General features: G+C 46.6%; 3 protein-coding genes and 2 non-coding genes across 5 annotated transcripts; 3 read left to right on the forward strand and 2 right to left on the reverse strand.

Annotated features, from left to right (window-relative positions):
* Positions 1-12,785: 12,785 nt before the first annotated feature.
* LOC109735683 (pantothenate kinase 1) lies at positions 12,786-20,253 on the forward strand. The gene is made up of 17 exons (XM_020294891.4): positions 12,786-13,165; positions 13,277-13,408; positions 13,875-13,915; positions 15,532-15,648; positions 15,840-15,959; positions 16,046-16,140; positions 16,216-16,309; positions 16,711-16,842; positions 17,491-17,603; positions 17,809-17,929; positions 18,334-18,450; positions 18,527-18,621; positions 18,714-18,807; positions 19,021-19,146; positions 19,222-19,334; positions 19,476-19,665; positions 19,788-20,253. Exons 1-17 carry the CDS (start codon positions 13,045-13,047, stop codon positions 19,929-19,931), a joined length of 1,965 nt encoding a protein of 654 aa, XP_020150480.1. The 5' UTR covers positions 12,786-13,044; the 3' UTR covers positions 19,932-20,253.
* Positions 20,254-23,204: 2,951 nt separating this feature from the next.
* Positions 23,205-23,857, reverse strand: LOC109735685 (alpha-amylase/trypsin inhibitor CM1). Its single transcript, XM_020294893.4, has one exon. The coding sequence runs from the start codon at positions 23,788-23,790 to the stop codon at positions 23,353-23,355; it is 438 nt and encodes a 145-aa protein (XP_020150482.1). The 5' UTR covers positions 23,791-23,857; the 3' UTR covers positions 23,205-23,352.
* Positions 23,858-26,700: 2,843 nt separating this feature from the next.
* On the reverse strand, positions 26,701-26,782 carry TRNAS-GCU (transfer RNA serine (anticodon GCU)). Its single transcript has one exon. It is a non-coding gene; the product is annotated as a tRNA-Ser (tRNA).
* Positions 26,783-27,663: 881 nt separating this feature from the next.
* On the forward strand, positions 27,664-28,250 carry LOC109735684 (uncharacterized). The gene has a single exon (XM_020294892.4). It carries the CDS (start codon positions 27,779-27,781, stop codon positions 28,070-28,072), a length of 294 nt encoding a protein of 97 aa, XP_020150481.1. The 5' UTR covers positions 27,664-27,778; the 3' UTR covers positions 28,073-28,250.
* A 217-nt stretch (positions 28,251-28,467) lies between these two features.
* Positions 28,468-28,549, forward strand: TRNAS-GCU (transfer RNA serine (anticodon GCU)). Its single transcript has one exon. It is a non-coding gene; the product is annotated as a tRNA-Ser (tRNA).
* Positions 28,550-72,089: the final 43,540 nt, after the last annotated feature.

Raw genomic sequence — 72,089 nt, forward strand, 5'->3', positions numbered from 1 at the left:
AGCGCGAAGTCGACCGCGCCGCCTTCGGCACGCCGCCGCCTAGCGGCCCGAGTCGGGCCGGTTTCGTCCAGAAGCGCGGCGCGGCCGTTGCCAGCATGCTGGGCGCAGATCGCCCCGTCTACGCCACCCCGCTCGAGAATCTGCGAGCCGCTCAGGCGGCTGCAGAGGAGCTCAATGGGCTGGGAGCCGACGAGCTCCCCTACATGACAAGACGGATCCAGCAGCTGATCGACGCGGCTGCAGAACGGCACGAAGCCGGCGCCCGTGCTGATAGTCATCCCCCGCGCCGGGAGCACGCCGCGACGTCCCGCTCGCCGACTGCGAGCGGCGCACGCCAGAAGAAAGACAAGGAGCCGGCTGCCAGCCGAAGCCGGACTCGCATCACCATCGAGCGCGACGCGGAGGGCCGCCCTCGAGCAGTAGAGCACCAAGGAAACCTGCCTCCTCCCCCGCCTCGAAGAGATAGGCGCCTCACTCCGCCGCCCATCACGCATCCGACTCTTGGCGACCGACTCGGCCGCCGAGAAGGAGTCGGCGAGAGTGACGCCCGCCACAGGATCGACCGCCTTGCTCGATCCTTGGCGTTAGAAGAAGAAGACGATGTCGGCCCGCCATGCTTTGGCCCCCGCATCCGCGACGAGCCCTTCCCCAAAGGGTTCTCGCTCCCCAGAGACACGCCCAAGTACAACGGCTCAGTGAAGCCGGAAGATTGGCTCATCGACTACTCCACGGCCGTCAGCATCGCCAACGGCAATCGGCGCGTCGCCGGGAAGTACGTCCCCCTGATGCTGCAGGGCACGGCGCGCACATGGCTCAACAGCCTTAAGCCCTACAGCATCAACAGTTGGCTGGACTTCACCGAAGTTTTCGTCCGCAACTTCACCAGCACCTACAAGCGGCCTCCCAAGCCTCGCCAGCTCTCCCTTTGCGTCCAAGGGCCCAACGAGTCGACCCGCGATTACCTCACGCGATGGGCCGAGCTCCACAACTCCTGCGAGGGAGTGCACGAGGTCCAGGCCATCGAGTACTTCACCGCCGGGTGCCGAGAGGGCACCCTCCTCAAGCACCGACTCCTCTGCGACGAGCCGGCTACCCTCGATGAGTTGCTGGTCACCGCCGACAAGTACGCCACTGCCGACTCCTCCATGAAGACCGAGCTGCGAGTAGACGCCTCGGGGAAAGTAATTGCTCCGGCTCCCAAGACGCCGGCTGGCGACCCTAATCGGCGCCCCTACCAGAACGACCATAAGCGCAAGGGCCCCATGCCGACTTCCTCCAGTCGGCAGGTGGCCACAGTTGAAGACGAGCAGCCCGAAGAGCGGCCCGCTCCCAAGAAGAAGGGTCGCCGGCCGCCCTGGCAGCCGTCTTTCTCCTACGAGCAAGCACTCGACGCCCCTTGCAAGTTCCACAGCGGCGCGAAGCCGTCCAACCACACAACCCGGAAATGCCACTGGCTCACCCACATCACCAAGGGTGAGGGAATGTTGCCGCCTCCGCCTCCTGGCCCGCCGCCTCCAGCCCCCCAGCAGCCGGCGGCTCGGCCGGCAGTCGGCGCCATTCAAGACGAATTTCCCGAAGAGCACGCCGCCTACGTCGTCTTCACCAGTCAAGCCGACGACAAGCGCAGTCGGCGTCGACAGCACCAAGAAGTGAACGCAGTCGCCTCTAGCACCGCCGAGTTCATGCACTGGTCAGAAAAGCCAATCAGCTGGAGTCAGGCCGACCACCCAGAGGTGATGCCTTCGCCTGGCTCCTACGCAATGGTCTTGGACGTCACCCTCGCGACGGAGAGGCGAGCTGCCAGATTTCCCCGCGTCCTGATAGACAGCGGAAGCAGTATCAACATACTGTACCGCGATACCATGGAGAAGCTGAACATCAAAGCGAAGCAGCTCATGCCGAGCCGCACCGTCTTCCATGGTATCGTACCCAACCTATCTTGCTCTCCAATCGGCAAGATCAAAATGGATGTTCTCTTCGGAGACAAAGATCATTTTCGCCGGGAAGCAATATGGTTCGAGGTAGTGGATTTGGAGAGCCCCTATCATGCACTACTTGGCCGACCTGCTTTGGCCAAGTTCATGGCTGTGCCCCACTACGCCTACCTGAAGATGAAGATGCCGAGCTCGAAGGGGATCATCACGGTAGCCGGCGACTACAAGAAGTCCATCGAGTGTGCCATGGCCAGCAGCCGGCTGGCCGAGTCCCTCGTGGTGGCAGAAGAGAAGAAGATGTTGGAACGGGTTGTGGCCATGGCCGGCAAGCAGCCGGCCTTGTCCCCCAACCCCAAGGATTGTGATGCGCAGGGCTCCTTCCAGCCTGCCAAAGAGACGAAGAAGATACCTCTGGACCCGGAGAACCCGGAGAGGTTCGCTGTGATCGGGGCGAACTTGGACAGTAAATAGGAAGGCGAGCTCGTCGACTTCCTCCGTGAGAATTGAGACATCTTTGCATGGTCCCCAAAGGACATGCCGGGTGTCCCGAAGGATTTCGCCGAGCACAAATTACATGTCCGAGCTGACGCGAAGCCGGTCAAGCAACCCCTCCGCCGACTGTCAGAAGAGAAGCGAAGAATCGTGGGAGAAGAGATAGCCCGGCTCCTTGCAGCCGGCTTCATCATGGAAGTGTTCTTTCCGGAATGGCTTGACAATCCAGTTCTGGTTCTGAAGAAGAATAACAAGTGGCGTATGTGTATAGACTACACGAGTTTGAACAAGGCCTGCCCAAAGGATCCGTTTGCTCTGCCACGGATTGACCAAGTGATAGACTCCACAGCCGGATGCGAGCTGTTAAGTTTTTTGGATGCATACTCAGGGTATCATCAGATCAAGTTGGACCCGGCTGACCGCCTGAAGACTGCCTTCATCACACCCTTTGGAGCTTTCTGTTACCTGACAATGACATTCGGCTTGAGAAATGCCGGTGCCACTTTTCAGCGTTGCATGCAGAAATGTCTCTTGAAACAACTCGGCAGAAATGCCCACGTCTACGTAGACGACATTGTGGTGAAGACGGAGAAGCGCGGTACCTTGCTGGAAGACCTGAAAGAAACATTCGCCAACTTGCGCCGATTCCAGATCAAGCTCAACCCTGAGAAGTGCGTGTTCGGAGTGCCAGCCGGCCAGCTGCTAGGCTTCCTGGTCTCCGAACGCGGCATTGAGTGCAACCCCGTCAAGATCAAGGCCATCGAGAGGATGGAGATTCCCACCAAGCTGCGAGATGTGCAGAAGTTCACTGGCTGCTTAGCCTCCCTGAACCGCTTTATCAGCCGACTAGGAGAGAAGGCTCTCCCCCTGTACCGACTCATGAAGAAGTCCACTCACTTCGAGTGGAATGATCAAGCCGACCAAGCCTTCCATGAGTTGAAGAAAATGTTGACCACTCCGCCTGTCCTGGCTGCGCCGACTGAGAAGGAGCCCATGCTCCTCTACATCGCCGCGACAAGCCGAGTCGTCAGCACTGTTGTTGTGGTCCAGTGCCCGAAGGAAGGCCGAGCCCAGTTAGTCCAGAGGCCGGTCTACTATCTCAGCGAAGTACTGTCCAGCTCAAAGCAAAACTACCCGCACTACCAGAAGATGTGCTATGGGGTGTACTTCGCTGCCAAGAAACTGAAGCCCTACTTCCAAGAGCACCCCATCACGGTCGGGTGCACTGCCCCGCTCGCCGAGATCATAGGCAGCCGGGATGCATCCGGCCGGGTGGCCAAATGGGCCATTGCCTTGGCGCCCTACACGATTTTCTATCAACCCTGCACCGCCATCAAGTCGCAAGCATTGGCCGACTTCCTCGTCGACTGGGCCGAGACCCAGTACTTACCGCCGGCTCCCGACTCTACCCATTGGCGGATGCACTTTGACGGGTCCAAGATGCGCACCGGCTTGGGAGCCGGCATCGTCCTCACCTCTCCCAAAGGCGACAAGCTCAAGTACACATTGCAGATCCACTTCGCCGCCTCCAACAACGTCGCCGAGTACGAGGCGCTCGTACATGGGCTCCGGCTAGCCAAAGAACTCGGCATACGCCGGATCCTGTGCTACGGCGACTCAGACTTGGTGGTCCAGCAATCATCTGGCGACTGGGACGCCAAGGACGCGAACATGGCGAGCTACCGTTTCCTCGTCCAACAGATGAGCGGATACTTCGAAGGGTGCGAGTTCCTTCACGTGCCAAGGGCCGACAACGACCAAGAAGATGCCCTAGCACGGATCGGCTCCACCCGACAAGCCATACCGACTGGCGTCTCCCTCCAGCGCCTCCTCAAGCCGTCCATCAAGCCGTCTCCAGAGTCGGATTCCATCTTCGTACCGCCTGCGCCAGATACAGCCGGATCCGACTGGAGAAATCCCGCAGGCGGCACGGGGACTTCGACAACTGGCCCGGGGACTGCCGTAGTGGCACCCGGCCCGGGGACTTCAGAACCCGGCCCGGGGACTGCGGCAGTCGGCCCGGGGACTGCAACGACACAAGAAGCGGTGGCCGACTCCAATTCAACGCCCAACCCACCCACCCAAGTCATGGTGGCCACATTAATAGAAGAAGAAGTCACAGCTCCCTCATGGGCCCAGCCCATCCTCAAGTTCCTAGTTAGCAGAGAGCTGCCGGCTGACGAGATCTCAGCAAGACTAGTGCAACGACGAGCCGCAGCATACACAATAATCAACAGAGAGCTTGTGAAGCGCAGCGTCACTGGAGTCTTCCAGCGATGCGTCGAGCCAGAAAAAGGAGTGGCAATCCTCAAAGACATCCACCAAGGCGAATGCGGCCACCACGCAGCCTCAAGATCCCTTGTGGCCAAAGCTTTCCGCCACGGTTTCTTCTGGCCGACTGCCTTGGAGGATGCTAAAGAAATAGTCAAGAGCTGCAGAGGATGCCAAGTTTTTAGTTCCAAGTAACACCTGCCGGCTTCTGCACTCAAGACCATTCCCCTCACCTGGCCTTTTGCCGTCTGGGGACTGGACATGGTGGGCCCTTTCAAGACAGCCCGCGGCGGCCTGACACATCTACTCATTGCTGTGGACAAGTTCACAAAGTGGATCGAAGCCAAGCCGATTAAGAAGCTGAACGGGCCGACTGCCGTAACATTCATCACCGACATCACCACTCGGTACGGCGTGCCGCACAACATCATCACCGACAACGGCACGAACTTCGCCAAAGGAGCACTGGCACGTTTCTGCGCGACGCAGGGCATCCGACTGGACTTAGCGTCCGTTGCCCACCCGCAGTCAAACGGCCAGGTCGAGCGAGCAAATGGACTCATCCTCTCCGGCATCAAGCCCCGACTGGTTGTACCACTGGAGCGATCGGCCGGCTGCTGGCTCGAAGAGCTACCGGCTGTCCTCTAGAGTCTGCGCACTACACCCAACAAGTCAACCGGCTTCACTCCATTCTTCCTCGTGTACGGTGCCGAGGCTGTCATCCCAACAGACATCGAGTTCGACTCGCCTCGGATCACCATGTACACGGAGGAGGAAGCCAAAGAAGCAAGAGAAGACGGCGTGGACCTACTGGAAGAAGGCCGGCTGTTGGCACTCAGCCGGTCCGCCATCTACCAGCAAGGGCTGCGCCGCTACTACAACCGCAAGGTCAAGCCAAGATCCTTCCAAGAGGGCGACCTTGTGCTCCGGCTGATCCAGCGAACAGCCGGCCAGCACAAGCTCTCGGCCCCTTGGGAAGGCCCCTTCGTCGTCAGCAAGGCACTCGGCAACGACTCCTACTACTTGATCGACGTGCAAAAACCAAGAGCACGCAAGAGAGACGACTCCGGCAAGGAGTCGGAGCGACCATGGAACGCAAACCTCCTAAGACGATTTTACAGCTGAAAAGCAGTATGTATCACGCTACCCCTTTTGTATTAAGTACAAACTAACAGGCCCCCCGAACAGTACTCGGGGACTGCCTTTTATTTATCTATGAATGATGAGTGTCATATCCATGAATGTATTATTACATTTTGAATTTTTGTCCGGCACCGGGTTCGACTAGTCGGCCCGGGGACTGGCCGCCTTGAGCTATATCGAAAGTTTTTCCTAAAGTCAGAAAAGTAGTGCGCCGGCTCCCAAGTCCTCTCTTGTTGAAAGTCGCAGCTCAAAGAACTGACTATCCGACTAGCAAGAGAGAAGACAGAAAGGACGCCCACACGAAAAATGGCTAAGGAACAACTAACCTATATAGCAAAGAGACGGCCTCCAAATATGCCTGCCGGCTGTCAAAGCAGCCGGCTGGCCGGCTTCCTAAAAAAACTTAGCTTTAGTCCAGCAGAGCTAAAGTACTTCCCCCTCCCCAATCGGCCAGGCACTCCCCGGCTACAGATTGCAGAGCAACTGTTTGACTGGGGAGGCAGCAACCAAGGGAGGGCGGCAAAGGAAAAAGCAGAAGGACAAAGAGCAAAGCACAAGGAAAAGGCCGAATGCATAAGTTATATACATAAAGGCCGCCAACAGGCCGGCAACAGACTTAAGTTTGAATACACCCAGTGGGTGGAATTGTGCAGACTTAACCAAACATTGTTCAAAAGTAACAAGACAGGAAAACAAAAGAAAGAAGACTAGGGCGCGACATGAAGGCCGAGCTGGTCGGTGAAGGCGCCCTCGCCGGCTGAAGGAGTGGCCGCCTAGCGGGTCCCGGCTTGACCACCTCCTGCGGCAGGAGACGCACTCGCGCGCGACGTAGTGCTGGAGGTGCGGTCAGGCTGAGGCTGGCCGGCTACTCCACCAGCTGGCTCGGCGTCTTCACCCTCCTCCTCCTCCTCTTCGCCCTCGTCGCTGGAGTCGATCTCCTCCGCCGAGTCCTCGCCGTACGCCGGGTCCAGCCCGAACCACTCCTCCGGCTGGGCAACTCCATTGTCGTCCACCTCGGGGGCGAAGACGTTGGTGTCGGTGTAGTCGGCGATCGCCGAAGCCCGCCGAATGATGGCCGGCCGCGCCGGCTCCAGCTCCGTGTCGGCTTGCTGCCGCCAGGTAGCCAGCTGGTCCAGGCTCAGGCCGGGATACCAAGCCTTGACGAACTCCAGCGCCCGCCTGGCACCGGAGCGAGCCGCCGACGCCTTCCAAGCCTCGAAGCGGCCGACTGCCACCTCCAGCCAGTCGGCGGTCCAACTGGGGGTGCGAGGGACCACTTGGCCGGGCCAGAGGGCGGCCAAGACCTGTGACCCGGCACGCTGAAGCCGGCGGAGCAGCCGGTGAGCCGGCTGGATACGAGCCTGGATCACCAGGAGCTGTTCCTCCAGCGAGCGGCCGGCGGTTGGCGAGATCTCAAAGCCGGCTTGCCTCTTCGCTTGGCGACGGGCCTCGATGGCCTGGTTGGCGGCGGTCGAATAGCCAGGGAAATACTCTGTGCGAAGAAGAAGAAAGGAAGAAAGGAACACCAAAATCAGAAAATAAGCCAAAGTGGCAGATGGCAAGAAAGGACGAAGAGGTAGACGGCTTACCGTCAACCAGATCTTCGATCTGGCCATAGGCGGAGACCAGAGTCTGCCTGGCCTCTGCCCAGCCGGCCGCCTCCGTCTCAAACTCGGCCTAGAGAGTGGCTTCGCAGTCCTGCGCCGCCTTCAGTGCCACCTTGTGGCTTTCCTTCTGGTCGGCCAGCTTCTTGACCAGGCGGTCGCGCTCCTGCACCAAGGCGGCGAGCTCGGCATCCTTGGCACGAAGAGCAGTCTGGGACTCCCCCAGCTGTGCCCTCAGACTGGCGTTGGCCGCTGCAGAAACGGAAGAAGAAGAAGAAGAACAATAAGAAATCATCAAGGAAGATCCGAACCGACTGCTCAGCAGTCGGCCCGAATCTCGGGGACTACACCCAGTGGGTGCGCTGACGCGGCCCCACATGAGATAAAAATCAAGCCACGTACCTCGGCTTTCAGTAAGGTCGGCAGTCTTCTGAGTCAGCTCCCGAGCCTGGGAGTTGAAGGCGGCTGCTCGAAGGTTGTGGTAGTCCTGCAAGATGGACAGAAGACCAAAGTAAGAACAAAAAGCAGCAAAGGCAAATCCTCCAAGAAGTTCCAAGCCGCCTGCTCAGCAGCCGACTCAGAACTCGGGGACTACACCCAGTGGGTGCGCTGACGCGCCCCCACGGAAGAAATCAAGATCAAGAGGAGAAACCAAGATCCAGAAGAAACAATACGGGAATACTAACCCGGATGGCTGCCCGCGTTGCGAGGAATTCGTCGGTGAACTGCCTCAGCGCCGCGGCTTGGCTTTGGAGCCGGGTCCGGACGTCTTGTGCAGCCACGTTCACTACGGCTGTCCCTCCGCCTGGCGTCCACCCCAAGGTAGCGCTGGCCGCCTCCGCGTCTCGGGCCGACGAGCTGGAGCCCACGGCCGGCTGTGGCTCCGACGCGGCCTTCCCCGCACGCCGGCTTGGCGGAACCCGGACCGCCACCTCAGCCCCCGCGGCCGGCTCGCCCTCCGCCGACTGTGCAGGCGGCGGGCCAGGCTGGCCGCCTTGGGCCGCCCCAGTTGGCGGGGTCGGCTCCGGCCCCTTCTCCAAAATGATGACGTCGTCGCCGCTTCCTCCCAGCCCCGGCTGGGAGCCGCTGGCTCCCCCTGGCGAGGGCTCCACGTCCCCAGGCGCCACGACGCGCAGGGGGGTGACCATCAAAACCTCCCCTGCCGCCGCCGCGGCCTCAGCCTCCGTGGGCCCTGGCTGCGGCCTCGGCGAGTGCCTTCGCCGCCTCCTCCTCCCGAGCCGCCTGGGCGGCGGCTGCCTTCCGTGCCTCCGCCTCCCGTGCCTCCTGCTCCTCCCGCACCTCCCGCGCGTTCATTTCCGTCGCCTCCTGGAGGTCGGCGCGGGGATCCACGCGGCGGGTGGTGCTCCCAGAGCCCCTTGGCGACTCGACGACGGAGCCGGCAGCCGCCCGCTCAAGTGACAACGGAGCTCTGATCGTCGAAGAAAAAGATGAGAGTTCAAGAACCACCAAAGAAAGAAAGAAAGAGAATACACAAAGAAAGATTCGGACTTACGCCGACACGGTTTGTGGTTGCTTCACCACTTTGCGGAAATGAGCCGCCTTCGCGGCCACCTCTTCCCGCCTGGTGGCTGCCGCCCCGCCCCTGGGCTTCTTCGTTCGGCTGCCGAATAGACCCTGGGCAGCGCGACGCTTCTGCCCTCCACCCCGAGCAGGCTGCGCGGTGGAGGAGCCCGCGCCGCGTCCAGATGCCGGCTGGCGGCACGGGACGGCTTCGGCTTCATCCTCGTCCGGCCAGTCGTCGAAGGTAGCAGTGAACCCGGAGCCACCTGCTTCGCCGCCGGCTTGGCCACCGCCCGGCTCGACGACGTCGTCCATATGGACCGCCCCCAGGTCGGGGTCCTCCAGGTCGTGTTCGGTCCGGTCGGGGACGAAGCGGCGCTCCACGTCTGACCCGCCGGCTGGCCGAAGCAGAGGGCTCTGTCGAAGAACAAGCCGACTAAGTCAGAGTCGGCCAAGAGATGCTCGGCAACAAGGCTGAGAGAGAGAGAGAGAGAGAGAGAGAGAGAGAGAGAAAGAGACAAGGGGAGCATACCGTAGGCGGAGGATTGGCTCGGCTATATGGCTCCTTGCCGAACTGCCACTCTTCAGCGAGTTGGCAGTTTGCAAGGTAGTTCACCATGTAGGCGACCTCGTGGCGTGGCATCTCCTTGGTGCACATTCGGCTCGAATCGAGCTGGCCGCTCATCTGACAGATCAGATGAGGCCGGCTCTGGAGCGGAAGAACCCGGCGCGTGACGAACGCGGCCAGGAGGTCGGGCCCCGTCAGGCCCTCCGACTGGACCATCACCCGTAGTCGGGTGATGGCGGCGTTTCCCGCATGCGACAGCGTCACAGCCCGGAAGGACCACTGGGGCAGCCTGCCCGCCGGTGGGCCGGCTACGTAAGCCGGCAGGTTGATGTAGTCGCCCCGTGGAGTGATGTTCCGCACGTAGAAGTACGACTTCTGCCACTTCTTCACCGATTGGATCAGCGTGATGACGGGGAAGGGGTTGTCGGCGCCCGATCTCCACGACGCGATGAAGGCGCCGGTATGAGCCGGCACGCCCTTGCTGCGCGTGCCCAGCTTCGACTGGAAAAGCTCCTCCCAGAGCTCAAGGGTAGGGAGGACGCCGAGATAGCCCTCGCACAGGGTGACGAAGGCCGACAGCAGCACCACCGCATTGGGGGTGAGATGGTGCGGCTGGAGCTGATAGAATTCGAGCTAGGAGCGGAAGAAGGCGCTCACTGGCAAGCCGAAGCCGCGCAAGAAGTGCGAGCGGAAGACCACCCGCTCGCCCTCCTGCGGCCTCGGCGAGATTTCCTTCGCCGGCGCGAGGCGGACCTCCACTTTGTCCGCGCTGGGCAGCCGCCGCGTGTCGCAGAGGAAGTCGACGTGGTCGTCATGGACGATGGAGCCGTCCCAATCCCCGCCAAGCTGCTCTACGGCGGGAGGCATGGCGAAAGCTAGCACGACGGCGGAGGAGCGTGCGGTGGAAGAGCGCGGCGGCGAGGCGCTGTCGCGAGAACGGGCGAGCGAAGAAGACGGTGGAAGTAGGAGGAGCGTGCGAGGGCCTGCCGCCCTCCACCTCCCCCTACTTATAGCCTCACGAGGCCAAAGAGGCCGGACGTGGGGGGGAGACGTGGGATTAACTGCGCCCACTCCCTCCACGTCTCGCGTTTATTGCGCATAAGTGCGAGCCGAAACTGCCGCACGGAACGTGCGGGCGGTTTCGGGATACAAAGGATCCGCGCCTGGGCCAGGGCGCGGACGTGGCGGGCCCCCTCCCTGCGGCGACGTCCCGTCACGCGCGTGGGCTGGCAGGCTTTCCGGCCACGTGGTTCGCCGACGGCCCGTGGCCGGCCCGCGGCCCGGTGCACGTGCCAGCGGGTTCCCGCCCTCCGACTTCAGAAGATTTTGATTCAGGCGGCGCGCCTGACCAAGGCCGGCTCCCAGCTGCCGGCTTGTCAAGATAGGAAGTTGATCGAGCTTCTCAACCCCTACTCCACCTCGAAGCCCAATCAGCTTCGGGGACTACTGTCGGAGTAAATGGCCACGGGTAGCCCAACCAACTACCCCTGGTTCTTCAGAAAAATTATCAGGCCTTTGGGCCTTCAAGCACTCCAAGCATTTGGGCCGCCTTCCCTGGCCGGCTATCTCTGAAGCCGACTCCCGGAAGGCGACCCAGCCTCGAGCAACCTCTCCCCAGGACGACTACGGGGTGGCCGACTCCAAGAAGCCGGCCAAGAAGGACGCCGGCTCCTAGCAGCCGACCCAGCCTCGAGCAACCTCTCCCCAGGACGACTACAGGAGGCCGTACGGGACGGCCGTCTCCCGTGCGGCTCGGCACTGTGGCCATGCTAGCCTCGACGTCATCCACGACCAACTCCTGTACGGCCCAAGGACTGCGGGCCCCTTCAGCCAGAGAGAGGCGTGAAGGCGGCCCGGCCTTTCCCAGTCGGCCAAGAGCATAGCCGGCCTCCAGAAGTCGGCTACTCCCTTCCTCGAAGCAGGAGCCCCATTAAGGAGACAAGACGAGGTAAGGCTACAGTGATAGCCCCCGAGGCGGCCCACTGTAGCCACGCTTACCTCGACAAAGCCCTCGTCATCATAGGCGAGGCTACAGTAAGCAGCCGCCGACAAGACCCTAGGCGGTGGGGCCGACCTGTCGACCAAGTAGCCGGCAGCCGGCGGGACCCACCAGCCGGCGGGACCCACCAGCCGGCGGGACCCAGCAGCCGGCGGAGAAGCCGGCGAGCGTAGACACTGACGGCTGGGACCAGCTCCCAGTCGGATTACCATTGTACCCCGGGGGTAGGCCTATATAAACCCCCCGGTGCACCCATGCAAAGGGTTCGCTCCCAAGCATAGTTGGCCTCTGAGCATAGAGTTGCCTTCTTAGCATAGCACACACACCATAGATAGAGAGAAGCAAGAGCTAGCCTTGTTCTTCTTCTCCCTTGATCTCAACAGCTCTAGGAGCGATTGTAGCTACCTTTCATCGATCTAATGATCATGCGGAGACCCCGCAGAGCAGGACTAGGGGTGTTATCTCCTCGGAGAGCCCCGAACCTGGGTAAGATCCGCCGGCGTGCATGTCTTCGCCTCATCCCGTTTCCAGGCACCGGCGACGTTTTATTGGCTCCCACAATGATAAGCCATCCCTTGGCATATGTCGCACCAACCACCCGACAGTGAGGGTCCCCGCACACCACTCACGAGAATAGAGAGTCCCCCATAAACAATTAAGGCAGGCAATGTGGCAGTTTCAGCTCTCTCATATGTTTCAATGTTTGTACTTTTTTGGCAGTTGAACTCTCTGTACATACCCACAAAACGCCATACCTTATCAGCATCTTATGTGATCCGTTCTCCGTACATACCCATAAAACGTCATACCATGTAAACATCTTTTGTGATCCGTAACGTCAATAGGGCGGGACTGATCCATAATGGTGAATGTTTGCTTACATTACATGGCCAGTGTCTGAATGTACACAATGCGACCAATATTGCATAGGCATTAAGAAAATCTTGTACACACATAGCTCACATACAAATGTACATGTACACACAAAGAATAAAGTCAGAATTTTTCGACATTTGAAATGATTCCATGGAGCCCAAGATTCATTTATGTTTTTTTCAATTCCCACTTGAACGCAAGTTGCCATTCCTTTGGAGTAGCCAACAGCCCAACATTGTCCAAGTTCCAAACTAGGAAACTTATTACTGTCCAGATTAAAAAAAGAGGCCCGGCAAGGCAGGAGACTTGGCTGGCTTGCCTGGCAGCCAAATCCAATCCAAATCCCAATCCGACCTGTTTATTAGGACCCTCCTTCTATTCCTCTTCGCCTCTGACTCTGGAATCTCATCCACCAACCATCTACCCTACCCTACTGCTCACCCACCAGCGCCCAGCTGCGATCGCACCAGCTAGCCGGCCACTACTTCTACCAGCACTCGACTTCCCCAGAAAGTCCAAACGCGGCACAGCGCGGCAGTCAAACCCGAGGCGGTCACGACGAGGAGGCGGCACGGCAGCCAAATGCGCGCGTGATCCCCGGGGGGCCGGCGATCCGTGCTGACGGCGTGGGCGGCAATGGGCCGCCGGATCGACCTCTCCGGCGCGGAGATCCGCGCCGACCACGGCGACGGCAGCCCGCCCATCTTCCTCCCCCGCCAGCCCGCCGCATCCCCGCTCCTCGCCCTCGACATCGGAGGTAGAAATTCATAATTTTTATAAGCTCCCGGCTGCTTCTGAATTCTGGATTTCCGGTTGGTCTCGGTGGTCTTTATGCTGCTGGCTGAGGGTGAGGGTGCCGCGGTCGCAGGGACCCTGATAAAGCTGGTGTACACGGCGAGCTGCGGCGGCGAGGAGGAGCTGCGGTTCGCCAAGTTCGAGAGGCGGCGGCTGGACGACTGCTTCGACTTCGTCCGGGCCCAAGGCCTCCTAGGCTGCAACGGTACGTCTGTGCTACCGTCGCTCTCTGCAGCGCCGAATTGGTTGATTCTTTCTCTAGCCCATTTGGCTTCCTGGCACGGTTAGTCACGCAATGTGGAGACTGGAGAATTGGGTGACCCTGCTCCACTGGAAAATAAGCAGGATAGGATGGCTTGATCAGCAGCTGTTACTTGCTCGTGAGCTAGGGTGTTCTTCAGAGCATTCAGAAGTTTGTGCTGTCGACTTGTAGCTCATGATCAATTTTAGGAAGAGGGGAATCTAGCATTTAGCTGTTGACAGCAGTTAACAGCATTTGCAATCGCTCTTCTCTGCGATGCAAATACAGTGCTTTACTCTGTTTTCACTCTGTCAAGTTTCAGCTTCTGCCCAACTAAAAATAAAGGTTTCAGCTTCTGTTGTTTGATGATTTAGTTATGTGTTGGAGTTTTATCTTTATCGTGGGTTGAAGTGTAACATTTTCATGCCAGGGACAACGACAGGGTCAAGCAAAGAAAATATGACACTGAAGGTACGATTTGTTGTTCTTGTGTTAGCAAGTACTCCCTCCGTTCCGATTTACTTTGAACTAAAACCACGACAAGTAAATCGGAATGGAGGGAGTAGCAACGACCTTTTGGGCTTATGACCCACAAGATGAATACGTTAATAAAAATGGAGATCACTTATGCAGTTAGCACTTGGAAGTTCTTATCGATTTATTTTCTGTAACTTGTATGACATGCTTTACCTCCTCTCTTACCCAAAATGTAAATTTTCAAATGACACATTCATTCTGCACCAGTGCCTTGGACAGTTACATGGGATTTGGTTCGCTATCAACATCCCTGAAACTCTATAAGAGTATTTATTAGTGCTCCTGTCAACATCCACCAAAATCATCCTTACCAGTTACAATTTATTGTTAAAAATAGTTCTTGAAATTAATTTTCATGGACCCACGCTGTCGATAATAAATACTCTTATAGAGTTGCAGAATAAAGTATTGTCGTCAGGCGACAGATTGCAACTGTTTTTGGTGCATCAGGGAACACAGATATCACCTCCTGAGTTAATACTTGGCATACTTGTAGGCTTTAGCTGAGGCAAATCCCTCGTTTATTCTGCTGCCCCAAGTATCATAATTGCAAACACAAGAATGCTGAATGATGTGTACTTGTGAATTCTGATTGCTTGAATACATATGCAAATATCTTAAATGGATAATGTGGAGCGTATTAATGTCGGTTTGCACTTTGGCAAAATCCACATCCACTAAAATCATTCTTACTATTTACAATTTATTGTTAAAAATAATTCTTGAAATTAATTTTCATGGACCTACGCTATCACTAATAAATACTCCTAAAGAGTTGCAGGAACAAAGTTTTGTCGCCAAGCGACAGAGTGTAACTGTTTTTGGCGCGTTTAGGAAACATAGATTTCGCCCCTATAGTTGAAACTTGTGCATACTTGTAGCTGAGGCAAATCCCTCGTTTATTCTGCTGCCCCAAGTATCATAATTGCAAACACAAGAATGCTGAATGATGTGTACTTGTGAATTCTGATTGCTTGAATACATATGCAAATATCTTAAATGGATAATGTGGAGCGTATTAATGTCGGTTTGCACTTTGGCAAAATCCACACCCACTAAAATCATTCTTACTATTTACAATTTATTGTTAAAAATAATTCTTGAAATTAATTTTCATGGACCTACGCTATCACTAATAAATACTCCTAAAGAGTTGCAGGAACAAAGTTTTGTCGCCAAGCGACAGAGTGTAACTGTTTTTGGCGCGTTTAGGAAACATAGATTTCGCCCCTATAGTTGAAACTTGTGCATACTTGTAGCTGAGGCAAAACCCTTGGCAACTCGGCTGCCTCAAGTATCAATAATTGCAAACACAAGAATGACCAATAATGTGTCCTTGTGAATTCTGATTTCCATATTGAATATACCTTTGCTTGAGAATTTAGAACTTAATATTGTCTGTTTGTGTTTTGTATTACAGCCTTGTTTAATGTTTAACACGTACCCTTGTCATTTTATTTTGTATTGTTTGATTGTTAGAAGTATGCTTTATCTGAGGTGGATTGTAATATAGCTTGACCAGAATCGACTGTAATGGAGATCATTTGCAGGCAACAGGTGGTGGATCATATAAATTTGGTGATGATTTTCGGCAAAAATTAGGTGTTAGTCTTGACAAGCTTGATGAAATGGACAGTGTTGTTTCTGGAGCAAACTTTTTGTTACAGGTGAGTTGTAAGCTGCTCTCATCATACCACATGTCTTCTCATTTGGATACTGAACTTTAAAAATTCTTTCACATTGTAACACTGCTTAGATATGGTTATTTCCGGTTAATATTTTGTAAGGTATTACTGCATTCTTGATATTTAGTTCTCATTTAGATCTGGTTTTCCATTTAACTGATGCTTCCTTGCAGAATGTTCCTGGCGCAGCCTTCACACACATGAGTGGGAAGATGAACTCGATTGATATTTCCCCAGATAACTTGTTTCCTTACCTTCTTGTGAATATTGGCTCAGGAGTTAGCATATTAAAGGTTGCACTTCTTCGTCATCATGATTCTCATATGGAAATACAGCAGAATGCAGCTCATATAACCATGTGTTATCAAGTATAATGCAGGTCACTGGAAATGGAAAATTTGAAAGGGTAACTGGGACACATATTGGTGGCGGTACTATGTTTGGGTTAGCAAAACTATTAACAGGCTGCAAGAGGTAATGTGTTTTCTTTTGAATCATAAATATCTTGGTTTACATATTTTTCCCACTAATATATTATTATTCTCTTAGTTATGATGAATTCCTGCAATTAAGCCAGAAAGGGGACAATTTTGTACTTGATCTAGTTGTGAAGGATATATGCGGGGAGCTTGCCTGCCAGAAGGTTTGCCATTACCCTCCTTGATTTGTTGTTGCAGTTCTATGTACTTGCCTTTTCTTTTGTGGTAGTTTTGATAGTCCAGTTGTGCCCTAGTGTGTAGGTCAATTCTGCCAGACTTGAATATTTGCTAGGAGAATATTGATAGTTTCATTGCTTGCTTATGATTCTGTTACGACTTGGTGGTATAAGTACTTATGCTTACCTTGAATTAACTTGTTCATCAAGATTGCTTGGAAAGCAATATGGCTACTGGGAGCATTGTGTTTAGAATAATTGATGAAGCACATTGAAATCTTTATGTTGACAATATTTATATTGTATTAAAATAATTAATTCTTTCGCACATCATGAATTAGCATCGGTCCTTATAGATTACTGATTTATCCTTTCCTAATATGTTTCAGCAAGGACTGTCAACTTCGACTCTTGCTTCTAGCTTTGGAAAAGTTATTACTTCTATGAAAAAGCTAGCAGATTACAAGCCTGAAGACCTTGCATCCGCATTGTTGAGTGCCTTTACTTACAATATTGCACAAGTGAGTTTATGTTATGTGCTCCTGCATCTTATTAAATTATACTTATTGTCTCAGCTACTCATAGCTGTTTACATGGATGGCACTCAACCTCGCTTTATTGGAAGAAAAGAAAAGCTAAGAAGACATACTTGTTGATCTGAAGAAGAAATGCATAGTAGTATAACGACTTTTACTGGAGAAAAGAGGCATAGGGTTTACTCATTCTATGCCACAAAGTGTTTTTTTATCTTGAGACAAACTGTTTCAGTAAAAGCATTTTGATTTTGTTTAAACGTCCTTAAGCATGTTATTAATAGGAATAATAGCATTATAAGAAAAACATTTTATGGGATACTTTCACCGAATGTTGCTTCTGTAGTCCCTGATGCCTGCTATAGAAAAGAGTAAAGAGCCATGTGGTTTTTCAGTCTGCTTTATCTTCTCCAGCTTGGTAGCTTAGGAATTTATGGGGGCATTATGCTGCGATTGATCTCTCCTTTTTTTCTTTGCTTAGTAGTTGTAAAATACATTATGCTTTCTGATAAATGAAACCGGAGGGGGAGCCCCTTATAAAAAAAGGGTACTTTCACGGTTTCCCCTATTGGTGCTGGTCTATTGTTGTCTATTGAAATATGGGTTCATATCACACTCTTGGTATGTGTCCTGCAGATTTCTTTCCTTGTTGCATCACTCTTGGGCCTCAGAAGGGTCTTTTTTGGTGGGTCATACATACGTGGACACAAGAGCACAATGGATAATATTTCTTATGCACTAAACTTCTGGTGAGCATTTTATATTTTCCAAATGTATTCCTCTTGATGAGCAACTGTTCATATAAAAAAAATATAGAATGCTTGTATTTAGTAGTATAAGTTTGTGGTCCTTAAGAGGATTCTAAAGAAACTCCTTTTGGTTTCTCATTGAATGTTTCTACTCTTATTTTATCAACCTTGGAAAGAATCTTAACATTTGAGGTATGTCATTCAGGTCAGAGAGTCAAATGCAAGCTTCATTCTTGCAACATGAAGGGTATTTAGGTGCTCTTGGTGCCTTGATGAGTTACGGGGATCCCAGAGATGAAAACTTGAACCTCGAGGAATCTCAAGAGGTCAGCTCCTATGATATCATTTTCTTGCACACTACAAGAAACACGACAAGTTTGAGTATCGTGTTTTATTTAAGTAAAATGCTTGTCCATAATGTACACTAGTAGGAACAAATTGAACCCATTTTCAAGTACTCCCTCTGTCCCAAATTAAGTGACTCGACTTTGCACTAACTTTAGTACAAAGTTGAGTCACTTATTTTGGGACGGAGGGAGTAAATCAGAAGTGAAGGACTGATCTACCATTCCATTTGTATGGTTGTGGCTTGGACGCCAGAACAATAACACATAGTTTTTTATGCATATAAGTCTTGTGAATAGGCACGATGCAGAAATAAATAAATGTTATTGTGGTTAGAGTGATTTATCTTTCCAAGCTTCATTGTTGGTTTTCCCCACTGTTGTAGGAGAACAGCCATGAGGCAGCAGGTCCTACTGATGTGACATCAGCAGACGAACATAACGATAGCAACATATTTCCTTATCTCCTTGTTAATATTGGATCTGGTGTCAGCATGATAGAGGTTAGCCAGTACACCGCTTTCATTCTTTTTATTATTTGTGTACTAGCACTTTTATCAGCAAAAGCAATCTTGTCAGGTAATTGGTAAGGGGAAGTTTGAGCGAATTATCGGATCACATCTGGGTGGTGGTACTATCCTTGGTCTTGCAAGGCTTTTAACTGGCTGTTCAAGGTACTATCGATTTAGCTTGTGTGCTTATAAGATGTAGGAATGTTCCTTGATACATGATTAAACAATCTCTGAATTTTCCTTGTGGCTTGTAGTTATGAGGAATTCTTGGATTTGAGCCGGAGGGGTGATAATTTGGCTGTAGATTTGACTGTTGGAGACATTTATGGAGAGCGTGGTTATCCAAAGGTATTTGATCTATACTCTGGAAGAATATATTTTTCTGTGAGATTTCTGCTATAATAATAATATTAACATTTATTGCAGAATTGAACAGCAGTCTCACCAGCTGTTGTACAGATTTGAAGATTAGTTTTAGGGCTTTGACATATCATGGAAATTGTGAATCTGTGATACACAAGGCGATCAGTATGCCCATTAATTTTTCTCTCTTTGCGCCAGATTGGTCTTCCAGCATCCACTACCGCAGCAAGCTTTGGAAAAGTGAACTCGGGCAAACTTTCAGAGTACAAAGCAGAAGATCTCGCAGCAGCTCTACTCAACTCTTTCACATACAACATTGGACAGGTATTTTCTCCAGATATTGGAATTACCAGGCACCATCATGAAGTATCCTCTGATGTGTTCTTATTTCTTATCTAGATAGCCTACTTTGTGGCTAATCTATCAGGCCTAAAGAGAATCTTCTTTCGAGGTGCTTATGTCTGTGGTCATGAGAAGACTATGGACAAGATTTCTCGTTCCCTCAAGTACTGGTAAGGAATTTTCTACGTGGATACCGTGCAAAATATCTTTGCAGTTGTAAAAAAAAATTCGCTATCCAGGAACAGGAGAAGAATTGTTGCACTATGACCAGGCAATTGAAAATTGCTTCTCTCCTTTTGTTTTGCTCCCAGGTCCAAAGGTGAAGTTCAAACGACATTTCTGTGTCACGAAGGGTTCTTGGGAACCCTGGGTGCATTCTGGAGTTATGAGAACATGGGCATTGATGGCTTGGCATCACATGAAGTCATTAGGGAGGTCTTGCTTGGTGCTCCGTACACCGGACAGTTCCCATCTTCACCATTGACTCGAGAGCAGGAAAATGTAGGTGACACGGAGTAGCAATCTAATCAGAATACCAACATTCTCTTGAGTAGTCCATTGTCAACCTCGATACTTTCCCCTTCTCATTGGCATTTCACCTTGTATATATGTGCTTCTTTTAGGGGGGCAATACAACCGCTGAAGCTGAGATGGAGAGGCTGCGGCGTGACAACGCGGTTCTGAAGTCCGAGCTTGAGCGGTTACAAAGGGAGAATACAGAGCTGAAAGCCAGGTTAGTGAAATCCGATGAAGCGGCTACCTTGTAAAGCAATAAAAAGCCGAAGAATGTCTCCATGGTAAAAATAACAAGATAGTGAGATGTGGGGGCACAAACAGCCTCAGCTTGTTGTAACCTGTAATAGTCTTGGCGATGGTTCAAAGGTTGTCTACAGAAATGGAATCTCCCATAGGTAGTTACCCAAAATTAGGACCGTTCATATAGTGAGTTCATGTTGTATGTTTATTTTTATTTTTATACAGTGTGTTTGTATCTATTTCATTTTTGTAGGCTTTATTGCCTGTCTTGTAAATATGGAAGCAGTACTCTAAAGTAATCAATAAAATCAGTTCTCATAATTTATTGATAAATGTGTGTTGCACTTAAGAATTGGATTTCCCTGTTTCTCTTCCCGAATCAAGTTTTTTTTTAATAAAAGATAAAGTTTTGGTGAAATGCTAGGCGTGATAGTAGTCGAGCATTATTTGTTTTTCTTTAACTCTACCCATGGTCACTAGGACCAAGTTTTTTTTAAAGCGAGGCACCATGTGGAGACTGCACCTCGAACGTCGGAGAGATATCCTTCCCCGGATTGGCCAAAATGGAAGGATTCCAGCGGGGTAAATGAATGAAATATTTAGCAGGATTACCAACCAAGATTGAACATATTATTGCATTCGAACAAAATTCCACATAAAATTGTAGCATAATGCAACAAAATTGAGGCCGTCATCATTTCTGTCATTTTGTTGCACTAGCATAGTGGCCAACACACGTGTGAAGGCATTGTCTTTACTGTTTGGTGTGTTAAACGTGCTTTAAAAAATTAATGTATGCTTTCATGAATATACATACGGTGCCACAAAAGATAAGAAATAATGCATTATTACAACAATAATAAATTATGCTAAACATAATATCACGTATTGTTGAAGATTGATTCACTGCCGATCTTATGAAGTACCACGAAGTCGTAAAGAACTGTAGAGAAAGGGGTGGTGTCCGAAAGGATCTCGTTGGAGACAATAGATACATCATGGTTTTACCTTAGGTTTAGGGTCCTATGGGTAATATCCCTACGTGAATTGACATCTACAAAGTATACTGCTAAATATTCCTGGCGAGGTCCATAGAAAGCTAGGTCACATTAGTGTAGTCTCCGGAAGGTGGTGATCTTAGGCAATTCCTGGCGAGGTCTTTACACATGTTGACCCCTACCGGTAACATGCGAACTATCTTCGAGGCGACTCATGAGGAAAAAATCACCCGGACATAGCATGTCCATCCTTATGTCCTCCAAGTGTCTACTCTCGCACGACTAGTGCGAGCCATGGGGTCTGGGTGGGGGTCTCTAGACACTCTTTGGTTGACTCAGCCTATGAAAGCATGTAGGTTGTACCCCTTCGATAGTACATTATTACTCATTGACACATATGCGTCTAACATCTTTAACCATCTTCAATTTGTTAATGAATAATTAGTATGCTATATCCAAAATTCGTAGCTTAATGATCATACATGTTTTTTTGTTGATAATGATCATACATGTTGTTTGTACATGATATTAAGTTATTATATATAATTAAAGTCATATGGTGAGGTAGGTCGTAGTTTTCATCAGATTTTACAGCAACACGTGGGAGTTCCCCAAATATTGGTCCGACTAATGACAAGAATTCAACAATAGCAATGGCTAGAAGATGTTTAGATCATCTAGAGAAATAAATTTGCTTCATGGAGTATGTAAAAAAGACTTCCTTGTTAAGATGTAGGATAGCTAAACAATGGGAACAAATTTGCATTTGAGTAACCTTGCCCAAAGTTGTCTTACTATCATCTACTTGCTACATGTCGAGGAAAATTATGTCGATGTGATTTTTTTGGTCACAAAGGTATGCTAGGGTCACCATGGATCTCTAGACAATGATTTACCCAGGCTCGAGCCCTTTTGGGATGGGTATAGCCCTATTCCTGCTTTTATTGGATTATATCTCGAGATATAGTACAATTGTGGTTACAATGTGGAAACCTAGCGATATGATACACAGCTGGACGACTATGATGGACGAAATAGGCGAGGTGCTATGGACTCCTAGGGCTTTTGTCCCTCTTGAAAATTATGGTTGTGTTGAACCTGGTAGCGCTTCATCCACTTGCAGTGATTTGCTATCCTATATATACTAGCGGCATAGCAGTGGCCTCATCTTCACTGAGTAGGTGTCCGCTGCACATAAGTATGATTCCAAATTGTGGAGGAGTAAAACTTGTCGTCTCTTTCCAAGGACCCGCATGGTTTCCAAGGACCCGCAAGGTTTCCTCTTAGGAACTAGGATCATATACCGACTAGGTTGGTTGGCTCCTTGTGGGTCCCATTGGACTTACATATACTAGGCTTGTACAACCCATATACGACATATATTATATAGGAATATGGTAGTAGGACTATCACATCACTACATTTTAAAATACGTAATTTTGTTTTTTTTGCAGGAAAAATACAATTTTGAGACATGGACATAGTCTTTTATGATAAAACTTTGGCCATTCTTTCCTATACCAGCATTCTTCTAAAATAAGATAACAAATGTATTTCAGCACAAATGTAATGAAAATTTTCACAATATCGGTGGTGATGCTTACGATGACTTATTGGTTAGGGTAGTATGCTAAAAAGGGCCCATCAGATTTACAAAACATATGGTCTCATTTTTGTGAGGTTTTCTGATATATTTTCGATAATATTGTGCCTTAATATGCAATAGCTATAGTCAAGAGTTCCAAGAAATGGTACAGTAACATTGTATTTCCAGCTTCTCGCAAAAATACATTGTATTTCTTGCTACTCCATCCAAGAATAATCACTTATAGACTAGTTGCTTAATCTAAGAAAAATAGACAATCGAATGGTCGTGAGATTTTTTATTGAGTAACAAGGAACTAAAATATACGAGGACTTCACTTCTTTTATGTGGGTGTGGAACTTCCAAGCCTTTTCTCTCTTACAAATAAGAACTTGAGCGGCTCATTTTAGTAAAGAATTATATCCAAAAAGATGTAGATCTATTTGTATTTTTTATTCTAGTTAATAAATTGTTGTATTTTCATTGTTTGTATACTGCATAGATCGGTTAATAACATGGTGTGTGTTTTCTCTGCCACATCATAGTTTTTCTCACACGTCATGCCACGTCAAAGTACATGCACTATTTGTGATTACAAATCAAATCCACGAATATATCGATCGAGAAACACTACCGAGGATCACAAGCAATGACTAAGATAACAACAAGGCTATGAAACCACCAGACATATGAACAAAAGATTGAGTTGAAATTTAAGAACCACAAAATGATTCTCTTTATTAGTAAAGCAAATGTTGAGCAACGGGAGCTCACATATGCATATATGCATGCCACACATCCACGGACGGAGCATGCTTATTCATTCATGGGCGACGGATCTATCTATCTTTATATGTCCAAACCGAGGCAGTATGGGGCGTTGTGAACGGTCATCACGTTGCAGTGCCCCGGCGTAACGAGCACCTTGGCGAAGTCCCTCTGGGGCTCCCTGGGGCATCCGGGGAGGTCCTTGAGCACGCTGGAATTGGGATCAGACCTCCGCCCTATGAAGTAGCGCACTGCCTCGCACCGGCAATGCTGCGAGGCGTCGTAAAGCTCCTTGCAGCACCGATCCCTTGGGGTGTTCCCCGGCTCGGTGGACACCGCCGACCCGGATATGCTGATGCCACAGGTTTGCTGTGCGACATACTCCCGGCAGCCTTCAAGCGGGTTGATCGGAAGGCCCATCCCGGCGTAGCAATATGGACCTGTGGCTGTGGCGGCGGCGAAGACGGAGACCAGGACGGTGGCCAAGAGGAGGGGGGAGATGCTAGACTTGGACGCCATGTTATTCTTTCTAGCCTTGTCCGGTTTGTTGGTGTAGTTTCTTGAGTTGTGCACTGCACTAGTGGTTGTAAGCAATACCGACTACACTTGCTTGCATATATACCTGATAAAAGCAAGAAAGCTCCAGCTATTAACTAAATCTGTTGTGCTATATGACGATTATGGTGAGCTAGAGTGCACTTAATTAGTTTGTTGGAACAGAATTTGGAGGGAAATGTAATTGGCTTTGTGTGGAAGCATTGAGATATTCGTAGCTGATCGGGCCTAGCTTTTCCTGTGATGGTTGATGTGGCATCCTTTTTTTTTCAAACCATGTGGCATCCTTTTCTTCTCTTGTCAAGTTGTCATCGGTGCTTAAAGTGGAGCCTTTAGCTAGTTTATACGTGCAAACCTTGTTAAAACTAACAACAGATTTTGTTTTTGCGCCATGTGAGATCATGTGATAATCGGCTATGCGTATGAGTAACTTCGCAAAGCATTGATTTTCAAAGTTATTCGCAAGTCAAGTGTATGCATACAGATAGGATACAACTCACACCCCCCCCCCCCCCCCCCCCCCCCCCCACCCCACCCCTCCCTTTTTTTTGAGGGAACCATTTTGTGAAACAATGGCTACCTCCATGTACCCGTTTTGGTCTGAGCCCAATAATACGACAAAGGCCTAGCCCATTTCGTTTGATGTTTGATGTTATTTCCCCAAAAACAGAGTCAGTGCCATCATCATGTCACTGTGCCCAATATATTGAATCTTGCCGTCTTGTAAGATTTTTCTTCCGGATAGTTTGAAAAGTTTTTGTAATGAAAAATTCACAATGTGAACTATAGAGCCGCTAACTTATGTACTGATGCAGACTAAGGCATAGCCTAGTGGTGGGAAGGGGCTGATGTCTTCCCGCCCACCTAGGTTCAAGGCATGGTACTTGCAATTTGGGTTTGTTGCACCAATTATACTGTAGGGGGTTTGCTTACAGTCTTTCTGTCAAAAAAAAAAAACTTATGTACTGATCACTCACATTGACAGAATTGATAGACATGCATGGTCCATGACACAAGATCCCATGAGGATTTATATATAACTACTCCCTCCATTCACAAATATAAGATGTTTTTGAATATTCCAATATGGACTATATACAGATTGAAATGAGTAAACAAACACACGTTTCCATGATACAAGATCCCACGAGGATTTATATATAACTACTCCCTCCATTCACAAATATAAGATGTTTTTGAATATTCCAATATGACTATATACAGATTGAAATGAGTAAACAAACGCACTAAAACGTGTCTAGATACATTCAACTTTAGTAAAAGTTAGAACATGTAATATTGGTGAACGGAGGGAGTAGTAAATATGCATGTGCGTTGCACATGCAACCATATATTTTTTCTCTCACTCATCTTAGCTATGAGGGAACATTTAAACAAAAATCAATAAAAATAAGTCTAAGAGTAACTTTTGTAGAATGCTGAAAAAACTGAGCCTTTTTATATTGGCTTCAAAGGGGCTCTTTAAAAATATTTATCAACTCCAAAGCTAACGTGTAAAGCCTTCATATCCCCCCAACCTTTTCATATTTCTCTTCAATTTGTGTGTATATATGACTTCCTCTTCATATTTCTCTTTAATTTGTATATATATGACCCCCCCCCCCCTCTCTTCATATTTCTCTTTAATTTGTTATGTAAGACTCCCTCTTCATATTTATCTGTAATTTGTATGTATATGACTCCATTACTCCAATTTCACATGAATATGTGGCAAACTTATATATTTCGACATCACACAATGTAGCAACATTTGAAAGGCATAATTTTCAGACTTCCAACTTCAAATTCAAATATAGCACAGATAAGGTCTAGATGCGACACACTACATATGCCTAGACATAGATAGATTCCTAATGCGACACATATATAGATACGTTATGATAACTACACATGTATAGGAATGCAATGGGATGACATATGATGGCCCATGGTTGTCGCCATCGTGGGAGGAGGAGGGGGAATATATCTCTGATGGCGGCGACGGTTGCCTTGCAGCCTTTCTGCACCTCTCCCACTCGGCTCAGTGACGGAAGCCGCCATCGCGGCCTTGACCATGCACATTTGTTTGGTCGCGGTTGTAGTTGTGGCATGGGTCTCAATGATCTAGGATTTCGCAAGTGAGCATAATGCAACAAAATTAAGGAGTAGGGTATTTTGGTGACCGGGCTCCATGGAGCCCTTTATTTTTGGAAAATTCAAAATTCAAACTTTCTGATTAAAAAAAATCTGAAAAAAATATGCAACTATACAAGGATGAAATGTATATTCATGTAAAAATTCAGGATGAAGTACCTCAAAATGCGATATGTACAAAAAAGACAAAATTCTGGAGTTTGAGGTGAATAGTATCATGTGTTGAAAAGCACTAGATTTGTTTTTTCCTTTTGCACAGCCCTCATTTCATCGTATTTTTTCCTGAAAATTTACACACATATACATTATGCCTCCGTGTATATCTGTATTTTTTCAGAATTTTTTAAAATGTAAAAAATATGAATTTTGATGAATTTTGAATTTTGCAAAAGGAGGCTTCCATGGAGCTCGGCCTCCAAAAGCAATTTTCGCTAAATTAAGGCCTTTCTCATTTTTTTCTTTCGTTACATAAAAATGTGGCAGCAGGCACCATATGCCAACAGTTTTTCTTTTCTTTGCGCAAAATAGATAGATCCATCTCTATGCATATTGTGCGGCAGCCGGCAATGTGGAATAGGTCCGGTGTACCTACTTTCCAAAATTTAGCCAAAAAGCCATATTGGGTCGTGAAAATGCCCTAAAAATGACGCACATATATGCCGGTTCATATTGCAACTTTTAATTTATGCGACAATGATTTGGCAAAATAGAAAAAAATATCGATGCCTGAGAGATTCGAACTCTCGCGGGCAGAGCCCATGTACTTAGCAGGCACACGCCTTAGCCACTCGGCCAAAGGGTCGTTGTTGAAAAGATTCTCACACAATATTACTCAACAGGCACGCAAAGCATGTCATTTGTGTTCTTTGGCCGTCAATTGATTTTCGAGAATTGCAATTCATTTTGCCTCCACGTGGCATGTCTCACCCGTGTACACGTCAGGCTGAGGAGGCAAAGCGATGGCTTTCCTCGGACGATTGACACAAACTGACCACCTTGCGCGGTTTCCCACGAGCAGCTCGCATCGCCTGACTCCTGGTGACTCGCCACTCGCCAGAGCAAATCGCAGACGCTACAGCTAAGCTGCCTTGTGGCAGCAAGCAATGGACTTGCGAGCCAAGCAAGCGCGCATGGGGCTGGACGCCATGCACCGCCGATGAGCATGCAATTGCTTGTCTTGCAAGAACCGGCCACCGCCACCACCACCGCGTCCGGGCGGAAAACATGGCCGCCACGTGAGCTCACGTTATCCTGTCGCTGCATGCCGCCCTGTTAATTCCAGCCATTAGCCAGGGCCCGGCAAGCAAGAAAGCGCCCGAAAATGGTCGATTGCTTTGCCTTTTTCTCATTTCGAGTCGACCGAGGTTAGCCGCAAGCAAATGGATAGTGCGCCTTCGGAGCCAGTGGCCCTGCTGCTCATGACTCATGCGTGCCACCTCAGAGACGATCGCTTCCCAAGGCGGAGTTCAGAGCGCGTTCGTCCAGACACAGGTCCATGTGACAGAGACACAGTACACGATGATGAGCGAAGGTTCAGATGTGGGAAGAAAACGTGGAGGCTTGCACCACCTCCTACGCCGCTTGCGTGCAAGCCTCACACCGCCGGAAAAGCAACTTGACGCAACCCGCATGCCGGCCACCTCTACATATATATAAACAACGACCAATCGTACACAGGACACAGAAGCGGAGCACATTCTCTTCGACTGTAAGCCACTTACACATTTCGATCGCGCCGGTTCGTAGTCTCGTCGTGACATCGTCGGCGGCCAGTTGAGCTGGTTTAGTTGTTGGGGGAATGGGCAACGTGGTGGAGGCCGCGGCGGCCGCGATCTCGCCGGAGCTCGGCGACGCGCTGGCCAAGGTGGCCGTGTTCGCGCTGGTGCAGGGGCTGGTCTACCTCATCCTGCGCAAGTCCTCGGACGTCTTCTCCACGGCCAGCGCGGCGAGGTCCCTCAGCTTCCGGCCGATGCGGAGCATGAGCGTCCGGCGCGTGCTGGCGGCCTTCTCCGACGTCCCCGTCGGCGTTCCGGATGATGCCGGCTCGTCCGTGGCGCCGCAGGCCGGTGATGCCGACCGGCGCGCAGACTAGTTGAAGTGTTTTCTGTGTTGAGCTCATGTACGAGTCAGTGGCGCGTGCTTTCTTAGTTTCGTAGTTATCGTTGGTAGTGGTTGTTCATAAGAAAGGATTGTACGATGAACATAAGAAAGTTTGTGTATGTACAGTAGATTGAACTGCAATGGATCGTTCGATTTTAGTTTAAACGAAATCTGCTGCTGTTTCTGGCTGCTTATCGGGGCCGATAGCTGTTGCGTTGTGTTCAGCATGGTTTCAATCTTCAGAAGGCAGACTCCCCTTTTGCAAGATTGCTCCATATATATGGTCCAAAATGCAGCCTCCCTTTGTTTCTTTGGGAGGGAGACAACCAATATTACGTGAATTTTTGTATAGGACACTTAGGATTATGTGAGAATCTTTTCAACAACGACGCTTTGGCCGAGTGGTTAAGGCGTGTGCCTGCTAAGTACATGGGCTCTGCCCGCGAGAGTTCGAATCTCTCAGGCGTCGATATTTTTTTTCCTATATATTTTGCCGAATTATTGTTGCTTAAATTGAAAGTTGCAACACGAACCGGCATATATGTGCGTGGTTTGTACGGGATATGGCTTTTTGGCTAAATTTTGGAGAGTAGGTACTCCAGACCTATCCTATAGCACAATATGCATAGAGATGGATCTACTATCCCGCAAAGAAAAGAAATTTTGTTGGCATATGGGCATGGCCGCTACGACATTTTATATAAAAAGATTCTCACATAATATTGGCTGTCCCATACCAAAATTGCTTCACTCTGGCCTGAAATGCAGCCTCCCCTTCTTTTGGGTAGAGAGACAGCCAATATAATGGGGCCCGCCTCAATCCTTAGGAGGCCGAGCAATGCTACATTTACATGCAACTTTTTACAGACTTAGTCTTACGGAGAGTGATGGCATTATCAGATTGGAGGGAATGGGCCCCACTCTAGGAATTAGGGAGTGGGATAAATTAGGTGCTGCCAGCCCTGAATTCCCAGAGTGGTATCAACTAAGTCTGTAAAAAACTGCATGTATGTGTAGCATTTCTCTTAGGAGGCCCATCAAACCAAGTGGAGCCTTTTGCTAGTTAGCTCCATATATATGGGCCACATCGCATAGAACCCGCTTAGCTGTTGCAAGTAGTGTATGTGCATCTAGTGCCACCCCTAGTTGGTTTTGGAGTATTGACGACAAACGTGGTTGAGGGACTAATGTGTTTGTGAGAATTGCAGTACAACACAGGTAGAAGTCCCTCATTGATTCGGTTTACCTACCAGAGATGACCCCAAAAATGTGTGAAGATATTGAAGACAATGGTGGTTCGTGAAGACATTCACGTCGAAGATAATGACATGTGAATACATTCACTTGAAGACAATGAAGTGCGAAGACATAATTTCTTTCGTAGTTTCATTTCCTTCTTACTTGAGTCATAGAAACCACCGTACTGTTAAGTGGGGTCAAAGTGAACAAATTCAGAACACAGGTAGAAGTCCCTCATTGATTCGGTTTACCTACCAGAGATGACCCCAAAAATGTGTGAAGATATTGAAGACAATGGTGGTTCGTGAAGACATTCACGTCGAAGATAATGACATGTGAAGACATTCACTTGAAGACAATGAAGTGCGAAGACATAATTTCTTTCGTAGTTTCATTTCCTTCTTACTTGAGTCATAGAAACCACCGTACTGTTAAGTGGGGTCAAAGTGAACAAATTCAGAAGACTGACGTGATGCTCAACCAAAATCATATGTCTTCGTGCTAAGACAATGAGAGCAAATCTTATGCAGAGTTGGATGAGTCAGCTTTGCTTGTAGCCCAAGCCAAGCTGCCGCGTGCGTTTGAAATCCGACCATTGGACACGTGTCGGTTCCTTAGTGACCAAGGGTCATTTCGGACATATCATGTCGGGTTGCCTCCTGGCTATAAATAGCCCACCCCTACACCATAAATTGGTGGCTGCTCAGAGTTAGTGCACGACTTTTGTCGTTTGAGAGCAACCCACCTCCGAAGCCTTTGAGAGAGAGATCCTCGCGAGGACAAAACCCAAAACACCCAGAGCCAAAGAGTGTTAGGCATCACTGAAGTCTTCCTGTCTGCGTGACCTGAAGACTTATTACACTTGAGGACTGTGTATCCTCCAGCCGGTTAGGCGTCACGTTCTGAGAATCCAAAAGTAATTGTGGATCGTCAGTGAACAGAGTATGTGAAGGTTTGGAAGTCTACCTTGAAGACTTACTAGAGTGATTGATGTTGGGGAACGTAGCATGCAATTTCAAAAATTTCCTACGATCACGCAAGATCTATCTAGGAGATGCATAGGAACAAGAGGGGGAGAGTGTGTCCACATACCCTCGTAGACCGAAAGCGGAAGCATTAGGTTAACGCGGTCGGACGACACCTACGAGTTCGGCACATGTTCAGCTCGATGACGTCCCTCGAACTCTTGATCCAGCAGAGGGTCGAGGGAGAGTTTCGTCAGCACGACGGCGTGGTGACGGTGATGGTGATGTGATCCGCGCAGGGCTTCGCCTAAGCACTACGTGAATATGACCGAAGGAGTAAACCGTGGAGGGAGACGCCGCACACAGCTTGGAACAATTGGTGTGTCTCCAAGGGGTGCCCTGCCCACGTATATAAAGGAGGAAGAGGAGGAGGCCGGCCACCAAGGGGGTGCGCCATGGGGGGAGTCCTACTAGGACTCCAGTCCTAGTAGGATTCGGCCCCCTTTTTTTTTCCTTCTTCCGGAAGGGGAAAGGGGGAAAGGAGAGGGAGTAGGAGAAGGAAAGGGGGCACCGCCCCCTTCCCTAATACAATTCGGCCTCCTCCCTTGTGGGGGGCGTGACAGCCCTTTCTGGGCTGGTTAGCCTCCCTCCTATGGCCCATATCTTTCCCCGGGGGTTCCGGTAACCCCTCCGGTACTCCGGTATGTACCCAATACACTCTGGAACCCTTCCGGTGTCCGAATACTACCTTCCAATATATCAATCTTTACCTCTCGACCATTTCGAGGCTCCTCGTCATGTCGTGATCTCATCCGGGACTCTGAACAGCCTTCGGTCACCAAAACACATAACTCATACAATACAAATCATCAGCGAACGTTAAGCGTGCGGACCCTACGGGTTCGAGAACTATGTAGAGATGACCGAGACACCTCTCCGGTCAATAACCAACAGCGGAACCTGGATGCTCATATTGGTTCCCACATATTCTACGAAGATCTTTATCAGTCGAACCGTTATGACAACATACGTTATTCCCTTTGTCATCGGTATGTTACTTGCCCGAGATTCGATCGTCGGTATCCTCATACCTAGTTCAATCTCGTTACCGGCAAGTCTCTTTACTCGTTATATAATGCATCATCCCGTAACTAACTCATTAGTCACATTTGCTTGCAAGGCTTATTATGATGTGCATTACCGAGAGGGCCCAGAGATACCTCTCCGATACTCGGAGTGACAAATCCTAATCTCGATCTATGCCAACCCAAAAAAACACCTTTGGAGATACCTGTAGAGCATCTTTATAATCACCCTTTTACGTTGTGACGTTTGATAGCACACAAGGTATTCCTCTGGTATTCAGGAGTTGCATAATCTCATAGTCAAAGGAGTATGTATAACTCATGAAGAAAGCAGTAGCAACAAAACTTAACGATCATTATGCTAAGCTAACGGATGGGTCTTGTCCATCATATCATTCTCATAATGATGTGATCCCATTCATCAAATGACAACAAATGTCTATGGTCAGGAAACTTAACCATCTTTGATTAACAAGCTAGTCTAGTAGAGGCATACTAGGGACACTTTGTTTTGTCTATGTATTCACACATGTATCAATTTTCCGGTTAATACAATTCTAGCATGAATAATAGATATTTATCATGACATAAGGAAATATAAATAACAACTTTATTATTGCCTCTAGGGCATATTTCCTTCAGTCTCCCACTTGCACTAGAGTCTATAATCTAGTTGTGACGCCCCCGATTTGACCGTACACTAATCATGCACGCAAATGTGTACGATCAAGATCAGGGACTCACGGGAAGATATCACAACACAACTCTACAACATAAATAAGTCATACAAGCATCATAATACAAGCCATGGGCCTCGAGGGCTCGAATACAAGTGCTTGATCATAGACGAGTCAGCGGAAGCAACAATATCTGAGAACAGACATAAGTTAAACAAGTTTGCCTTAAGAAGGCTAGCACAAAAGTAGCAACGATCGAAAAGGCAAGGCCTCCTGCCTGGGACCTCCTAACTACTCCTCGAAGCCGAACTCCATGTAGAAACATCCTCGGGATCTCTAGGTCCTGGACTCCAGCATCTGGTTGCGACAACCAGGTAGAAAGGAAAGGGGAAAAAGAGGGAGAAAAGCAACCGTGAGTACTCATCCAAAGTACTCGCAAGCAAGGAGCTACACTACATATGCATGGGTATATGTGTAAAGGGCCATATCAGTGGACTGAACTGCAGAATGCCAGAATAAGAGGGGGATAGCTAATCCTGTCGAAGACTACGCTTCTGGCAGCCTCCATCTTGCAGCATGTAGAAGAGAGTAGATTGAAGTCCTCCAAGTAGCATCGTATAGCATAATCCTACCCGGCGATCCCCTCCTCGTCGCCCTATTAGAGAGCGATCACCGGGTTATATCTGGCACTTGGAAGGGTGTGTTTTATTAAGTATCCAGTTCTAGTTGTCATAAGGTCAAGGTACAACTCCGGGTCGTCCTTTTACCGAGGGACACGGCTATTCGAATAGATAATCTTCCCTGCAGGGGTGCACCACATAACCCAACACGCTCGATCCCATTTGGCCGGACACACTTTTCTGGGTCATGCCCGGCCTCGGAAGATCAACACGCCGCAGCCCCACCTAGGCTCAACAGAGAGGTCAACACGCCGGTCTAAATCCTATGCGCGCAGGGGTCTGGGCCCATCGCCCATTGCACACCTGCACGTTGCGAGGGCGGCCGGAAGCAGACCTAGCCTAGCAGGCGTTCCAGTCCAATCCGGCGCGCGCCGCTCCGTCGCTGACGTCAAGAAGAGCTTCCGCTGATACCACGACGTCGAGTGCCCATAACTGTTCCCGCGTAGCTGGTTAGTGCGTATAGACCAAATGGCCAGACTCAGATCAAATACCAAGAACTCGTTAAGCGTGTTAAGTATCCGCGAACGCCGACCAGGGCCAGGCCCACCTCTCTCCTAGGTGGTCTCAACCTGCCCTGTCGCTCCGCCACAAAGTAACAGTCGGGGGCCGTCAGGAACCCAGGCCCACCTCTACCGGGATGGAGCCACCTGCCCTTTCAGCCCCCTCATCAGAATCACTTGCGGGTACTCAACGAGCCGACCCGACTTTAGTCACCACATGTATCATGTATAAAGTACATAGTATATACCCGTGATCACCTCCTGAAGTGATCACGGCCCAGTAGTATAGCATGGCAGACGGACAAGAGTGTAGGGCCACTGATGGAACACTAGCATCCTATACTAAGCAGTAGGATAGCAGGTAAGGGTAACAACTGTAGCAACAATGACAGGCTATGCAACAGAATAGGATTAACCGAAATCAGTAACATGCTACACTACTCTAATGCAAGCAGTATAGCGAAGAATAGGCGACATCTGGTGATCAAGGGGGGGCTTGCCTGGTTGCTCTAGCAAGGAGGGGGTCGTCGTCGACGTAGTCGATCACAGGGGCGGCATCGGTCTCGCGGTCTACCAGAGAGAAGAGGGGGAAGAAACAGTAAATATAAAGCAAACATACCATCACAAAGCATAACGTGGTAATACGATGTGTCGGGTGTGACCTAACGCATGTCTACATGAATAGGTGAAGGGGGAAATTCTACCGGGAATGTTTTCCCGGTTCTGGACCTGTGCCAGACAGATGACCGGAGGGGAAAGTTCCATGTTCAGCATACTAGAGGCATGTGACAAATGAACGGACCGCGTATTCGGATTCGTTGGATTTTTCTGAGCAACTTTCATATAGAAAACATTTTCATCCGAGCTACGGATTATTTTATATGATTTTTGAAAGATTTAACAATATTCTGGAATTATTTATATTAACAGAAAAGGAATATGACATCAGCATTGCGTGGGGATGACGTCAGCAGTCAACAGACTCGCTGACCAGGGTCAAACCGGGCCTGTGGGTCTAGTGGGACCCACATGTCAGCCTTTGTTAGTCTTACAGTAATTTAAACTAAACTAACAACCTAATTAGAGGGGTGGGCCCCATATGTCAGTGAGTGTTTAGGCTAGTATAGTTACTTGTTTTTATAAAAACGTTTATTAAACTAATTATCAGAGTGGGGGCCCACATGTCTGTGACAGAAGCCGGCCCAGTCAGCGTTGACCTCGGTCAACTGGTCAAAGTGGGGCACCTGGGCCCACCAGTCAGTGGCTGGGGCCTGCCCAGTCAGCAGTTGACTCAAGTCAACAGGGGTCAGCGGGTCCACTGGGGGCCACAGTCAGCGACTGGGGGGGGGGGGGGGGGCGAGGCGGTGCCACGTAGGCGGGGCGCCGGAGAGAGCTCCGGCGAGCCTCTCCCGTGGCGGCTCATCGCTGGAACGGCCGGAAAAATGCTACAGGGCACGGGGGTAGGTGCGGCTAGGCGCGTTCGATCGGGCGTTCGACGCTGCATCCACATACGGTGGCGGCGTGGCCCGTAATAGGCTGGAACGACGACGGCGAGAGGTGGGGCGGTCGCCGGAGTTCGGCCGCTTTCTGGTTTGGCGCTACGGGGCACCAAAACGTGCGCGGTTTGCGGCTACAACTAGCTGGCGATGCGGCGCGTCCGATGGAGCAAGCAGCAGGGGCGGGGATGGCCGGAGTGGCACCGGCGACAAGCCGTGGCGGCAGTGAGCTACGAGCCTCGTCGGGGACGGCGCTATGGTGCGAGCGCGGGTGAAATAAACAGCTAGGCGTGGTCTACGCAGTGCGACGAGGCCAATGAGCAGCAGCGCGCGTCCAAATGGTCCCCGGAACGACGCCGGCGACGTGGTATGCGGTGGCGAGCTCGGGCTAGTCGAGGACGGCGGCTAAAGGGAGTAAACGGCGACGGAAGAGGGCTAGGAGGGATAAGAGGCTCACATCGAGCCTGCAGGTGTGCGAGAGTGAGCTCGGGGGAGGCTCGAGGCAGCGAAACGGGGCGGCGATCGACGGCGGCCGTGCGGGGAAGACGAGCTCGGGGAGGTCGTTGCAGTGGCTCCAAGCTTCAACGGAGAGGCGGAGGTGATGTAGTCGAGGGCGGCGACGGCGTACGACACGACGAAGTGGCGATTGGGGAACGGTGGCCGCGGGATCGAGCGGAGGGCGGCGACGGGGGCGCTTGGGCAGTGGGGAGAAAGGGCGAGCGCGGGCGAGGGAGAGAGGGGAGGAGGGGGATCTGATGTGGGTTAGGGTTTGGGCGAGAGAGAGAGAGAGCGTCGGGGGCTGATCTCATCCACCCGCGCCGCAGCAGTGCGCGGGGGCGAGTGCCCCGCGGCCATGGAGGCTCGGCCTTCTCCTGTTGCAGGAGGAGGACGAAAGGCTGAGGTAGGTGGGCTGGGCGGGCACTGTTGGCTAGCTGGGCCGGTTGGTCCAGCGTGTGTGGGGGGGGGGGGTTCCTTTTTCTTCTGTTTTGTTTTGTTTTTTTACTCTTTATTTATTCTTTTCTATTTCGGCTAATTGTTTGGGCACCAGATGAGTTTTGTAAAATATGAGAGCTGGCCCACAAATCACAGCACAATATATTCTACCACCAAAAACTAGTTTGGGGTAAATATCATTTCATAATTCTTTTGTATTCATAAAGAGGTTATTAAATAATGTTTTCAGCCACTGTTTGAGGTTGTTTAAGTCACATAACAAATTTCATTAATGATGTTTACAATTTTATCATAGCCTCTGATTTAACTACTATTATTTTGAACATTTTAGTTTTAATATTTGAAAACTTTTATTGTTTGCTTGATTTTGAATTTTGAATTATAATCGGTTTCGAACTAACACCAGATTAATAACAGTAATCATGGTGACGTGGCATTGTTAACAGAGGTTTACTGTAGCTTAATTATCCGGGCGTTGCATAATCTCATAGTCAAAGGAATATGTATAAGTCATGAAGAAAGCAGTAGCACCAAAACTTAACGATCATTATGCTAAGCTAACGGATGGGTCTTGTCCATCACATCATTCTCCTAATGATGTAATCCCGTTCATCAAATGACAACACATATCTATGGTTAGGAAACTTAACCATCTTTGATTAACAAGCTAGTCTAGTAGAGGCATACTAGGGACACTTTGTTTTGTCTATGTATTAACACATGTATCAAGTTTCCGGTTAATACAATTCTAGCATGAATAATAGATATTTATCATGACATAAGGAAATATAAATAACAACTTTATTATTGCCTCTAGGGCATATTTCCTTCAATTGAGCGAGGACTAAGTGTCCTTAGCTCAAGGGGAATAAGGTGAAGATGTGGTCTGCTGAGTTCAATCTCAGCCTCCCTAACCAGACGTACAATTGTCAGAGCAACTGGAACTGGTCTACCAAATCCTTGTCTTCGTCAAGCTACTAGTTCTATCACTTTCTTTTACTTACCATTTAGCTTCGTGAAGTCATTGCTTAGTTGCCCTGTTTGGCTTCACTGTGTGATGACAATCTCTCTGATTGCATAATTGGCTTCATACTGTCTTCCTATTCCGATCTATTCTACCTAGCTACTATTTGTCTTCGTGCTTTCATTGTATTGCCTACTTGACTATGGCATGTCTAGTGTAGTTTATCTTCTGCTGCATATCATATAGGTTCATTTTGGTTGTCTGTCATTGATAACCCACAAGTATAGGGGATCGCAACAGTTTTCGAGGGTAGAGTATTCAACCCAAATTTATTGATTCGACACAAGGGGAGCCAAACAATATTCTCAAGTATTAGCAGTTGAGTTGTCAATTCAACCACACCTGGATAACTTAGTATCTGCAGCAAAGTATTTAGTAGCAAAGTAGTATGGTAGTGACGGTAACAGTAGCAAAAGTAATATTTTTGGGTTTTGTAGTGATTGTAACAGTAGCAACGAAAAAGTAAATAAGCGGAGAACAATATCTGAAAAGCTCGTAGGCATTGGATCGGTGATGGAGAATTATGCCAGATGCGGTTCATCATGTAACAGTCATAACATAGGGTGACACAGAACTAGCTCCAATTCATCAATGTAATGTAGGCATGTATTCCGAATATAGTCATACGTGCTTATGGAAAAGAACTTGCATGCCATCTTTTGTCTTACCCTCCCATGGCAGCGGGGTCCTAACGGAAACTAAGGGATATTAAGGCCTCCTTTTAATAGAGTACCGGACCAAAGCATTAACACATAGTGAATAAATGAACTCCTCAAACTATGGTCATCACCGGGAGTGGTCCCGATTATTGTCACTTACGGGTTGCCGGATCATAACACATAGTAGGTGACTATAGACTTGCAAGATAGGATCAAGAACTCACATATATTCATGAAAACATAATAGGTTCAGATCGGAAATCATGGCACTCGGGCCCTAGTGAGAAGCATTAAGCATAGCAAAGTCATAGCAACATCAATCTCATAACATAGTGGATACTAGGGATCAAACCCTAACAAAACTAACTCGATTACATGATAAATCTCATCCAACCCATCACCGTCCAGCAAGCCTACGATGGAATTACTCACACACGGTGGTGAGCATCATGAAAGTGGTGATGGAGGATGGTTGATGATGACGACGGCGACGGATTCCCCTCTCCGGAGCCCCGAACGGACTCCAGATCGGTCCTCCCGAGAGAGTTTAGGGCTTGGCGGCGGCTCCGTATCGTAAAACACGATGAATCTTTCTCTTTGATTTTTCTCTCCCAGAACACGAATATATGGAGTTGGAGTTGAGGTCGGTGGAGCACCAGGGGCCCCACGAGGCAGGGGGCGCGCCCTGGGGGGCAGGCGCGCCTCCCACCCTCGTGGAAGGGTGTGGGCTCCCTGGCCTTGACTCTTTCGCTAGTATTTTTTATTATTTCCAAAAATAATCTCCGTGAAGTTTCAGGTCATTCCGAGAACTTTTGTTTCTGCACAAAGATAACACCATGGCAATTCTGCGGAAAACAGCGTCAGTCCGAGTTAGTTCCATTCAAATCATGCAAGTTAGAGTCCAAAACAAGGGCAAAAGTGTTTGGAAAATTAGATACGACGGAGACGTAGCAACTCCCCCAAGCTTAAACCTTTGCTTGTCCTCAAGCAATTCAATTGATAAACTGAAAGTGATAAAGAAAAACTTTTACAAACTCTGTTTGCTCTTGTTGTTGTAAATATGTAAAGCCAGCATTCAAGTTTTCAGCAAAGATTATGAACTAACCATATTCACAATAACACTTAGGTCTCATGTTTACTCATATCAATAGCATAATCAACTAGCGAGCAATAATAATAAATCTCGGATGACAACACTTTCTCAAAACAATCATAATATGATATAACAAGATGGTATCTTGCTAGCCCTTTCTGAGACCGCGAAACATAAATGCGGAGCACCTTTAAAGATCAAGGACTGACTTAACATTGTAATTCATGGTAAAAGAGATCCAGTCATAGTCATACCCAATATAAATTAATAGTAATGAATGCAAATGACAACGATGCTCTCCAGCTGGTGCTTTTTAATAAGAGGGTGATGACTCAACATAAAAGTAAATAGATAGGCCCTTCGAAGAGGGAAGCAGAGATTTGTAGAGGTGCCAGAGCTCGATTTTGAAATAGAGATAAATAATATTTTGAGCGGCATACTTTCATTGTCAACATAACAACCAAGAGATGGCGATATCTTCCATGCTACACATATTATAGGCGGTTCCCAAATAGAATGGTAAAGTTTATACTCCCCCTCCACCAACAAGCATCAATCCATGGCTTGCTCGAAACGACGAGTGCCTCCAACTAACAACAGTCCTGGGGGAGTTTTGTTTGCAATTATTTTGATTTGATTTGCATAAAGCATGGGACTGGGCATCCCGGTGACCAGCCATTTTCTCGTGAGTGAGGAGCGGAGTTCACTCCTCTTGAGAATAACCCGCCTAGCATGGAAGATACAGACAGCCCTAGTTGATACATGAGCTATCCGAGCATGCAAAATAGAATTTCATTTGAATGTTTAGAGTTTGGCACATACAAATTTACTTGGAACGACAGGTAGATACCGCATATAGGAAGGTATAGTGGACTCATATGGAATAACTTTGGGGTTTAAGGGATTGGATGCACAAGCAGTATTCCCGCTTAGTACAAGTGAAGGCTAGCAAAAGACTGGGAAGCGACCAACTAGAGAGCGACAACAGTCATGAACATGCATTAAAATTAATGAACATTGAGTGCAAGCATGAGTAGGATATAATCCACCATGAACATAAATATCGTGAAGGCTATGTTGATTTTGTTTCAACTACATGTGTGAACATGTGCCAAGTCAAGTCACTCGAATCATTCAAAGGAGGATACCACCCTATCATACCACATCACAACCATTTTAATAGCATGTTGGCACGCAAGGTAAACCATTATAAGCTCCTAGCTAATTAAGCATGGCATAAGTAACTATAATCTATAATTGTCATTGCAAACATGTTTATTCATAATAGGCTAAATCAGGAACGATGAACTAATCATATTTACAAAAACAAGAGAGGTCGAGTTCATACCAGCTTCTCTCATCTCAATCATTCCATCATAAATCGTCATAATTGCCTTTCACTTGCACGACCGAACGATGTGAATAATAATAATAGTGCACGTGCATTGGACTAAGCTGGAATCTGCAAGCATTCAATAAACAGGAGAAGACAAGGCAATATGGGCTCTTGGTTAAATCAACAATAATGCATATAAGAGCCACTTCAACAATTTCATTATGGTCTTCTCCTATCGACCCCCAAAGGAAAGAAAAGAAATAAAACTATTTACATGGGAAAGCTCCCAACAAGCAAAAGAAGAACGGGAAATCTTTTTGGGTTTTCTTTTTAATTATTACTACTACAAGCAAGAAAGTAAACTAGCTAAAAGCTACTACTATTTTTTTTGGTTTTCTTAAGTTTTTTCAAACACACAAGAAGAAAGCAAGAAAAAGAAAATAAAATAGCATGGATATTATAGTGAAAAAGTATGAGCACCGACATCTAGCATGAGTGTGTGAATATGAATGTAATGTCGGTGAGAAATACGTACTCCCCCAAGCTTAGGCTTTTGGCCTAAGTTGGTCTACTGCCACGGATGGCCTGGCGGATATCCAAAGTTGTAGTTGGGGTCATACTGAGATGTAGCGGCTATTGCATTGTGGGCTGTAGCTTGGAGGCGAGCTGCCCTCGTCCTCCTCTCGTACTCATTTGCCTCCTCTCTGGTTATAAAATATCTCCCCTTTGCCTGAAAGTCAAAGAGAGTAGGAGCAGGGAGGACAATATTGACGGCGGTTCATTCCTCTCAACAAACTGATGGTGAACCATGGCATTAAAATCCAGATAAGAAGGAGGCAATTCCATATCATAATCACGAATAGGTATATCAAGAAAATTAGCTAAACGGGTTGCATAAATTCCACCAAAGAAATGTCCATTAAATCTATTATTATGCAACCTACGTGCAACAATGGCTCCCAAATTATAATGTTTATCTCCTAATACATCACTCCTGAGAACACTGAGATCAGGGACACACATGTGACATGCTTCATCCTTACCATTTATGCACCTACCTATGAAGAGAGCAAAATAATGTATAGCAGGAAAATGAATGCTCCCTATGGTAGCTTGTGTTATATCTCTAGATTCCCCCACAGTTATACTAGCAAGAAAATCTCTAAACTCAGATTTGCGAGGTTCACTAGGACTACCCCATTGTGGAAGTTTGCAAGAAGTATTAAAATCCTCTAAGTCCATAGTATAAGAATTTTCATAAAGATCAAACAGGACAGTTTGGGAATTGCGTGATGATGAAAATTCAAACCTCCTCACAAAGGAATCAGTGAGATAGTGGTACTGACGGCACTTATCTGCCTCAAAGCTCACAAGATCAGCGTTACGCACGTATGCGTTTAAATTCTTCCTTAATTCCTGCTCGATCCATGAAGTCGTCTGAAGGCCATTCACAAGCCCGCACTTGAGCGTCCCTTGGTGGTTCATCGTCGGCATCACGCATTGCGAGCCTGGGTCCTTGCTTCCTTGAAGGGCCACCTTGGTACATTTTCCTAAACATATTTCTTCCTCTGAAAAATTTCTGAAAATTTTAGTAACTTCAAATAAAAGTGAACCAAACTCAACAAAATTGGTAGCAACTACTCCCACAAGTGCCTAGAGACTATATAATGCATTAGAACTACTTGGAACCATATAAATTTGACATGCAAGCTCAAGAACATTGTCACCTAGGCAGCACAAATCTGCAATGAATAAAGCACTAGAACAAAAACTAATTGGACCATTGGAGGAGTCACATACTGAAGAACAATCCCCCAAAGCAGTTTTGTGAGAGGTGCTTTGAGCAAGGAGATCGAAAATCGCAGCAAAATGAGCTAGAACTCGTGCTTGAGCTGGTTGGTGATTTTTTGGGAGGAAGGAGTTTGTGGGTGCAGGAATAAGTGGAGGGGAGCCACCACGGGCCCACGAGGCAGGGGGCGCGCCCTGTAGGGGTGGGCGCTCCCTGGACCCTCGTGGCCAGGTGCTTGCTCCCCCTGCTGTGTTCTCAGTGCCAGATATTCTCAAATATTCCAAAAAAATCATATTTCAATTTCGGGGCATTTGGAGAACTTTTATTTTCAGGGTATTTTTTTATTGCACGGATAAATCAGAAAACTGACAGAAAATACTAATTTTACTTTATTTCAACTAAATAACAGAAAGTAAAAGGAGGGTACAGAAGGTTATGCTTTCTAACTTCATCCATCTCATGCTCATCAAAAGGAATCCACTAACAAGGTTGATCAAGTCTTGTTAACAAACTCATTCCGAATAACATGGAGCCAGAGAAATTTTGAATAGCACTAAGTTACCTCAACGGGGATATGCACATCCCCAATAATAAGAATATCATATTTCTTCTTGACAGTAGTAAGAGGAAATTCAAAACCTCCAAAAATAATCGATGGAATTTTTCCAATAGAATTGATACTGTGGATTTGAGGTTGTTTCCTCGGAAAGTGTACCGTATGCTCATTGCCATTAACATGAAAGGTGACATTGCCTTTGTTGCAATCAATAACAGCCCCTGCAATATTCAAAAAGGGTCTTCCAAGGATAATAGACATACTATCATCCTCGGGAATATCAAGAATAACAAAGTCCGTTAAAATAGTAACATTTGCAACCACAACAGGCACATCCTCACAAATACCGACATGTATAGCAGTTGATTTATCAGCCATTTGCAAAGATATTTCAGTAGGTGTCAACTTATTGAAATCAAGTCTACGATATAAAGAGAGAGGCATAACACTAACACCGGCTCCAAGATCACATAAAGCAGTTCTAACATAGTTTCTTTTAATGGAGCATGGTATAGTTCTCCTGGATCTCCTAGTTTCTTAGGTATTCCACCCTTAAAAGTATAATTAGCAAGCATGGTGGAAATTTCAGCTTCCGGTATCTTCCTTTTATTTGTAACAATATCCTTCATATACTTAGCATAAGGATTCATTTTGAGCATATCAGTTAAACGCATACGCAAAAAGATAAGTCTAATCATTTCAGCAAAGCGCTCAAAATCCTCATCATCCTTTTTCTTGGATGGTTTGGGAGGAAAGGGCATGGGTTTTTGAACCCAAGGTTCTCTTTCCTTACCGTGCTTCCTAGCAACAAATTCTCTCTTATCATAACGTTGATTCTTTGATTGTGGGTTATCAAGATCAACAACAGGTTCAACTTCTACATCATTGTCATTGCTAGGTTGAGCATCAACATGAACATCATCATTAACATTATCACTAGGTTCATGTTCATTACCAGATTGTGTGTCAGCATCAGAAATAGAAATATCATTGGGATTCTCAGGTGTGTCTATAACAGGTTCACTAGAAGCATGCAAAGTCCTATCATTTTTCTTTTTCTTCTTTTTAGAAGGACTAGGTGCATCTAAATTACTTCTCTGAGAATCCTGCCCAATTCTCTTAGGGTGGCCCTCAGGATACAAAGGTTCCTGAGTCATTTTACCAGTTCTAGTAGTCACTCTAACAGCAAAGTCATTATTCTTACTATTCAACTCATTGAGCAAATCATTCTGAGCTTTAAGTACTTGTTCTACTTGAGTGGTAACCACAGAAGCATGTTTACTAATGAGTTTAAGTTCACCTTTAACTCTAGACATATAATCACTCAAGTGTTCAATCATATAAGCATTGTGTTTCAATTGTCTACCAACATAAGCATTGAAGTTTTCTTGTTTGACAATAAAATTATCAAACTCATCTAAGCATTGGCTAGCAGACTTATAACAAGGAATATCACCTTCATCAAATCTATAGAGAGAATTTACCTTTACTACCTGTGTCGGGTTATCAAGACTGTGTACTTCTTCAATAGGTGATGAATTAAGATCATATATTTCTCCAACAGGCGGTAAATTAAGACCATGTATTTCTTCAACCGAAGGTAAATTCTTAACATCTTCAGCTTTAATACCTTTTTCTTTCATAGATTTCTTTGCCTCTTGCATATCTTCAGGACTGAGAAATAGAATACCCCTTTTCTTCGGAGTTGGCTTAGGAGCTGGTTCAGGAAGTGTCCAATTATTTTCATTAGTCAACATATTATTCAATAAAATTTCAGCTTCATCTGGTGTTCTTTCCCTGAAAACACAACCAGCACAACTATCCAGGTGGTCTCTGGAAGCATCGGTTAGTCCATTATAAAAGATATCAAGTATTTCATTTTTCTTGAGAGGATGATCAGGCAAAGAATTAAGTAATTGGAGAAGCCTCCCCCAAGCTTGTGGGAGACTCTCTTCTTCAATTTGCACAAAATTATATATTTCCCTTAAAGCAGCTTGTTTCTTATGAGCCGGGAAATATTTAGCAGAGAAGTAATAAATCATATCCTGGGGACTACGCACACAACCAGGATCAACAGAATTAAACCATATCTTAGCATCACCCTTTAATGAGAACGGAAATATTTTAAGGATATAATAGTAGCGAGTTTTCTCATCATTAGTGAACTGGCTATATCATTTAATTTAGTAATATGTGCCACAACTGTTTCAGATTCATAGCCATAGAAAGGATCAGATTCAACCAAAGTAATTATATCAGGGTCGACAGGGAATTCATAATCCTTATCAGTAACAAAGATAGGTGAAGTAGCATAAGCAGGATCATATTTCATTCTAGCATTCAGAGTTTTTTGTTTTAGCTTAGCTAATAATTTCTTAAGATCACTCCTATCATTGCAAGCAAGAAAGTCTCTAGCAGTTTCTTCATCCATAACATAGCCCTCAGGCACAACACGCAATTCATATCTAGGGGGAGAATCTTCATCATCACTTTCATCAATATTATCAGTTTCAATAATTTCATTCTCTCTAGCCCTAGCAAGTTGTTCATCAAGAAATTCACCAAGTGGCACAGTAGTATCAAGCATAGAAGTAGTTTCATCATAAGTATCATGCATAGCAGAAGTGGCATCATCAATAACATGCGACATATCAGAATTAATAGTAGAAGCAGGTTTAGGTGTCGCAAGTTTACTCAAAACAGAAGGTGAATCAAGTGCAGAGCAAGATGGCCGTTCCTTACCTCCCCTCGTAGTTGAGGGATAAATTTTTGTTTTTGCGTCTTTCAAGTTCTTCATAGTGATCAGCAGATATAAATCCCAAGTGACTCAAAGAATAGAGCTACGCTCCCCGGCAACGACACCAGAAAATAGTCTTGATAACCCACAAGTATAGGGGATCGCAACAGTTTTCGAGGGTAGAGTATTCAACCCAAATTTATTGATTCGACACAAGGGGAGCCAAAGAATATTCTCAAGTATTAGCAGTTGAGTTGTCAATTCAACCACACCTGGATAACTTAGTATCTGCAACAAAGTATTTAGTAGCAAAGTAGTATGATAGTGACGGTAACGGTAGCAAAAGTAATATTTTTGGGTTTTGTAGTGATTGTAACAGTAGCAACGGAAAAGAAAATGAGTGGAGAACAATATATGAAAAGCTCGTAGGCATTGGATCGGTGATGGAGAATTATGCCGGATGCGGTTCATCATGTAACAGTCATAACATAGGGTGACACAGAACTAGCTCCAATTCATCAATGTAATGTAGGCATGTATTCCGAATATAGTCATACGTGCTTATGGAAAACAACTTGCATGACATCTTTTGTCCTACCCTCCCGTGGCAGCGGGGTCCTAACGGAAACTAAGGGATATTAAGGCCTCCTTTTAATAGAGTACCGGACCAAAGTATTAACAGATAGTGAATACATGAACTCCTCAAATTATGGTCATCACCGGGAGTGGTCCCGATTATTGTCACTTCGGGGTTGCTGGATCATAACACATAGTAGATGACTATAGACTTGCAAGATAGGATCAAGAACTCACATATATTCATGAAAACATAATAGGTTCAGATCTGGAATCATGGCACTCGGGCCCTAGTGACAAGCATTAAGCATAGCAAAGTCATAGCAACATCAATCTCAGAACATAGTGGATACTAGGGATCAAACCCTAACAAAACTAACTCGATTACATGATAAATCTCATCCAACCCATCACCGTCCAGCAAGCCTATGATGGAATTACTCACGCACGGTGGTAAGCATCATGAAATTGGTGATGGAGGATGGTTGATGATGACGACGACGACAGATTCCCCTCTCCGGAGCCCCGAACGGACTCCAGATCGGCCCTCCCGAGAGAGTTTAGTGCTTGGCGGCGGCTCCGTATCGTAAAACGCGATGAATCTTTCTCTTTGATTTTTTCTCCCCGAACACAAATATATGGAGTTGGAGTTGAGGTCATTGGAGCACCAGGGGCCCCACGAGGCAGGGGGCGCGCCCTGGGGGGCAGGCGCGCCTCCCACCCTCGTGGAAAGGGTGTGGGCCCCCTGGTCTTGATTCTTTCGCCAGCATTTTTAATTATTTCCAAAACTAATCTCTGTGAAGTTTCAGGTCATTCCGAGAACTTTTGTTTCTGCACAAAGATAACACCATGGCAATTCTGCTGAAAACAGCGTCAGTCCGGGTTAGTTTCATTCAAATCATGCAAGTTAGAGTCCAAAACAAGGGAAAAAGTGTTTGGAAAAGTAGATACGACGGAGACGTATCAGTCGTCGAAGACATTGTGTCTTTGAAGACTTTCATAAAAATCACCTATTCACCCCCTCTAGTCGATAACTAGCACTTTCAATTGGTATCAGAGCATTCACCTATAGCTATGTCTTCAAGTTGCTACTTTTCTGTGCTAGGTGAATGTGATCGGACCCTAACCTCATCTGTGCTTCTCCCTCTAACTCTCTCTATCTCTTCATGTGCATTCTATTGACACATGTCGAATGTCTTCACTGTGTCCTTGTCAGTCGAAGATATAGAGACCAACATTTAAAATGCTTTTATTATGTCTATCCCTTCTGCCTGAATCCGGAGAAGCCGGAACGACCACCCGACAAACCAGGCGCACGTGGGGTCGTGGCACAACATTCAAGCTGTTGCATGCTTGCCACGTGTCCTTCAGATGTGAACTGCCAGGGGCACCTGAGTAATTACACTGCGTCGTCCCCCTTCCTTATAAATACTTAACCCTCTGCGGACATTATTTCCTACCCCCCTCGCCGTCTCGCTCAAACCCTAGCGCTATCGCTAGCTTCCGTTGTCGCCGGAGACGAAGCGCTTCACTGCCACGACTTCTCCGCCACCATCGTCACGCTGGTCGCGGATCTTCCTCCTTCCGCCGCCTCCGTAGGTGTCTTCCACCGCCAAGTTAGGGCATGAAAGATTGGACTGCTCGACCTCCATCCCACCTCGTCTAGCAGTTCTTCGTCTGCTCATTTGCGGTAATTAAAAATTGATTTTTTACCGCATGTTTGATCTGTTAAAACTTTGTATATCTTCAGAAATTTGTTTCTTCACCTTCAAATTTGGATCTTTCGTCTTCTGCAACTCATAACTTGCAAGTACTTTCACTTATGCTTCAAAACTAGTTAGATTCCTCACTTGTACTTATTCATGGATTCGTACAAATCTAGAACCAACTCTCTTTATAAGTGAATGTCTTCATGCTATGAGGTCAATGTCTTCAAACTGATTTTATCTTCAAACTCCTCTGAGAATGCATATGACCTCTTCCCCTTCCCTCGCATCTCTAATGTTGTCACAGGTACATGTCCGTGGGAGAGTCCCTTGGTTCTCATAGTCTGCATTCATTTGCAGAGTTCTTACAGCATCATATTGAATCGCCTGAAGCCAGTTCTTGTCTGACCAGCCGATTGAATCCAAACATTGTTGTGAAGTCCTTCAGTTTGAAGCCAATGGCAGGTGTCAAATCTGAGAAGAAGGGCGGCAGACAGCGCCGTGATAATACTGCATTGGACCTGCCATCAGATCTATATGAACTATACAAGTCTGATCCTGATGAAACCTATGGCGAACGCAAATCTCGAGTCCAATGGATTAGAAGATATTGGGCAGAAGAATGGTTTCGGTATCATTTTATGACTGCTGAGTATGTAGACAAGAATGCTATGAGGCCACCCTGGGCAGATATTATATACAAGAAACTTCAACCCCGAACCAAAGCTGAAGCCATTGACAGAGGCTTCTATCCTTACATGGTCGAAGGACCAATGCCTGAGAATGCCGACCCATCTAGTCTTCGATGGTGTCATGAGGATGATCTGTTTGAAGCCAATCTCCAGTTTGCTAAGGCTTCAGCATCTCAAAACAAGGACCTTGGGATTAACTTCAACCCTGGTCCAGCTGCTCCAAGGCCAGATGGCAGTCGCGAAGCTGAGCCAAATCTCATCGACCCCTTTGAGGACTTTGATGCATTTTTGGCACATTGTGCCGCTCAAAGGGCCAGTGTTGAAGATGCTACTGCTGATGAAGAACATGCTGAAGTTCTAGAGCCCCCCGAAGCCTGTGAAGAAGGCCAAGGCTTCAAAGTCTTCTGCTGCTCCAAAAGCTTCGAAAGTGAAGCCATTGAGAACTGCACCTCCTGAAACCAGTGTGCACTCAGAAGACTTATCTCACACATCTAAGAAGACGAAGAAGGTTGCAAGGCAAGCTCTTACACCTGCAAGCATCTTTCGCAATGATGAAGATATTGTCGATCTATCTAACGATGAAGACTAGATGATGATGCCCTTGAAATGCTGATCAAGAGCAAACATGAGGCCAAAATCTTCAATGATCTGCCTCTGTTTGACGCAGACATCCTCAACAACTTCATTGATGAATGGTTTGACGATCCCTCTCTTACCATTGATGATCTGCAGCTTCCAATTTGCATCAGCGTGACATTTCAGGGGTATATTGCCAAAGAACTTGCAATTGCTCAAAAAGGTCGTTGAACAGAAGAACAAAATCGATCATGAAAGGCCCTCTTCAAGAAGCACATGGCCAAGCTCAGTGTCACTGAAGTGCAAAACTTCAAGCAGATGATGATTGATCTCAAGGCTGAGTTTGCCAAGCGCCGTGATGAAGCCAAAGGCTCAAGAGAGCGCCTCAAGCATTATGCTGAAAAATGCGTTCAGGCTCATAATGAAGCCTTGAAGAGGAAAACACTTGGGCGTCCAGGCATTGATCCCAAGCTGGCTGCTAAGAAGAAGAAGCCCACTGAAGCCGAGACTGAAGCTCCAAGGTAGGAAAGACCAAACATTGTCTTCCCTGCCAGCATGACAGGCTCGAAGCCAAAGGTCCCATCAGCTGCTTCTGAAAAGAAGAAGACAAAGCAGACTGAGGTTGAGGCCAAGAAGCAAAAGCATCATGAAGCCTCTGATGTTGCTCCCTCAAAAGAAGAAGCTGAAGACAAAGCCTTCAAAGTCTTCAAGAAAGGATCAAACTACACCACCAGAGCCGCTGCTTGTGGAACCCATCTCTGTTGCCTTACCTGCCTCCTCCAACCGCGAGCGCCGCCTAGTAGTACATGATCCTGCTACCACAAAGGCTCATGTGTCTGAAGACATTCCAGTTGCTGACACCACCGCAGCTGAAGACATTGGTCATGACGACAATGTAGTTGATGATGAAGTCCTTCCTCAGTTCCCTCAGATCAAGCCCAAGCCGGTATCATCGCCTGCTCCCATGAGCAGTGAATAGATTAGTATTGGCGGTCCTACGACGCCAATCACTCATGATGATTTCTGGGAAGAGCACTACCCCAACACTTCGCTCCATGAAGTCATTCCACGCACTCCACCAGCTCAAGTCACCACTCCTGTGATTGCTAGTCCGCAAGATACCCCCGTTGATATGGACAAGACCACTCCCTCACCACAGGCGTCGCCCTCTTTCCGAAGGCTTCGCAGAGGCCACAGGTCAACAGTCTCCATGTCGAGCATTCCTGAAGAGGATGTGCAAGACACAAGCTCAGTAGCACGCCAAGTGTTCCCTAAAGCCATCCCCTCAGAAATTGCTGATGAGTCTGAATCCAAAGAGGCTGAAGATATTCCGGATGCATCAGCCAAAGAACAAGAAGAAGAACCTGAAGTTATTCCCCCTACCACTGAACCAGTTGTGAATCAAGATGTGATTGTGCGTGAACCACCAGTGCTTGAAGCCACTGAAGCCCATGATGCCACTGAAGACATTCAGCCATCCACCTCGGATGTTGCTACTCCTATTATACCTCACACCATGGAACGGGCATTCTATAGTGGTGAGCTCATAACTGTCAAGTGGCCAATCATGACACCTCCTACTGCTCCTGGTCCCGAATATGATTACCATGTGGAGCAAAGGCCTCAGACGCGGAAGCCAAAGCCCAGGCTGCCAAGGCTTCCCAGTGCTGTTACCACTCAGGCTCATTCAGTGTGCTCAGCTTCAGAGAGCACAACACATTCTTTGACAAGGCCAAGAATCCTTACAAGAATCCTCAGATCTCTGACAGGTTCTGGAGCCACCAACAACGAAGCTATTACTCATGCATTCTGTACAACCAGGACACAATCTCCCCCCACAAGCGCCTGTGCTGTGATGCCATTGCTGGACTCCCTTGCCTTGAAGAAGCTCTTGACTGATTTCGTGAAGTTGGCTTGCTCCCATTTGTCGTCGACATGGAGCACTGGAATGAGGAACTCTTGCTGCAATTCTATGCCACTCTTCATATCTCAGGCTACAACAGGGATCCGAAGAAATGGGTCCTTGAGTGGATGTCAGGTGATGTACATCATGAAGCCAAAGCTCAAGACATCATTGAGCTAACTTCCCTGCCCACTCCTGGTGATCTCTATGAGCCAGGTTGTCAGCGCTATGAACAAGAATTGCAGAGCATCTTCCAGAAGCCAGATCCCAATATGAGCCAAATGCTCAGCATGATGAAGCCGTTGCCTGTCGATGCAGAATACCCCAAAGAATTTCTTGTCAGTGACCTCGAGTACCTGCCCCGCACCATCTATCACATTTTGAGGCATACTCTATGGCCAATCAAAGGGCATTCTCCTCACGCCAAGCTTGAAGGCACTATGAAGACATTGGTCTTCTACATCATCAATGGCATCAGGTTCAACACTCAAGACTTCTTCATCCGTCAGTTGGCAGCTTCAGGCATTGATTTGTTCGATCTCAAGTTCTATGCTCCATGGGTCATGCGGCTGACACTACAAAAAATACACTTCCATGATGATACGTGTTTGTCACAGTAGGTCACGTTTTCCGTCATGCATGTACATCCATGACGATTTTATGACAGAATCAAGATAGTCATACCTGTGCTGTCGTAGAAGTGTTCCATGACATTACCAAAATTATCATCACGGAAGTGTACACTTCCATGAAGATAAATCGCGCCTCATAGAAGTGCTTTCGTCAAGGGTGACCGAAACGTGACATCCACCGTAACGGGTCGTCGTTAAGCTATTGGGTCCGGTTTTGGATCCGATAACCCGTTAACAGCCCGGACCAATGGGGATTTTCCATGTGTAAAATTCTCATTGGCCGGAGGAAACACGTGTCGGCTCACCGTTGGGACAGATGTCATCCACTCATTGGACATAAGGCACGAATGATACGTCGACACGTGGCATGACCCAATAGAGGCCCATTCCTGTGAGAAGGCCGGCCCGTTTGACTTGGTCAAAAGATAGCGGGCTGGCCCATGCAAAGCATGTTAACGGCCTGTTCGCGCATAGCCCATTTACAGCCCGCTAACCCAGGGCCCGTTACGGCCTATCCGAATTAGGCCTAGTAGCATCATCTGGGCCATCCAATATGATTCCAGCCCGTTGTAACTTCCGGCCCATGTATGGCCCTTGACATCTTTCGGCCCAGATGAGGCACTTTGTAACTCTTGGCCCATTAACGACCCGTGGTGAAACTGGCCCGTAATGAACAGTATATTGCTTTATACCCATTAACGGCTCATTATTCCATCGGGCCGTTTCAAGCCCAAGTTATCTTTTGGCCTTCTCATGGCCCACTTATTCTTGGGCTCATTTGCAGCATTCGGTTACTTACGGCCTGTTACTGGCCTTTTCTGCTTGTGGGCCCAATTCAGCCCGTGGTTACAGTAAGCCCGTTTGTGGCCCGTTATCCTTTGGGCCGTCTCCATAATATGGCCGATTAACGACAACCCGTTATGGTCGGCCCATGAATGGACGATTCCAACTCTAGCCCATTTACGACCCATAATGCGGTCTGTTATTGGCCCATGTTTGGCCGATCGATCATACGGCCCCGTAGAAGGCCCATTGATGCTACGACCCGAAGAAGGCCCATTGTTTCTATGGCCCGTAGAATGCCCATTGTTTCTACGTCCCGTAGAAGGCCCATTGTTTCTACGGCCCGTAGGAGGCCTAGGGTCACTACAGTAAATATGTAGCCCATGGTTATTGTGGCCTAGTTTTAAAAAATAGGTTATTGTGGCCACTAGCAAACCGCGGAAAAAGAACTGCACTGACTACAAGCAAACAAATAAACAGGACAACAAGGAAATAAATAAGCAAGCAACTTACGCTAGGCTATCACGACTATTACACATATTACATCCACTGGGCATCAAAGTTCGCCACCAGTGCAAATATAGGGAACAAAGCAGCATATCACATACACTGGTTGTCAAAGTTGGCGACCAGTGCAAATAAACGCCGCAGCAAAACAAGTCCAGAACTGAAACCACTTCAGAAGAGCTCAAGAAACAATATCCTAGGTACCCATAATGCTGGCAAGATGGTTAGCAAGCTTATTAACTTTCTCTTGTTTGGCGCTTAAATCCTCCAGCACTTGCTGTTGCACCAGAAAGTATGCATCTGAATTCTGCAGGGACTTCCTCAGTCCTTCGGCTTCCTGTCACATAACATCTGATCGATGTCTTTCAACTTGAAGTTGAGACTCAAGAAGCTGAACTGATTCAGGCAGCGAGTTCGAAGAGTTGGTGCCAGCAGTAGTAGCCAGTAACTCGAACACTACATCAACACAGGACTTTGGGGTTGTCTTAGTGTCTTCAATATATTTTTTATCAGCTTTCTTGGAGACCAACAGGGATGACTCACTATCTTGAACCTTATCTGCATTACTTCCTTTACCATTGCATAACGAGGGTACTCTTCTCCAATATTTTATCCGCGTTCTAAAAGAGAAACAAACAAACACATCACAGGTTTACCATGTTGTATATGAAACTCATTTTGGCAAACCAGTTCAGTAGTAAGGTGGACAGGATAACAACATGAAACATAGTGAGATTTTATTGCCACACAAGGCCCGTCTCTTTTGCTCTACATGTTCAGTCCCATTGTGTACAATAACTGACATGCATAGGAATAAAACATAGTGAGATTATGTAAGGAGTGCATGCACAAATCCAGAGTGATGGTAGCAAACTGTGGATAGACCCAAAACCAATGATAGCAGGCAGATAATAGCTTTAGTTAAAAAATACAGATAATGGCTCCTTTAATCTTTGTTTGCACCCAACATGAAACTCATAGTAGACACCCGATATTAACCAAATAGTAGACAGATAGTATTGATTCCTGCCCCAATATGTACCCCACAACCATTTAAAAACTCAAGTTTCAGCATTATTTGGACCTGACTCGGAGTCTAATAGGTACACGACGATAAAGTAGCATGTCATCATATTAAGCGATGCATAACGTAAGCAGACACGGAAGAGTGCGACCTCTCTTGCGGACCCGTGTAGTCCTCAAGGTCATCCGCTCAGTTGATGATGGTAATGTAGTTGTCGTGGCCGCCGGCGGCGGGGAAGAAGATCTGAGGCGGTGAAAGATAGTATGGAGAGCGGATCCCTACTGTGGTGAACCCTTCCGTCGTTGGAGCAGCTGAGCTGGGGTGGAACACAGCAGAGCAGGAGCGGGACACACCACACAAGGTTTTCTTTGACACATATCTGTAACAAAAGTAATTGTGTAAGGGCTTGTTTGAATTTGAGGATTTTAACAATGCAGGGATAGGAAATACACATGAATAGGATAGGAATGCACGTGCAAAACAGAGAATTAAAAAACATAGGTTTTCTGCCAATCTGGGCGTTTGGTTCACAAGAATTGGAATGCAAAGAACCATGGGGAGATTAAGTCAAACCACAAGAAAATGTACGGTTATAATGCTATTATGCCACTATCTCTTAGTCCTGTGCTTCATGAATAGGAATTTGAAAAGGAGGACAAGTAGATATCAAAATTCCTATGGTTTTTCTTTCAAGGAAACACTAAAGGAACAAATCCTACAGTTTTCCTTTGCTCCATTCCTTTGAACCAAATGCATGAATAGTAGTACCATAGGAAACTTTCCAATTCATATGTTTTTCCTTCACTTTTCCTTTCAACCACTGGCGATTCTAGTAGGCAGTCTTGAGCAAGGAAAAGCCTACACTCAAAAAATGTTTTTGTGCTACTTCTACTACTTTGGACCCATGCCACTGCCCTACTAGCTCAACTCCCAGGCCCATCGACAAATGCACAGCTCAAACATGCAGAGATAAATAATGATGGCATTCAAGAGAGTCCATCGCGGATAGCTAAGTTGCATGGTACCTCACTGCTTGTCATATAGTAGGAGAAACTAATCGTATTTCACGTTACTACGTGTGCTCAGTGGACAATATATATAATATGTAGAGTAAAAAAGAGATGCAACAAGTGTACAACCTCTTTGGCAAAGCCACGTTGATCTCTGCGTGATTGGGTTGGTCGGTGAGGATGCTCCGGCCGACTTGGCTGTCAGAGCAGGGGAAGAAGATCTTAGGCCTCTGGAGATGGAGCCCGGGGTACTGCTCCGCTGTGATGGAGGGTTTCGTTGTTGGAGCAGCTCCGGTGAGTTGTACGACGCCGAGGCTGAAGCCGGACAAGAGAGACAACGTTAACCTGAGTGGAATTCTAATAGCATCTCCAATAGATGACGTAAAATACATAACCACAAAGTGCCAGATGTAAAATACATCAGCCGCTCATCTCTGAACTTAACTCTCGAAACTAAATTTAACTGTCGAAACTGAACTTAACTGTCGAAACTAAATTTTGCTGTCGAAACTGAATTTTACTGTCGAAACTGAATGCACTAGTAGCAGAAAAGCAGCAGCAGCAACAGCAACAGTGCCCGGAGCAGCAGCGCGTGCGAGAGCCGGGGCAGCTGGTCGAAGTGTAGCTAAATCGGAGCAGGGTGAGGCTACACGTCAGTCGACTGACTTTTTCATCTCTGGTCAGTCGATTTTCCAGCCGTTGGATACGAAATCAAGGGCCTGCAGTTCATCTTCAGCCTCCACCCCCTGAGCCGCCAACCACCACCGGCCAAACCGCCACCCCCCGCCGCCCGCGGCCGGCGGTGCGCCGCCCCGCCCGCCCCGAAACCACTCCACACCGCCGGTCCGCCGCCGCCCCGAATATCCCTCTAGCCCCCCCTATGCCCAGCTTTTTCTCCGGTGATCCCCACGCCACCGCCCCACCACCGCCGGCGACCACCGCCCCCACCCTGAACCCTAAGATAGATAGTGGGGTACCTCTCTGGCGAGCCCCCTCCCCGCTGCAGCTGGTTCTTCCTTAACTCCGGCGAGCCCCCCACCCCCCGAAAATCGACTGACCCAAAAGTTGATTCAGTCGACTGAAGTGTAGCTAAATCGGAGCAGCATCTGAAGCAAGAGCAAGAGCGAGAGCAGCGGCGCGAGCAAGAGCAAGAGCAAGAGCTGACCAGGCAGGGGACCGAGAGCAAGAGCAGAGCAGCAGCGCGAGCGAGAGCTAAAGCAGCAACAGCTCCTACTGATGTGGACATCGCCGCCGAGGGAGCGACACCATGGAGGAAGTGGCCGGTGGCGCCGCTGTGGATGGAGCCGCGCCATGTCGGCTCGGGACCGAGCGCCGGCAGCACCGTGAGATCGAATCAAGTGATGATGCTGCTCTTCATCCGATTAGTGTACAACCTCTTTGGTGGCGCCGATTAGGCCTCATCTTCATCCGAGGAAATGGTGATGATGCTGCTCTTCCGGTGGTGCAGCTGAAGACGGCGGTGTGGGAATGGAGGTGGCGCGAAAGACGAGGGGAACATCGGGGCAGCTCCTTGGAGGTGGAGGACGGGGTGGCTGAACCGGCGGGACGACGAGATCGACAACGGATCCTCATGCAGTATGGTGGATGAGGGACGTCGAGGTGTTGCTGTGGACGACATCCTCAGGGAAGAGGCTCCGGCTGGGTGGCGAATGGAGGAGGGTGTGGGGCTTCACGGGTTTTCGTGGCCTCGGTGTACGAATGGGTGGGCAGATGGGATGTGAGTGGGGAACCATGGCTTAGGGACGCGCTTGTCCGAAATGTGGGGTAAGTTATGAAAGTACCCCCACCGATTTGAGCTAGGCGGTTCTTTCGGTTCAGGGGTATCACGGGCATTTTGCGTGTCGGGATTTCGCAGGAGGTGGGAGTTTTCGCGCGCGTTGTAATTTTGGGATAGCAAGGCGCGGGTTGAGATGGAGGGAGTTTTCTGAGCACAACGAGACAAAGATATATCTTAAATATTTCGGGGTAACAAGGCGGGAGTTTTGCAGCACGATAGACAGGGATGCTAGCTTGAAATTTCGGCATAACAAGGCGCGGCTTGAAATTTCGGGAGAACAAGCTTAACGTGTACCAAAAAAAGGCAATTTGCACCTCATCACTAGAGAGAGCCATGTCCCATTTTACTATATTACTAGAAATGCATTCAAAACAACAACAAAAAAACTAAAAAAATTGGGACAACAAACATAACGTGTACAGTACCAAAACAATTTGCACTTCCATCAACAATAAAAAACAATGTGTGTTTTCTAGCATATGGACTAAATTTGAGTACATTTTCCCTGTTTGAATGGGTTTGTACTTGGGTTAGTTATACAACCATCTAAATATTATCTTCACAACACATGACATGAATATAGGAGAAGTAAATTCCTATATAAATATGAACTACATGTACATACGATCTCAAATTCAATTATATGTATCCATTTTATGTTGAATTCAAATCATAGTACATGTATGCTCTAGCTAGATGTTCGGAATCTAAACCATGTATGATACTAGGTACAATGTGTTTAACACGCACAACACACACACACACACACAAACACCATTTAGACTAGTAAGGTACACGTGCATTGCACGCATGAGATTTGGCAACCAAATTATGAATAAATACCACATTATAGCATGTAAGCTTTGAGTCATATATGCATGATGTAGATGTTCATTTAATTCTTATAGTTCATTTCATTCAAAATCATCTAGTTTTTATAAGAAAGCTAATCTATTTTAAGATTCATGGAATTGTGCGTTGTAAAGCATAAAGTAAAAACAAATAATGGCAAATCATGTAGAAAAACATCTGGGCAATTCTGATACGGAAAATTCTAGAACAAAGAAGAAGTGCTTGTGTTTTGAGGTTTGTGCATTATGCTTAAGTTCAACCATGGAGTCTTCTAGATTGTACATGTGGCAAAATCTGGTGGAATCTAGATGATATCCAACGACCAGTAGTGCTTGAATTTGCCATCTCTGCACCATCGGATTGGCTTCATCCAACGATCATCTTTCAAAGTTAAAGTTATCCGCACACTATAAAAAAAAATATAAAATATAAAATATAGGGGTATAGATATAGATATGTGATGAGAAAGCCACCCATCATCTCCAATTAGAATAGTGTGTCCATGCACGGATGCAATGTGGCCAAATGATGCCTGCCATCGGTATCTCAAATTCAAATCACTCTGACCTTGTTCAATGTGTATACAGTCCAACATGCTCGTTTCCAAACCACACCGCGCATATCTCAGTTATATTCATGCATGCATGGGTTTCAAACATCATGATCTCTTATTCAAATATTTGAATTCAACTTAACATTGATTATGACCTCACCTAGTCTTTTACACCCACACAGTCATCTTCTCTTTATAATTGTACCACTAACTTTCTCTCGTGCATGCATGCACACACGCTACCACTCGGCATTATCCATCGCACACATGCAATCTTTTTTCTTTAGGTCGGTCTCCCATGCATGCACACACACACACACACCTCCCCCTCTTCATCATATTGGGCATTCTTTATCTCTCACGTGCATGCGCAACAATCAATGTTCCTCTATGTGTGTGTATATATAGCTAGGTCTTTCCCAGATTTCCACACAAACCGATCAATCAATATATCTAGTGAGGTCTCACCCTCTTTCCCACGTACACATCAATCAATCTATACCTCTCTATATAGGATTACATAGCTAATACACCCACATTAATTATATATCCAACGTCCCCCTCTCATCATCCATGCCTTCCGCTTCATCTCTCAGACGCGCGCACAATGGCGAAGACAGGGGGCAGCAAGGGCCCTGCCCCCCTAACATCACTATATATTGAGGCTAATATGAATGTGATCATTAGATCAATTTTTGGTAAAATGGTTTAAGTTGATGAATTGGCCCTCCTCGTAAAGGATTAGCAATGCTTGGCCCCCTAGCTCATTTATTTTTCATGGCTCCACCACTGCGCACAATAGCGCACATTCTCGCCCCCTCTCTTTAAAAATCGATCTCCCACTTGTGCACTCCTTCATAGTCTCCCTCCACTTGGCCCCTCGCACCATCTTCTAGCCCCCTGCCGGATTTTGCCACATGTACAATCTAGCAGACTCCATGGTTGAACTTAAGCATAATGCACAAACCTCAAAAAACAAGTGCTTCTCCTTTCTTCTAGAATCTTCCGTATCATAACTGCCCAAACTTTTTCTAGTTGAATTGCAATTATTTGTTTTTACTTTATGCTTTACAGTGCACAATTCCATGAATCATAAAATAGATTAAGGGCTTCTTTGATTCAAAGGATTCTCAAAGGAATTTTGGAGGATTCTAATCTTTAGGAATTTTTCCTATCTTGGTTGTTTGATTCGTAGGATTGTAAACCATAGGAATTTTTCCATAGGATTCATTTGCACTAGATTTCATAGGAAACATTCCATCCACTTAAACATCTTTGAAAGAATCCTATGTTTTTTCTATGCACAATCAAACACTCATACAATCCTGTAGGATTCAAGACGACATTCCACTCAAATCCAATGTTTTTCCTATTCCCGCATTTTGGAAATCCTACGAATCAAAGAGACCCTAGCTTTTTTGTAAAAACTAATTGATTTAGAATGAGATGAACTATAAGAATTAAACGAACGTCTACATCATGCATATATGACTCAAAGCTTACATGCTAAAGTGTGCTATTATTCATACTTTGGGTGTCAAATTTGATGCGTGCAATGCACGTGTACCTTACTTGTACTTCGAGTATGTGCAAAACACGTAAATTAGAATTCCAATGGCACGCTACATAGTGTCTCTCTTTCAGTTCATGAAGCCACGTGGCACATGTGGAGGCGTTGTCGCGACCTCCTTGTGTGGATTGATCACAGTGAATGATACGTCTCCAACGTATCTACTTTTCCAAACACTTTTGCCCTTGTTTTGGACTCTAACTTGCATGATTTGAATGGCACTAACCCGGACTGACGCTGTTTTCAACAGAACTATCATGGTGTTATTTTTGTGCAGAAATAAAATTCTCGGAATGACCTGAAAATCCACGGAGACACATTTTGGAATTAATGAAAAATATTGGCGAAAGAATCAGCATCAGGGGGCCCACACCCTGTCCACGAGGGTGCAGGGCGCCCCCCTGGGGCACGCCCTCCTGCTAATGGGCTCCCTGAGACTCCACCGACCTCAACCCCAACTCCATATATTCACTTTTGGGGAGAAAAAAAATCAGAGAGAAGGATTCATCGCATTTACTATACGGAGCCGCCGCCAAGCCCTAATCTTCCTCGGGAGGGCTGATCTGGAGTCCGTTCAGGGCTCCGGAGAGGGGAATCCGTCGCCATGGTCATCATCAACCATCCTCCATCACCAATTTCATGATGCTCACCGCCGTGCATGAGTAATCCCATCGTAGGCTTGCTGGACGGTGATGGGTTGGATGAGATTTACCATGTAATCAAGTTAGTTTTGTTAGGGTTTGATCCCTAGTATCCATTATGTTCTAAGATTGATGTTGCTATGACTTTGCTATGCTTAATGCTTGTCACTAGGGCCCGAGTGCCATGATTTCAGATCTGAACCTACTATGTTTTCTTGAATATATGTGAGTTCTTGATCCTATCTTGCAAGTCAATAGTCACCTACTATGTGTTATGATCCGGCAACCCCGAAGTGACAATAATCGGGACCACTCCCGGTGATGACCGTAGTTTGAGGAGTTCATGTATTCACTAAGTGTTAATGCTTTGGTCCGGTACTCTACTAAAAGGAGGCCTTAATATCCCTTAATTTCCAATAGGACCCCGCTGCCACGGGAGAGTAGGACAAAAGATGTCATGCAAGTTCTTTTCCATAAGCACGTATGACTATATTCGGAATACATGCCTACATTACATTGATGAACTGGAGCTAGTTCTATGTCACCCTATGTTATAACTATTGCATGAGGAATCACATCCAACATAATTATCCATCATTGATCCATTGCCTACGAGCTTTTCACATATTGATCTTTGCTTAGTTACTTTTTCGTGGCCACTGTTACGATTGCTACTGTTACTTTTGCCACCGTTACTGTTACTTCCATACTACTTTGTTACTAAATACTTTGCTACAGATATTAAGTCTTTCAGGTGTGGTTGAATTGACAACTCAACTGCTAATACTTGAGAATATTCTTTGGCTCCCCTTGTGTCGAATCAAGAAATTTGGGTTGAATACTCTACCCTCGAAAACTGTTGCGATCCCCTATACTTGTGGGTTATCAAGACTATTTTCTGACGCCGTTGCCGGGGAGCATATCTCTATTCTTAGAGTCACTTGGGATTTATATCTGTTGATCACTATGAGGAACTTGCAAGATGAAAGAACCAAGATTTTTCCCTCAACTACAAGGGTAGGTAAGGAACTGCCATCTAGCTCCGCACTTGATTCACCTTCTGTTATGAGTAAATTTGCGACACCTACACCTGTTATTGATTCTGATATGTCGCATGTTATTGATGATGCCACTTCTACTATCCATGATGCTTATGATGAAACTACTTCTATGCTTGATAATACTGTGCCATTAGGTGAATTTCTTGATGAACAACTTGCTAGGGTTAGAGAGAATGAAATTATTGAAACAGATAATATTGATCAGAGTGATGATGAATATTCTCCCCCTAGATATGAATTGCCTGATGTGCCTGAGGGTTATTTATGGATGAAGAAACTGCTAGAGACCTTTTTGCTTGCAAAGATAGATATGATCTTAAGAAACTGTTAGCTAAGCTAAAAGAAAAGTCTTTGAATGCTAGAATGAAATATGACCCTGCTTTTGCTACTTCACCTATCTGTATTTCTGATAAGGATTATGATTTCTCTGTCAATCCTGAGTTAATTACTTTGGTTGAATATGATCCTTTTTATGGCTATGAATCTGAAACTGTTGTGGCACATCTTACTAAATTGAATGATATAGCCACCCTATTCACTCATGAGGAAAAAATTCGTTACTACTATATCCTTAAGTTATTTCCGTTCTCATTAAAGGGTGATGCTAAAACATGGTTTAATTCTCTTGCTCCTGGTTGTGTGCGTAGTCCCCAGGATATGATTTATTACTTCTCTGATGAATATTTCCCCGCTCATAAGAAACAAGCTGCCTTAAGGGAAATATATAATTTTGTGCAAATTGAAGAATAGAGTCTCCCACAAGCTTGGGGGAGGCTTCTCCGATTACTTAATGCTTTGCCTGATCATCCTCTCAAGAAAAATTAAATACTTGATATCTTTTATAATGGACTAACCGATGCTTCCAGAGACCACCTGTATAGTTGTGCTGGTTGTGTTTTCAGGGAAAGAACTGTTGAGCAAGATGAATTTCTATTGAATAATATATTGAGTAATGATAATGATTGGACACTTCCTGAACCAAATCCTAAGCCAACTCCGAAAAAAGGGGTATTCTATTTCTCAGTCCTGAAGATATGCAAGAGGCAAAGAAATCTATGAAAGAAAAGGGTATTAAAGCTGAAGATATTAATAATTTACCACCTATTGAAGAAATACATGGTCTTAATAACCCGACACAGGTAGTAATGGTAAATTCTCTCTATAGATTTGATGAAGGTGATATTCCTCGTAATAAGTCTGCTAGCCAATGCTTGGATGAGTTTGATAATTTTATTGTTAAACAAGAAAACTTCAATGCTTATGTTGGTAGACAATTGAAACGTAATGCTTATATGGTTGAACACTTGAGTGATTATATATCTACATTTAAAGGTGACCTTAAACTTATTAGTAAACATGCTTCTATGGTTACCACTCAGGTAGAACAAGTGCTTAAAGCACAAGATGATTTGCTCAACGAATTAAATAATAAGAAAAATGATAATGCTATTAGAGTTATGACTAGAGGGGGTAGAATGACTCAAGAACCTTTGTATCTTGAGGGCCACCCTAAGAGAGTTGAGCAAGATTCTCAGAGAACTAATGTTGATGCACCTAGTCCTTCTAAGAAGAAGAAAGAGAAAAATGATAGGACTTTGCATGCTTCTAGTGAACCTGTTGTTGAAACACCTGAGAATCCAAATGATATTTCTATTTCTGATGCCGAAACACAATCTTGTAATGAACATGCACTACAGGAAACATGTAATTTGCCGTCTGTGGATCACAGACGGCAAAGACCTAAATCCAGATGGCAAAGATTTTGCCGTCAGGAAGCAGACAACAAACTCAGACGACAAAGATCTTTGTTGTCTGTATTTTATATTGCAGATGGCAAAGTATGCTCTTTGCCGTCTGTAATAAGAAATGCAGACGGCAAAGATCTTTGCCGTCTGTGTTTTTTTGCAGACGGCAAAGTCTATTTTGCCGTTATTATTTCTTTGCCGTCTATTGATGACGGCAAACCCTTTCTTTGCCGTCTGCCCGACGAAAAGCAGAGGGTAAAGACACCTCCTGACGGCAAATTAGCTGTTTCATGTAGTGATGAACCTAGTGATAATGATGATGTTCATGTTGATGCTCAACCTAGCAATAACAATGATGTAGAGATTGAACCTGCTATTGATCTTGATAACCCACAATCAAAGAATCAATGTTATGATAAGAGAGACTTCATTGCTAGGAAGCACGGTAAAGAAAGAGAACCATGGGTTCAGAAACCCATGCCTTTTCCTCCTAAACCATCCAAGAAAAAGGATGATGAGGATTTTGAGCGCTTTGCTGAAATGATTAGACCAATCTTTTCGCGTATGCGTTTGACTGATATGCTTAAAATGAATCCTTATGCTAAGTATATGAAAGATATTGTTACAAATAAAAGAAAGATACCGGGAGCTGAAATTTCCACCATGCTTGCCAATTATACTTTTAAAGGTGGAATACCAAAGAAACTAGGAGATCCAGGAGTACCAACTATACCATGCTCCATTAAAAGAAACTATGTTAAAACTGCTTTATGTGATCTTGGAGCCGGTGTTAGTGTTATGCCTCTCTCTTTATATCGTAGACTTGATTTGAATAAGTTGACAGCTACTGAAATATCTTTGCAAATGGCCGATAAATCAAGTGCTATACCTGTCGGTATTTGTGAGGATGTGCCTGTTGTGGTTGCAAACGTTACTATTTTAAAAGACTTTGTTGTTCTTGATATTCCCGAGGACGATAGTATGTCTATTATCCTTGGAAGACCCTTTTTGAATATTGCAGGGGCTGTTATTGATTGCAACAAAGGCAATGTCACCTTTCATGTTAATGGCAATGAGCATACGGTACACTTTCCGAGGAAACAACCTCAAATCCACAGTATCAATTCTATTGGAAAAATTCCATCGATTATTTTTGGAGGTTTTGAATTTCCTCTTCCTACTGTCAAGAAGAAATATGATATTCTTATTGTTGGGGACATGCATATCCCCGTTGAGGTAACCTAGTGTTATTCGAAAATTCTCCGGTTTCATGTCGGAAAGAGTTTGTTAACAAGACTTGATCAACCTTGTTAGTGGATTCCTTTTGATGAGCACGAGATGGATGAAGTTAGAAAGCACAACTCTCTGTACCCTCCTTTTACTTTCTGTTATTTGGATTAAATAAAGCAAAAATAGTATTTCTGTCAGTTTTCTGAATTATCCTTGCAATAAAAATAGCCCGAAAATAGAAGTTCTCCAAATGTCCTGAAAATGAAATATGATTTTTTGTAGAATATTTAAGAATTTCTGGCATTGAGAACACACCAGGGGGCCCCACCATTTGGCCATGAGGGCACAGGGCGCGCCCCCTACCTCGTGGACCCCATGTGGACCCCTCTACTTATTCCAGCACCCACTCACTTCGCCTTCCTCAAGAAAAAAAAATCCTCCCATAGCTCAAACCCGTGTTCTAGCTCATCTTGCTGCCATTTTTGATCTCTTTGCTCAAAGCTCCATTCACAAAACTGTTTTGGGGGATTGTTCTTCGGTATGTGACCCCTCCAATGGTCCAATTAGTTTTTGTTCTAGTGCTTTATTTATTGCAAATTTTTGCTGCTAAGGTCACCCTGTTCTTGAGCTTGCATGTCAAATTTATATGGTCCAAAGTAGTTTTAATGCATGATATAGCCTCTAGGAACTTGTGGGAGTAGTTGCTATCAATCTTGTTGAGTTTGGTTCACTTCTATTTTGAGTCACTAAAATTTTCAGAAATTTTTCAGAGAAATAAAATGATGAAGAGATTGTTGAGGAGCTCTTCGAGCCGAAGCTCGAAGGATAAGCAGAATGAGGAGAATAAAAGGCCCAAATACAATCTTCCTCACACTGCGGAGGTTCGGCCGTGCGAATGGCCTTGTGATGTGTTCTTGAGAGCCGCCAGAATTTACGATGACTTTTATTACTTGGCTAAGAATGCAGGCCTCACCGACTTCCTCCACGACCAGTACGAACAGTATCTCCTACTCACTAATATTCTCGTGCAAAATTTTATTTCCATGCTAAGAAATCACCACCTTCAGTGGAGTTTCACTTATATGATGAGGTTAAGGAGGTGTCACTCCATGATGTTTGTTGGGTCTGCAAGATACCCTTTGTGGGCAGCATCGAGGAACCACATCGTAGTGATGTGGATGGATTTATTTATAGAATTGCTATAGGGGAAACGAGGAAAGTTTCCGATGCAAGAATTACTAGTATACATTTTCCTGTTCTACGTTACTTTGCGATATTTGCTAGTAGATGCTTAATTGGTTGCGGGAATAGTGGAAATCTTAGTGCTCCTGATCTTGTCATTTTGCGCCATGCTTTGTTTCGTGATACAACTTTCAGCTTAGGCGCTATCGTTGCTAAATGATTAAGTCTGAACCGTACAAAAGGCCCCATCTTCGGAGGCATCTTTGCTTCACGCCTTGCCGAACACTTTGAGATACCTATTAGGCATTATGAAAAAGAGGAAAAGTTGCTGCCCCTATTTTTCTAGATTATAAGAGTATGGTAGCACATGAATTTATTGTTAAAAATAAGAAGAAGATGCTTAAGTATAATTTTATATTTGATAAAACTCACTGTGAGACTATTACCTTGCCTGCACCCTCTTTGTTTAACATACTTTCAGGCACGTACCTCATCTTGCCCGAGGCCATTTATGCATACTGGAGGCTGACACAAGTCCGAGAGCCTGAGCCTTAGCCACCACTTGACCCTTATAGACAGTCTGTTTATCAGTGGGATCCAGAGGAGATCGCCAACCAGTGGCACCATGAGGACCCTCCTCAGTACACCGGAGAGAGTAGCTTCGATCTGTGGCCATAGACCAACTTAGGCCAAAAGCCTAAGCTTGGGGGAGTACATATTTCTCACCGACATTACATTCATGTTCACACACTCATTCTAGTTGTCGGTGCTCATACTTTTTCATTGTACTATCCATGCTAGTTTATTTTCTTTTCTAAGCCTTCTTCTTGTGTGTTTGAAAAACCTTAAGAAAAACCAAAAAAATTAGCTATAGCTTTTAGCTAGTTTACTTTCCATGCTTGTAGTAGTAGTAATTAAAAGAAAACCCAAAAAGATTTCTCGTTCTTCTTTTGCTTGTTGGGAGCTTTCCCGTCTAAATAGTTTTATTTGTTTTCTTTGGGGGTCGAGAGGACAAGACCATGATGAAAATGTTGAGTGGCTCTCATATGAATTATTGTTGATTTAACCAAGAGCCCATATTACCTTGTCTGCTCCCTTATATTAGATGCTTGCAGATTCCAGCTTAGTCCAATGCACGTGCACTATTATTATTATCCACACCATTCGGTCGTGCAAGTGAAAGGCAATAATGACGATATATGATGGACTGATTGAGATGAGAGAAGCTGGTATGAACTTGACCTATCTTGTTTTTGTGAATATGATTAGTTCATCGTTCCTGATTCAGCCTATTATGAATGAAACATGTTTGCAATGACAATTAGAGATTATAGTTGCTCATGCCATGCTTAATTAGCTAGGAGTCTATAATGGTTTACCTTGCGTGCCAACATGCTATTAAAATGGTTGTGATGTGGTATGATAGGGTGGTATCCTCCTTTGAACGATTCGAGTGGCTTGACTTGGCACATGTTCACGCATGTAGTTGAAACAAAATCAACATAGCCTCCACGATATTTATGTTCTTAGTGATTTATATCCTACTCATGCTTGCACTCATTGTTGATTAATCTTAATGCATGTTCATGACTGTTGTCGCTCTCTAGTTGGTCGCTTCCCAGTCTCTTTCTAGCCTTCACTTGTACTAAGCGGGAATACTGCTTGTGCATCCACTTCCATAAACCCCAAAGTTATTCCATATGAGTCCACCATACCTTCCTATATGCGGTATTTACCTGCCGTTCCAAGTAAATTTGTATGTGCCAAACTCTAATCCTTCAAATGAAATTCTGTTTTGTATGCTCGAATAGCTCATGTATCAACTAGGGCTGTCTATATCTTCCATGCTAGGTGGGTTATTCTCATGATGAGTGGACCCCGCTCATCATTCACGAGAAAATGGCCGGTAATCGGGATGCCCTGTCCCATGCTCAAACCAAATTAAAATAATTGCAAACAAAACTCCCCCAGGATTGTTGTTAGTTGGACGGCACCCGTTGTTGCGGACAAGCCATGGATTGATGTTTGTTGGTGGTGGGGGAGTATAAACTTTACCATTCTGTTTGGGAACTGCCTATAATGTGTGTAGCATGGAAGATATCGAGATCTCTTGGTTGTTATGTTGACAATGAAAGTATGCCACTCAAAATATTATTTATCTCTATTTTAAAACACGAGCTCTGGCACCTCTGCGAATCCCTGCTTCCCTCTGTGAAGGGCCTATCTATTTACTTTTATGTTGAGTCATCATCCTCTTATTAAAAAGCACTAGTTGGAGAGCACCGCTGTCATTCGCATGCATTTCTATTAATTTACATTTAGTATGACTGTGACTAGATCTCTTTTACCATGAATTACTATGTCTAGTCAGTCCTTGATCTTCAGGGGTGCTCTGCATTTATGTTTTGCGGTCTTAGAAAGGGCTAGCGAGATACCATCTTGTTATATCATGTTATGATTGTTTTGAGAATGTGTTGTCATCCGAGATTTATTATTATTGCTTGGTAGTTGATTATGCCATTGATATGAGTAAACATGAGACCTAAATGTTATTGTGAATATGGTTAGTTCATAATCTTTGCTGAAAACTTGAATGCTAGCTTTACATATTTGCAACAACAAGATCAAACAGAGTTTGTAAAAGTTTTTCTTTATCACTTTCAGTTTGTCAACTGAATTGCTTGAGGACAAGCAAAGGTTTAAGCTTGGGGGAGTTGACACGTCTCCAACGTATCTACTTTTCCAAACACTTTTGCCCTTGTTTTGGACTCTAACTTGCATGATTTGAATGGAACTAACCCGGACTGACGCTGTTTTCAGCAGAAAAGCCATGGTGTTATTTTTGTGCAGAAATAAAAGTTCTTGGAATGACCTGAAAATCCACGGAGACACATTTTGGAATTAATGAAAACTATTGCCGAAAGAATCAACATCAGGGGGCCCACACCCTGTCCACGAGGGTGCAAGGCGCCCCCCTGGGGCATGCCCTCTAGCCTCATGCCCCCTGGGACTCCACCGACCTCAACCCGAACTCCATATATTCACTTTCAGGGAGAAAAAAATCAGAGAGAAGGATTCATCGCGTTTTATGATACGGAGCTGCCGCTAAGCCCTAATCTTCCTCGGGAGGGCTGTTCTGGAGTCCGTTCGGGGCTCCGGAGAGGGGAATCCGTCGCCATCGTCATCATCAACCATCCTCCATCACCAATTTCATGATGCTCACCGCCGTGCGTGAGTAATCCCATTGTTGGCTTGCTGGACGGTGATGGGTTGGATGAGATTTACCATGTAATCGAGTTAGTTTTGTTAGGGTTTGATCCCTAGTATCCATTATGTTCTAAGATTGATGTTGCTATGACTTTGCTATGCTTAATGCTTGTCACTAGGGCCCGAGTGCCACACTTTCAAATCTGAACCTATTATGTTTTCATGAATATATGTGAGTTCTTATCTTGCAAGTCAATAGTCACCTACATGTGTTATGATCCGGCAACCCCAAGGTGACAATAATCGGGACCACTCCTGGTGATGACTGTAGTTTGAGAAGTTCATGTATTCACTAAGTGTTAATGCTTTGGTCCGGTACTCTATTAAAAGGAGGCCTCAATATCCCTTAGTTTCCAATAGGACCCCGCTGCCACGGAAGGGTAGGACAAAAGATGCCATGCAAGTTCTTTTCCATAAGCACGTATGACTATATTCGGAATACATGCCTACATTACATTGATGAACTGGAGCTAGTTGTAACGCCCCGAGACCAACGCTCCAGAAGACTTCCATGTATTTCATTGTCGCCGTGTGATTTATTTATTTGGTGCATTCATCATAGCATCATATGCATTGCATCCGCTTGTTTTTCTTAACTTGCACCCGTTCGTAGTTGCCGCGTTCCCCTTGCCTTCGTTGACCATTCCGAGACCAACCGTCTTTTCGATTCCCTTTTGTCAAACCACAAAACCTCTCTCAGACCCCTCGCGTGCGCGTCCGAAACCTGCCCCGGACCTGACCCGCTCAGTCATCATCGTTTGATTCGGATCATCCCCAAATATCCCTCAAATATCTTTGTTTTCTTCATTGGACTCCCCAACCCAGTTATCTCGACCGTTTGATTTTAATCGGAGGGTCCGATTAGCCCCCGACTAGAAATCCTTGCTATATATACTGCCTAACCCTAGATCCTAGGAGCCTTGTCCCATCGATCCCATCGCGCCGTCGCCACTCCTCCAGTCCCCTCTTCCTCGAGATCCCCTCCCGATCCAGCCCACCAACCAGCGCAAGTCACTTCTCCCCTCGATCCTGAATGGATCGTGTAGCTGCTCGAGGCCCCGAGCAGGAGCGCTCGGGCTCGTCCCCTCGTGCGATCGCTGCCGGCAACCAGCGCCACCAGGCCGTGCCCTGCTCCCTTCCTCCCCGTGCCGCTCTCTCGAAATCTCTCATCTCTCTCGCCTCACCCTCTCTGTCTCTTCATAGGGAACGAGTGGGATATGCCATGGCCGCCCGCGGAAGCTCCGTCATCGCCGGGATCAAGTTCCTCCGGCCCCCGCCTCGGATCCGACGTCTCCAGCCTCCCTGCTGCGTTCCTCGCCTGGATACGCCCAACTCCGGCCTCCCTTGCCTTTTCCCGCATCACCGGAGCCCCGCATCCAAGCTCCGCAAGTCCCGCGCCTTCAGCAGCGAGCACCTGCGCCTTGGGCTGCCTTCGCCCCTGCCGCCGCAAGATCCGGCAAGTCCAGTGCTTCCCCGACCACGTCGCGTCTCCAACTGCATGCCCCGTCGTGCCGTCTGTCTTCTTAATCGACGAACAGCGCCGCCATCCTCTGCGTCAGGAGGACGCTCGACCTACCCTACAGCCGCAGCCACCCAAGCTCGTCTTCTCCCGCCAGTAGCTGTCCGAGCCTCCCCTGGCTCCTCTACCCCGGCCTAGTCTCTGGCTCCAGGTCGCCACGCCTCCCCACCGGAGACCGCCAAGTCCCTCTGCTGCGTCGCCTGCCTGCGACCTCCTCTGCTTCACCTGTCGCGCCAAGTCCCACTACCGCCGCCATGGATGGCTGTGCCCCGCGCCCGAGCTCCGTTGGCCGCCGCAGTTGCCCGGAACCGAGGCCGGACGACTCGATCCGCCCATTCCGTCCGGTTCCCGCCGACCCCGTCGCCAGGGCCCCCTGCCGTCGTCTTCTCCATTGCCATGCTCCTGCTGCTACTTCTTTTTCTTCAGAAACGAGAGCAGCAGTGGCTCGCTCGGTTCAGTCCCGAGCGTTGACCGCGCCTTCAGTGACCTCCAAGGCCCAGCGCCCCTCCTGCAGCCTCCCCTCCAATCGGGCCAAGGCCCATGGTGAGCCTCCAGCGCCCCTACTCCTGTTGGCCTAGCCAAATTCGGCCCGATTCATGTTTTTTTTCGCGGAATGATTTTAGCTATTTATCCAGAGACTGCCAGTTTTGCAGAATAGTCCCTCTAGATCATGCATTTAATAACTCACAAATGGTGCGTCGGATGAAAATGATTTAAATATGAAAAGTGCTTAGAATTTCATCTAGTTTCATAATATGCCACTCTCATCCATGTTTAAAATGTTTAAACTTGCTGCTTATTTAATTTTGCATAAATGCCATGTTAAAATGATTTATTTCATAACTATTTAACCGTAGCTCAAATTAAATGTTCTTTATATGTAAATGGGGTAGAAAATGCCTAGATTAACTTGGTGCACTTTATTTTGCTGTTTAACAACATTAAAATTGTGTTTATGGCAGAACAGTAGCAAATTCAAAATATGCATATGGGGATTTTCCGGAATTGTTGTTTGTTGTTCCGGCCTCATTTAAACTTGCCTAGATAGGTAGTTTTCTTATGCCTCACCTCTTCCCATGTTAAACAACATTTAATATTGTTGGGTACATAACCGAGAGAGAACTAAATAATCGTATGTGGCGTTTCATCAATATGCAACTCGTTGCATATTCAGCTCCACTTAATTTGTAGTATAGTTTGTTGCACTTTGCCATGCCATGCCTCCTTAAACCGGACATGCATCATACTTGATTGTACATCATGCCATGTTGATGTGATGGTTGTTTACTATGTTGTTTGCTTCTTTCCGGTTTGCTTCTCTCGTTAGCTTCAGTTTCGTTCCGGAGTTGTGAGGATTCCTTCGACTACGTCCGCTTGTCTTCTTCATGGACTCGTTCTTCTTCCTAGCGGGATCTCAGGCAAGATGACCATACCCTCGAAATCACTTCTATCTTTGCTTGCTAGTGTTCGCTCTATTTCTATGCCGCGCTACCTACCACTTGCTATATCATGCCTCCCATAATGCCATGTCAAGCCTCTAACCCACCTTTCCTAGCAAACCGTTGTTTGGCTATGTTACCGCTTTTGCTCAGCCCCTCTTATAGCGTTGCTAGTTGCAGGTGAAGATGAAGATTGCTCCTTGTTGGATTATGTTTATGTTGGGATATCACAATACCTCTTATATTATTAATGCATCTATATACTTGGTAAAGTGTGGAAGGCTCGGCCTTATGCCTGGTGTTTTGTTCCACTCTTGCCGCCCTAGTTTGCGTCATACCGGTGTTATGTTCCTTGATTTTTGCGTCCCTTACGCGGTTGGGTGATTTATGGGACCCCCTTGACAGTTCGCTTTGAATAAAACTCTTCCATCAAGGCCCAACCTTGGTTTTACATTTGCCTCACCTAGCCTTTTTCCCTTGGGAGTCGCGCATCCCGAAGGTCATCTTTATTTTACTTCCCGGGCCAGTGCTTGTCTAAGTGTTGGTCCAAACTAGAGCACCGTGCGGGACCATCCCTTGGCAACTTGGGTTACGTCGGTACCTGTACGCTTCGCTTATCCGGTGTGTCCTGAGAACGAGATACGTGCGACTCCTATCGGGATTGTCGACACATCGGGCGGCTTTGCTGGTTTTGTTTTACCATCGTCGAAATGTCTTGTAACCGGGATTCCGAGACTGATCGGGTCTTCCCGGGAGAAGGTTTATCCTTCGTTGACCGTGAGAGCTTATAATGGGCTAAGTTGGGACACCCCTGCAGGGAATTATCTTTCGAAAGCCGTGCCCGCGGTTATGTGGCAGATGGGAATTTGTTAATATCCGGTTGTAGAGAACTTGACACACGACTTAATTAAAACGCATCAACCGCGTGTGTAGCCGTGATGGTCTCTTTTCGG

This window comes from Aegilops tauschii, chromosome 7 (genome assembly GCF_002575655.3).
Source record: "Aegilops tauschii subsp. strangulata cultivar AL8/78 chromosome 7, Aet v6.0, whole genome shotgun sequence".
NCBI lineage: Eukaryota > Viridiplantae > Streptophyta > Magnoliopsida > Poales > Poaceae > Aegilops > Aegilops tauschii.

Coding starts and splice junctions, on each gene's coding strand:
- LOC109735683 (XM_020294891.4), top strand. CDS start 13,045: ATGGGCCGCCGGATCGACCTCTCCGGCGCGGAGATCCGCGCCGACCAC. Junction 16,141..16,215: donor CTATTAACAGGCTGCAAGAG/GTAATGTGTTTT, acceptor TTATTCTCTTAG/TTATGATGAATTCCTGCAAT. Junction 19,335..19,475: donor TCTCGTTCCCTCAAGTACTG/GTAAGGAATTTT, acceptor TTTTGCTCCCAG/GTCCAAAGGTGAAGTTCAAA.
- LOC109735685 (XM_020294893.4), bottom strand. CDS start 23,790: ATGGCGTCCAAGTCTAGCATCTCCCCCCTCCTCTTGGCCACCGTCCTG.
- LOC109735684 (XM_020294892.4), top strand. CDS start 27,779: ATGGGCAACGTGGTGGAGGCCGCGGCGGCCGCGATCTCGCCGGAGCTC.